Source organism: Choloepus didactylus, chromosome 6, assembly GCF_015220235.1.
Source record: "Choloepus didactylus isolate mChoDid1 chromosome 6, mChoDid1.pri, whole genome shotgun sequence".
In the NCBI taxonomy this organism is placed as follows: Eukaryota; Metazoa; Chordata; class Mammalia; order Pilosa; family Megalonychidae; genus Choloepus; species Choloepus didactylus.
In genome coordinates, this window is record NC_051312.1 from 130775361 (window position 1) to 130847449 (window position 72089).

Sequence of the window (72089 nt, forward strand, 5' to 3'; positions counted from 1 at the left end):
TGACAGTGATGTCCACATCTGTAGACTTTGCTCTTTCGGATTTCTTCTAACTTTGTCACATATGCATATTGTGGTGGGATTTGGACCTGTGGTCGTTCCTCCTATGAGCTGAGATTTACTTTAAGTCATCTTGATGTATATAATGTTAAGAACACAGGAAAGGAATTTACAAAGAAAGCACTCCCAATATTGAGAGTAACCAGACAAATCAGTTCCCAATGGTTCAGGAACTGTGGACCGGAGCTTCTGCCTTCCCTCTTTCCAGTTTTCAGGTACGTCAGCTGTTCACTCTCACGTGGTTGCAGAACCAAGGAGTGAGCAAGGGAAGGGCACTTTCTATATAAATATGTAAGGTCTCAACCAAAGGAAAGCCTGTGATCAGATGTCCATTCTCTAAAATCAAACTTAGGTGCTCCTTCCTGGCTTCTTTATTCTGCCTCTGTGATGAGCAGGAGCAGAACATTGAACCGAGGTCTTCCCACTGGCACACTCTAGCCACAAATGGCAGTTCAGCTTTTGATCAATGAAGCTTATAGGGAAACTCTGACTCTGAAATAAACTCAAGCACCACTTCAGCCAAGGAGACTCTCTGGATGGCTGTCACTTGTCTGAGCGAACATGATGGAGAAGATATTCATCCACACGTAGCTACCTTCCAACTCCCACTCGCAGGCTTTAGTGGAGAAGTAGAGAGGGGACCACAAGGCAGTCATGGTTTACAAATGGAATGCTGCAACCCTTTAGAGGACAATACAATTAGATTTCTGGGCATTGCAAACATTTAAAAAATGGACTAAAATGATATAAATAGAAAATATCAGTGCATTTGCAGGGAGTAAGGGTGAGTATTGTTTTATGAGACTTTTAATGTGTGTGCATGTGTATGTGTGCACATGCTCACAGATGCATGACCAGAGTTGGGATTTAATATGATTTTTTTTTTTTTTACAATGAATCTGGGTCAGAAAGGTTTGAGAAACACTGCCATACTTTAGCTTTTTGCCACATGCTTTTAGGATTCTGGCTTCAAAAAACTAAAACTAAAATTCTAGCCACTCCATGAGGATCTTTTCTCAAGAATGAATACACCTTACCCTTTCTGGCAGTCTTTCTCACTATTTCAGTGTGAGGACATCAAAACCTGAGAAGTAAACAAACTGCAAAAAAAAAAACAAAAACCACCCCCCAAAACCAAAAACCAAATGGGAGGTCTGTAAGGGGTTTTTTGGAGGCAGATGAGACCAGAGAGGGAGGGCATCAGATAATGCATGTGCATGTGTGTGAATATATATGCATGTGCATCAGAGAGAGATTTAGAGACCAGGATTCGCTAGAGGGCACCAGAAAAAAAGTGTTCCTTAGGGTAAATATTTGCTAAAACTGCTGTGTCTGCTGGGTCTTAGACATGATGTTGTGACTCCAAACTGGAGAAACAGTCTGAGTGTCGGCAACCAGGAGTCCCTCCTCCAGTTCAGCTCCCTGCCTCAGGGAAGACTTCTATTTCTAATTTCTAATAGAACATATAATGGAACTTTCTGAAAACCCAGGAGATAGCAGCTCCGTTGAACATAATCCTGTCCTGGAAATTACTGAGCAGAAACCATTATGTACAGAGCAATGCCATGTTCCTTTGATTTTGTGTGTAATTATTTCTCCTGTCCTCTTTTATAGGATATTCACTTTGTTTCCAAACATAGCAGCTCGTAAGTTACTGCTGACGTTGGTGTTTGTATCAGTTTTCTGGATCATTTACTTGGCTCCGAAAGATCATGCAAAGGTAAGAATTGTTTTCTTTTTTCAGAGAAGGTCATAGTGAATTCATTTGAATGCTTACCTTTATCAAAGGAAGAAAAAAAACTAAAAGCATTTTCTCTTAGCTATAGGATGTGGATGAGAGATTTCTCTGGTCAGCACAAATCTCTTTGACAATACATATGTTATTATTGTGTTGTGTTTTTAGTGGCAGGTGGGTCTGTGGCCATCTCTGTAGTAATTGATACTGCTAACCATCCAGCTGCAAAATTCTTTCCTGCCTTGGTATCTGTGACTCCAGTCTAATTAAATCTCTGTTTCAGTCCTCTGCCTTCTTCTTTCCCTAGTTAAGTTGGTGTTCCTTTGATTTGCCCTCTCTGTAGTCTTTCTTAACTGATCTTGCTTCCAGTCTCTCTTCCTCCCAACCATTTAGTACAAAAGTCCTCTTTCAAAAATCCTGCTTTCATCATGCTCTTGTCATGATGAAAAGCTTTCACTGGCATTCACCAATGATGCACAAAGATCAAAATCCTTAGTTTAGCCATTCAAGGCCCTTCACAATTGGAACCCAACTTCTTTTAAAAGTGTTTCTCTCACCTTTGTTCAACACAAACCCCCAACTTCAAACAAGAAGCACCACAAGTCTAGGACATTCCAACAAATAATGTGAACTTGTAAATAATAGAGCTGTCTGGCCACAGATCAGAAGGTCTCTCTTATTGGATCTCTTTGTACATATCAGCATAAAGGATTTCTTCCTTTGATCTTCTCTTCCATGCTTGTACAGTTTAATTCATATCTCCATGTTCCTTCCACACTTACCAATATCAGTAGTCTTCAAAGTGAGGTCTGGGGATTCTGCACCAAAATACTCATATTTGCATGTGTGTGTGTGTGTGTCTGTGCATGTGCAAAATGCAGATTTACAGCCCTACTCTAGAGCTACTGAAAAAGGAATCTCTGAAACTGAACCTAAGATTATAAACATAAACAAGCTCCCCAGATGAATCTCATGCATGCTAAAATTTGAGAATCTCTGTCCTATGTACTCCCAGAGTTGAAAGCTCTTGAACCCCACTCTTTTGTTTAATATATATATATTTTTATTGAGATTGTTCAGATACCATACAACTATCCAAAGATCCAAAATGTACAGTCAATTGCCCATGGCACCACCATACAGCTGTGCCTCCATCAACACAATTATTTTTTTTTCAATTTTTAGAATATTTTCACTGCCCCAGAAAGGAAATTAAGACAAAAAAAAAAAAAGGAAACTCAAATCCTCCCATACCCCTAACCACGCCCCCCCCCCTCCATTATTGGTTCATAGTTTTGGTATAGTACATTTGTTACTGTTGATGAAAGAATGTTAAAATACTACTGACTGTAGCATATAGTTTGCAATAGGTATATATTTTTTCCCTATATGCCTCTCTATTATTAACTTCTAGTTATAGTGTCACATTTTTTCCATTTCATAAGAGAGATTTCTAATATTTGTATAGTTAATCACAGACATTGTCCACCATAAGATTCACTGTTTTATACATTCCCATCTTTTAACCTCCAGCTTTCCTTCTGGTGACATGCGTGACTCTGAGCTTACCCTTTCCACCACCTTCACACAACTTTTAGCACTGTTAGTTATTCTGATTACATGCTACCATCACCCATGTCCATTTCCAACTATTTAAGTTCACCCTAGTTGAACATTCTGCTCATAATAAGCAACTGCTCCCCATTCTTTAGCCTCCTCATTCTATATCCTGGTAACTTATATTTCATGTCTATGAGTTTACATATTATAATTAGTTCATATCAGTGAGACCCTGCAATATTTGCCTTTATTTGTCTGTCTGATTTCACTCAATGTAGTGCCCTCAAGTTTCTTCATCAACCCATTTCTTTTAAGATGGTTTTGTTCAAACACTATAGATTCCGTCCTAAGTAAACAATCGTTGTTTCCCCATATAGTCACATATTTATGTATTGAGCACCATCGCCACTCCCTATAGAAGGACGTTTCTTCCATAAAGATGGAGGAAGAGTCAAAGAAGGCAGAGAGGCAAAAGATAAAGGCAAGAGAAAGAGAGAAAAACAAACAAACAAACAAAAAAACTTGATAGCTAGAAGGTGACAAAAGGAAAGATAGCATTAACCTAAAGTAGAATAAAGAGTCAGACAACATCATCAATGCCAGGAGTCCCATACCCTTCCCCTATTCCCCACCCCCTCATATGCATTTAGCTTTAGTATATTGCTTTTGTTACATTAAAGGAAGCATAATACAATGTTTCTGTTAATTCTAGCCTCTAGTTTGCATTGATTGTATTTTCCCCCCAATCCCACTCTATTTTTAACACCTTGCAGTGTTGACATTCATTTGTTCTACCTCATGTAAAAACATATTTGTACCTTTTATTACAATCGTTGAGCACCCTAGGTTTCCCTGAGTTACACAGTTCCAGTCTTTATCATTAGTCTTTTGTTCTAGTGTCACACATGATCCAAGCCTTCCTCTTTCAACCATATTCACAGTCATCTTTGTTCAGTGTACTTACATTGCTGTGCTACTATCTCTGAAAACTGTTTTCCAAACCTCTCACTCCTGTCTTTTCCTTTCTGTCTGCAGTGCTTCCTTTAGTGTTTCCTGTAGAGCAGGAATTTTGTTCACAAACTCTGTCATTGTTTGTCAGAGAATATTTTAAGTTTTCCCTCATATCTGAAGGATAGTTTTGCTGGATATAGGATTCTTGGTTACTGGTTTTTCTCTTTCAGCATCTTAAATATATCACCCCACTTCCTTCTTGCCTCCATGGTTTCTATTGAGAAATCCACACATAGTCTTATCAAGATTCCTTTGTATGTGATAGATCACTTCTCTCTTGCTGCTTTCAGGATTCTCTCTTTATCTTTGATGTTTTATAATCCGATTATTAAGTGTCTTGGCGTAGGCCTATTCAGATCTATTCTGTTTGGAGTACGCTGCGCTTCTTGGATCCGTAATTTTATGTCTTTCATAAGCGATGGGAAATTTTCATTGATTATTTCCTCTATTATTGCTTCTGCCCCTTTTGCCTTCTCTTCTCCTTCTGGGACACCAATGACACATAAATTCTTGCTTTTCGTTTTGTCTTTAAGTTCCCAGAGACGTTGCTCATATTTTTCCATTCTTTTCTCTATCTGTTGTTTTGTGTATAGGCTTTCAGGTGTCTTGTTCTCCAGTTCCTGAGTGTTTTCTTCTGCCTCTTGAGATCTGCTGTTGTATGTTTCCATTGTGTCTTTCATCTCTTGTGCTGTGACTTTCATTTCCATAGATTCTGCCAGTTGGTTTTTTGAACTTTCAATTTCTACCTTATGTATGTCCTGTGTTTTCATTATATGGTTCAGCTCTTTCACCATGTCTTCCCTAAATTTTTTGAATTGACTTATTATTAGTTGTTTTAATTCCTGAATCACAGTTGAAGTGCAAGTTTGTTCCCCTGATCAGGCCATAACCTCATTTTTCTTAGTTTAGGTTGTAGTTTTCTGTTGTCTAGGCATGGTTTCCTTGGTTACCCCAATCAGGCCTCCCCAGACCAGAATGGTCTCAGGTCCCAGAAGGAAGAAATATTCAGTATCCAGTTTCCCTGAGGGTGTGTCTTAGAAAATTGGTACACCCTGTGAGGCCTCCAGTCACTGTGTTTTTCTGCCCAGCAGGTGGCGCCTGTTAGCCTATAATTCTTGACTGGTGTGAGGAGGTATGGCCGTGTTCCCCCAGGCTCTGGGTCTGGTTCTGAATGGAAACGGCCCCACCCCTTTCCTCCTAGAGAAGACAGACCCCTCAGGTGGAGGTCGTTAGCATTTCAATGGTCTCTCTCTGCCTGTGCTATACCCTTGTCCGGGTCACAGAACTGGGAACTGAAAATGGCTGAGGCTTTCTCCACTGAGCCAAAAAAGGAACAGAGAGTCCCCTTCAGAGCTAGTCTGAGGCGACCTTCCAGCTCTCCAAGGTCAGTCGTCACCCAAAGCCTCTGTCTGTTTTTTGGGGATGCGTACTTTGTAGTGAGCAGTTCACACTCATTAATTAAAACCCCAGTTGGAGCTCAGCTGAGCTATATTCACTTGCTGGGAGAGAGCTTCTCTCTGGCACCATGAGGCTTTGTAGCTCGGGCTGTGGGGGAGGGGTCTCCTGATTTGGATCTGCAGTTTTTATTTACAGATTTTATGCTGTGATCTTGGGCATTCCTCCCAATTCAGGTTGGTGTATGGTGAATGGATGGTCACGTTTGTCCCCCCGCAGTTATTCTGGATTGTTTACTAGTTGTTTCTGGTGTTTTTCAGTTGTTCCAGGGGGACTACTTAGCTTCCTCTCCTCTCTATGCCGCCATCTTAGATCTTCTTGAGCCCCACTCTTGATGTTATGTTTTTTATGGGATATCTCTACCTAAGTGTCCCATCATGTTAGAATGCAAAACAAAAATAAAAACCAAAACAAAAACCAAACCAAAAAAAAAAAAAAAGTGGACTGAATTTTATCATCTCCCTTATTACCCTCTGTTGATCAAAACAAAACAAAACAAACAAAATCAAATAGAAACAAGCCCCTGCTCTTTATCCTTTCTCTCCTCTCTTGGAAATTGTTGCCACATCCCATCTGTAAAAACCACTGAAGTTTTCTCCACAGGCAATCAGCCACCAAGTCTTATAAGAGCTAACCCCTGCATATTGCTTGCATCTGTTTTTCTCCATCCTCGTTGTCTTTCTTTGGTCCAGTCCTTTGTCATTTCTCATCTAAAGGTTTGAAATAGTCCTCTAATTAATTTCTCTGCTGTAGTCTCAGCCTGCTCAGAAATATCTTTGTGTTCAAGAATCCAAAGTTATATTTCTAAGATGAAAATTTGAATATGTTATTCTATTTTCAGTGGCCCCCCAATGAAGCATGGTACAGCCCAAATTCCTTGGCACAATGTTTCTGTCATGCTCATTTAATTAAAAGGAACACAAACCTACTAAGCTAGCCCAAGAAAACGAGACTGGTTATGGTAACAGTACATGTAGAATCTCCTGCAAAGTCTAAGAATAGGAGGCATAACAGGTTGTCACTAAGTGGTGGTTGTAGACAAGTTAACTTTAAGGATCTCAGCAGCAGGAGTTTATAGATCTTTAGTACTTCAACTACCATTTAGAAAAGAGAAGGAAAAAAAACACAAATGAACCTTGATAGAATCAATCATTGTTTATTAGCAGAGTAGGTTATCACCGTCGTCTTGTAACATGATATGCAGCTAGCATTTGGAGGCTTGCTGCTCCTGGATGTTAAATGGATGGTAGTACTTAAATTCAGTGGGCATCCTCCTATTGTCTCACATCTTTTGTACTGATATGAGTTTCTTGCTCAACAAATCCACCTGTGCAAGTATCTGCTAGTAGGGGATTTTCCCGGGAGGGGCTACATGCCTACAGCAGTTCATTTCTGCTTGGTGCCTGGAAAATGACTTGAAATGGATCAATTTTTTTTCTTTTGACACTACAAGTCTTACAAGATCTTAAAAGATAGCTGTTAGCTTTGTTCCTGTTGTGGGTGATGGGGTGGAGGGGGAGTGTGGTGACTTATAAGACATTAGCTGAGGGCTTCAGTGGATCATGTCATTTCCTGAACATGGATTAAAATGTCTATCCAACTGCCTTTTCTGCTGGGATTACCATATTTACAAGACTTCTGCTGCTTTAGCATCAACCCAGCTTGACCGAGTCTAGAATCTTACATCCCTGCTCTAGCCCCCAGTGGAGTTCAGAACACTTAGGTAGAGTAATGAGCATTTCTTACCTATTAGGCCTTTGCATATCACTTCTGGGTCCATGCTTACTCGAGGCCAAATGTTGGAATAGCCATCCTAATGGGAGAGATTATCATGTTGTTCCAAAATTGAGGTTCAATGGCACATAGAAGTTCAAGATCCTGGATATTCATTGCTTCTCCAGAATTTTTCCATTCCAATTAACAAGATCCCAGTCTTTGCCAATCAGGGAATTAACTTTAACCCTGAAGACACAGTGTGGTTGAGAATTTGATCTAATCTTCAATTTGGCAATGTGCATAATTAGTTTATAGACCTGGTATTCAGCTGTCACAGAGGATCAGCTACAAGTAGAAAGATCCTTCCTTCTATAAGTTTATGCTACGCACTGTGTTTCCTCAGCTGCTTCCAACTTCTCTCTCTTCAAACCTCCAACACCTCTTCCCCCATCCTCACTCTCAGCTGATGCTCTTGCTCCCATTTCCCTGACAATATTGAATCAATCAGAAGAGAACTTTCACAAATTCCCACCATCATATCTACCCACATACTGGCACATATGCTGTCTTCGTTTTGTTATCATAAATTCACTGATCCCATCTGAAAGCAATCCCTTGCTTGTACATACAATTGCATCCCTTAAAACCTCTGTACTCAGTGGCTCCAGGTTCCATCCCATGCTCAACAGAATAATTTTTTTCTTTCCGTAGGAATACTCCCATCAGCAAAACATGCTGTTATTTCTCCTGTCTTATAAAATCTTATTTTGACTTCATTTCTACCCACCACCTACTGCCCCTTTTGCAGTATGTTGCCTTCAATTTATCTCCTTTCGTTCTTTCTCACACCCATTTGGATCTGGATTTTGCCATCTACATCCAGTGAAACTGCTCTTGTCTGTCCCGGCCCGCGGGACGTTCAACGGAGGCTCCGAGTCCTGTGAGGGAGGAATGGTATGGGACAAGAGACACGAAGAATGACAGCAAGACAGGTTTCTGATCAAGCTGCAAAACTTTATTGAAGAGGCAGGGTATATATGCTCTAAGGTAGAGGGAGTGGCTAGTAAAAATGGGTGGTGATCTAGGATTGGCTGCTGCTGTTGCTAGGGTGGAAGGCAGATGCAGGGGATTGGCGGTTGCTGTTGCTGGGGTGGATGGCCAATAGGCGGCTACCGTTTAGGCGCGAACTAGCTACTGCTTAGGTGGGAACTACTGTTACTTCCTAGAAGAAGGCTAATTATAGCTTAGGCTGTTCTTGCATCAGCCCTGGCGGCCATGTTGCATATCTCCGGCATCACTGAGGGTGGATTTTATACATGCTACCTTAATCGTCCCCAACACTTGTCGAAGTCACCAGTGACCTCCATGTTGCTGAATCCTATAGTCGATTCTCTGTTCTCATCTATCTGATTCAGTTAATCACTTGCTCTTCTTTGATACATATTCTTCATCTGACTTCTACAATACCATGCTCTTTTTGTTCTCTTCCTATCTCACTGGTAACACATTCTCAAATTCCTTTACTGGTTCTGCTTCTTCTCAACATGTTGATTGTTGGAGTTCCCCAGGGCCCAGTCCTTTATCCTCTTCTCTTCAATGTCTTCACTCAGTCCTTTGGTAATTTCATCCAGTCTCATGACTATTTTCAATCTATATGCCTCAAACACCCACATTTTACCTCCAGTCCAGATCTTTGTATCAAATTCAGTCTCACACAGGTAATTTCTAACACATCAGCACTGGATTTCTAAAAGATATTTCAAACATAATGAACCCAAAATTGAATTTTTGAAATTCTTCCCAGACCCACTCCATCATAGTCATCCCTTTCTCATTTGATGGAGACTCTATTTTTCCTTTTGCTCAGACCAAAAACTTTACAGTCATTTGCAACTCCACTTTTTTTCTCACACAGCACATCCAAATCCACCTTTTGATTTTATCTTCAAAGTAGATGCACAATCTGATCTCATCTCCACTGCTGTAACCCTGTGCTGCCATTGTCCTTTGCCTGGATAATTGCAATAGCCTCCTAACTAGTCTCCTGCATCTATTCTTGCCTCTGCCTTCCTTTTATTTTCAGCACAGCAGCCAAAAAAAACATCAGTCAGGTCATGTCATTACTCTTCTCAAAGCCTAGCAATGGCTCATCATTTACTCAGAGTAAAATCCAAAGTCCTTGCAATGGCCTACTAGACTCTACATTATCCATTGCTTGGTGGCATATACCCACAGAGATTTATTCTTTCAAAGTTCTGGAGGCCAGCAGTCTGAAAACAGTTTCACTGGGCCAAAACCAAGGTGTTGGCAGGGCCACACTCCCTCTGGAGGTCTAGGGGAGAATCTGTTCCTTGCTTCTTCCAGCTTCTGGTAGCTGCCAGCATTCCTTGGCTTGTGGCCACATCATTCCAATCTTCAAGGCCAACATCTTTAAACCTCTCTCTGCTCTGTCTTCATATCATCTCCTCTGCCTCCCTCTTATATCTTATAAGGATACATCTGATTGCATTTAGGACCTACCCACATAATCTAGGATACTTTCCCCATCTCAAGATCCTAAACTTAATGACATCTTTAAAGACTCTTTTTCCAAATAATGTAGCATTCATCAGTGCCAGGGATCAGGATATGGATATCTTTGGAGGAGCCTTTTTTTTTTTTCTTACCACACTACTTTACTCTTTGCTCACTTGCCCCAGTCATGCTGTCTCTTTACTCCTCTCTCAGGACTCTTGCACTGGATGTTCCCTGTGCCTGCCCTTCTTTCAAGTGTGCACATAGATAAACCCTTATCTCCTTTAAGTCTTTGCTCAAATGTATATAATTTTAATTGAATACTGGAAACTACCCCGCCTCCTCACTTGACATCCCTCTTCCCTGTTCAATTTCTTTTTTACATAAGTACTTTTCACTTTTTAAAATTCTATATCAATTATTGATTATTTATTATGATTATCTATTGTTTTTTATCCTCACCTACTATTAGGTAACATCGACGAGGGCAAGGATTTTTGGAAAATAGTTTGGCAGTTTCTTATAAAGCTAGATATAGTATTACCATGCATTTCAGCAATTGTGCTTCTACATATTTACCCAAGTGAGATGAAAACTTACGTCCACACAAAAAGCTGCATGCAAATATTTACAGCAGCTCTATTGATGTTTACCAAAAGCTGGAAACAATCTACATGTACTTCAATAGGTGAATAGGAAAAACAAGCTCTGGTATATGCATATAATGGAATATTATTCAGTGATAAAAAGAAATGAGGTATCAAGCCATAGAATAACATGGGAGAACTTTTAAATGTATATTGCTAACTGAAGGAAGCCAGTCTGAAAAGGCTATATGCTGTATAATTCAACTATACGACATTATGAAAAAGGCAAAACTATGGCAATGGTAGAAAGATCAGTGATTGACAGGAGTTTTGAGAAAGGGAGAAGAGGGATGAATAGATGAACTTCAGAGAACTTTTAGAAGGTGAAATTATTCTGTATTAAACTTTTATTGTAGATACATGTTATTATGCATTTGCAAAAACCCGTAGAATTGTACAACACAGAAAACATGAACCTTAATGTAAACTAAGGTCTATAGGTAATAATAATGTATGAATATTGGTTCATTAATTGTAATAAACATACCACACTAATGCAAGATGTTAATAAAGGGAAGTTGTGTGTGGATGTGGGTGTTGGGTGTTGGGTGTTTTTTTGGCACTCTGAGTATTACCTGCTAAGTTATTCTGTAACTCTAAAATTGTACTTAAAAATAAAGCCTATTAAAGGTTTTAAAAACACACAAAAGAAGGTAAGGAAGGAGGAAAAGAAGGATTAAAAACAGAGAAAACAATATGCTAAATCAAAGCATATCAATCATTACATTAAATTGGGTCTAAAATATCAATTAAAAGACAGCAAGTGTCAGAGTGGATTAAAAAACATAAACTAACTCTATGCTCTCTATAATTAACCAATTTTAAATACAAAGATATAGTTTCAAAAACATCAATAAAAATATATAAATGAAAGGAGAAAAGGACAAATTCAAAATTATAACTGGAAATGTCAACAATACTCTTAGCAATAGAACAAGCAGACAGAAAGTCAAAAAATATATAAAAGAATTAAGAAAACAATCAATCAATTATACCTGATCGAACACATCACCCAACATCAGCAGAATAAGCATTCTTTTCAAGTGTACAAGAAATTAGCAAGATAGAACATATCCTGGGTCATAAAACAAACCTAAACAAATTTGAAAGAATTAAAATTATTCAAAGTATGTTCTCTGACCATAATGAAATTACACTAGAAATCAGTAACAGAAAGATAACTAGCAAATCTCACCAAACACCTGGAAATTAAACAACACACTTTTTCATACTCCATTAGTCAAGAGGAAGATTCAAGGGCTATTAGAAACATTTTGAACTGAAGGAAAAGGACAATTCAACTTATTAATAGCTTATTAATATCTATTGTATGAAGTTAAAGCAGTATTTAGAATGGAATTTAAAGGATTAAATTTATGTAACAGAAAAGATGACAGGTATTAAATCAACAATTTAATCTTCCACTTAAAAAAACTAGAAAAAGAAAGAAGGAAGGGAACAAAGGTTAGAGTAGCAATGATTAAAATTAGAAACAGAAATACAACAGAGAAAATGAATAGAACCAAAAGCTAGTTCTTTAAAATGATCAATAAAATTAATAAAGTTTTGACCAGACAGATGAAGAAAAAAAAAGAGACGACACAAATAGCCCAAATCAGGAATGAAAGAAGGGATATCACTACAGAACCCACAGACATTAAGGGATAATAAGGGAACTCTGCAAACAACTCTATGTACATAAAGAAGGCTTAGATGAAATGGACAAATTCCTTGAAAGCCACAAACTACAAAACTCTCCAAAGAGTAAGTAGTAATCCAAATAGTTCTAAATCATTTAAATAAATAATGAACTCATAGTTAAAACCCTTCTGAAAAAGAAATCTCCAGGCCCAGATGGTTTCAAGGGAAAATTTTATCAAACATGTAAAGAAGAAATAATACCAATTTTACAGACTGTCTTCTGGAGAATAAAAGAGGAAAGAAAGCTTCCCGAATAATTTTATGAGGCCAGCATTACCTTGGTAATAAAACCAAACAAAGACTGTATAGATAAATAAAATATCAGATAAATAACCCTTATGAACATAGGTACAAAAGTCCTCAACAAAAGCAAATCAAATACAGCAATATATAAAAAGAATAAAATATCATGACTAAGTGGGCTTTATCCCAGGAATGCAAGTCTGGTTCAGTATTTAAAAGTCAATCAATGTAATCCACTATATCAACAGGTAAAAGAAGAAAAAAATACTTGATCACTGTGCCAGTTTGAATGTATTATGTCCCCCCAAACACCATTATCTTTGATGTAATCTTGTGTGGGCAGACTATCAGTGTTAATTAGATTGTAATTCTTTGAGTGTTTCCATGGAGATGCGCCCCACCCAACTGTGGGTGATGACTCTGGATAATTGACATGGAGGTGTTGGCCTGCCCATTGGATGGGTCTGAATTAAATTACTGGAGCACTATATAAGATCAGACAGAAGGAGCGAGCTTGCTACAGCCAAGAGGGACACTTTGAAGAAAGCACAGGAGCTGCAGATGACAGACTGTTTGATGACAGCCATTGAAAGCAGACTATTGCTCCAGAGAAGCTGAGAGAGGACAAATATCCCAAGTGAAACTAAGAGTGACATTTTTGAGGAACTGCAGCCTAGAGAGGAATGTCCTGGGAGAAAGCCATTTTGAAACCAGAACTTTGGAGCAGATGCCCTCCAGGTGCCTTCCCAGCTGACAGAGGTTTTCTGGACACCATCGGCCATCCTCCAGTGAAGGTACCCGATTGCTGATGTGTTACCTTGGACACTTTATGGCCTTAAGACTGTAACTGTGTAACAAAATAACCCCCCTTTTATAAAAGCCAGTCCATCTCTTGTGCTTTGCATTCTGGCAGCATTAGCAAACTAGAACAATCATATAAATTGATACAGAAAAAATATTTGACAAAATTCAACATTCATTCATGACAAAAACTTTCAGCAAGCTAGGAATAAAAGAATTTTCTTATTATATTAAAAGACAGCCACAGAAAATGTATAGCTAACAACATACTTAATGGTAAAACATTAGATGCTTTTTCCCTGATCAGGAATATGACAAAAATGTCCACTCTAACCATTCCTATTCAACATTGTAGTGGAAGTCCTAGTTCGTGTGGTAAGGCAAGAAAAAAGAAATGTAGGGCACCCAGATTGAAAATGAAGAGATAAAACTGTTTCTGCTTGCAGGTTCCATGGTTGTCTACATAGACAATCCCAATGAACCTTCACAAGTGCTCCTAGAACTAATAAGTCAGTTTATTAAGGCCATACATAGGCAATAAGGTCAACAAACAAACCAATTATGCTTCTAAATATTGTATATCTGGTAATGAAAAATCAAAATTTATTGGAATCTATAATCTGAAAATCACACAATGCTGAAGAAAATAATAATAGACCTACATAAGTGGAGAGCTATATCATGATCATGGATTGGAAGACTTAATATAGTTAATTTAATTGTCTCCAAATTAATACATAGATCTAAAACAATTTGAATCAAAATCTACATGGGAATTTTTGTTGATCTAGATAAGCTGATTCTAAAATTTATGTGGAAAAGTAAAGGAACTAAATTAGGCAAAACAATTTGAAATAGAAGAACAAAGTTGGAGGTCATACTACAAAATTTCAAGGAGCTACAAGACAGTGTGGCATTAGTGAAGAGATAGACAAATAGATGACTAGACAGATTAGAGAGTTCAGAAATGCAGCCACACCGATATGACCAATAGATTTTTGACAAATGCAGAAAGGCAATTCAATGAAAAAGTGGTAGTCTTTACAAGAAATGGTTGGAACAATTAGTATCCATATGCAAAAAAAAAGGAACATCAACCTAAACCTCACAACTTATATAAAAATTCACTCAAATGAACCAAAGATTTAAATATAAAATATAATACTATACAAGTTTTAGAAGAAAACAGAATATCTTTTGATCTGGGGTTAGTCAAAGTGTTCTTAAATATAACATTAAAGCACAATCCATAAAATAAAAGATTGCTAAATTGAACTTCATCAAAATTTGAAACTTTTGCTATGTGAAACTGTTAAGTGAATGAAAAGACATGCTACAGACTAGGAGAAAATATTTGTGAGTCCTGTACCCAACAAAGCACTTGTTTTCAGATTATATAAAGAACCCCCAAAATTCAACATTAAGATAGCAAACAACACAATAAAGCAATGAACAAATTTTGAAGAAATCCAACATCTAAGGGGATATATGGAAGTCAAATAAGCAAATGAAAAAGATGATCAATATCATTTACTATTAGGAAATATAAATTAAAACTATGATGAGATATCCCTATACACCTATTAGAATCGCAAAAAAACAAAACGTTGTTTACAATGACGACAACAAAAACACTGCCTGATAATACCAACATCTGGTGAGCACATGGAGCGACTGGAACTTGCATTGCTGGTGAGAATGCCACACGATATTTCAGTTTCCTATACACTGATATATGCATTTTCCTATATACCTACTATCCACTAGCAATTCCCACTCCTAGGTATTCACTGTAGAACAGGGTCTCTCAACCACAGTCTTGTTGACATTTGGGATTGATAAATCTTTGGAATGTGAGACTGTCCTGTTCATTTGGCCTCTAATCAGATGCCAGTGGCACCCCTCCCCCATTTGCGACAATCAAAAATGTCTCCACATATAGTCAAATTCTCCTGTGGGTCAAACTCCACCCTGGTTGAGAATCATTGCCATAGAGAAAAAACATAGATTCACACAAAACCTGTACCTGAATGTTTATAGCAGCTCTATTCATAATTGCCCCAAATTGGATTAAATCCAAATGTCCTTTAAAGAGTAAATGAATAAACAAACTGTGGTATATCTGTGCAATGGAATACTGCTCAGCAATAAAAAGAAGCAAACTATTGATGTACAACAGCATGGACCAATCTCTAAGGCGTTATGCTGAGGAAAACAAGTCAGTCTCAAAAGGTAACATTCTGTGTGATTATATTTATATGACATTCTGGAAAAGGCAAAGCTATAGCTCTGCAGAATAGATCTGTGGTTGTCAGGGGTCAGGAGAGGAAGGAGGGTTTAATTATAAAGGGGCAGTTTATGGAAGTGATGCTCTGTAGCCTGATTGTGGTGATGCTCACATGAGTAATCTATACGTGTTTTAAAATTCGTAAAACGGCATGCCAAATGAAGTCAAGTGTACTAGTATTTTAATTATGATAAAATTAAACATAGCATATATCTGTATTATGGATTGAATCATGTCCCCCACAAAGATGTTCCAGGCCTAACCCTGATCTGTGGCTGTGAACCCATTTGAAAATAGGAACTTTGAAGACGCTATTAGTTCAAGTGAGGCAAAAGTGAATCAGGATGGGTCTTAATTCAGTATTGCCGGGGTCCTTATAAGCTAGGAGATTTGGGCACAGTTAGGAGTAGGAGACAGGAGGAGACAGACAATCATGTGACAGAGATAGAGAATGAGTTAAGGATTGCTGGCAAGTCACCAGCAGAATGGTAGCCTTCAGAGAAAGCATGATGCTGCCGACACCTTGATTTTGACCTTCTATCCTCCCAAACTCTGACGATTAAAATTCTTTTGTTTATGCTGATCAAGTTTGTGGTATTTGGTATAGTAGCCTGGACAAACTAAGACAGTATCCCAGGCATTCCCACACCAGGCCTGCCTTGCCAAAACTTGTGAAAATGGGAAGATTGGAGATGTGACGAGGGTGTAGAAGCTCTACTTGATTACTCAACATCATCCTTTCCATTACTCTTGCTTCTGACACTTCCTTTGTTATCCCAATGTCTTGTGCAAAATCCCAAGGACTGCTTGAAATGAAAAGAGAATGCATTTGTAACTCAACTTCTGAAGAGATGGTAGTTAGAGGTAATTATCTGAGGCAGCCAGAGTTTAACATTTATCCATGTTCGATTCCCTGTACTCCTCAGATCTAGTCACATTCAATCTGGAATGATTTACTAGAACGATGGAGGCAATACATGTAAATATTTAATTTGCTATTAAACAGCAGTAGTTCTCATATTGGATTAAAATAAAAAAGCAGATCCAGTGATTTGCTGCTTATAAGGGACACAATCTAAAACTAAGTAGGTTTATTCTATTATTCTCTTTCAATAGACATTTATTGAACGTTCACATGTAAAGAACACTACTATAATGATAAGGAAATAGAGTCTTATTTAATCTGTACTCCCAAAGCTAGTAAATAGTGATACCAAAAATCAATACTTAGTGCTCTTTTTACTGTCACAAGCAAAAACCATGTTTCGTAGGAGTATCTGAAGTCTCAGTAAACTGTCTGAGTTGTAAGTCCTTGACAATCTCACTCTCAGGGCCGACAGAGAATGTCCACAACTCCTTAATTTCAGAGTTTGTGCACCCAGTCATTCAGTTGTACCCAGTGTTAGAAATAAATCCTAAAAGCAAGAATTCTGAAAAACTCAAGACTAAAATATTTTTTAACCCTGGGTAATCAGATGAAAAACTCAGTTCTTAAAGTTTTATGACAAGAAATAATGTTACAGATCTTCAAAATTTTCCAGGATGTCTTTAACATTCATTAGCCTAGACTCTTTAATTTGATTACTACAATCTTTATAACATGAGAACTTTATGATATTTATCATTATCAAGGGATCAGAAGCAGGATTGCTTAGTTACAATCAATGAAGAACTCTGTCAGAAATAAGGCAAGCAAGATGCCTGATTCTCCTTATCAGTTTGTTCTTCAGAGGTTTCTCCAAGCCCCTTAAAATTGGTTAGCTTTATTTTTTTGTTAAATTTTATTATGATTTTGTTTGTGTGTTATGTAACATAAAATTTGCTATTTTAAACATTTTAATTGTACAATGCAGTGGCATTAATTACATTCATAATATTATTGTGCAACCATCACTGTTATCCATCACCAAAGCTTTTTATCACCTCAAACAGAAACCCTGTATTCATTCTCCCTTCTTGCTAAACCCTGGTAACCTCTAATCTACTTTCTATCTCTATGAGTTTTCCTATTCTAGATATTTCATATAAAGTGGAATCATACAATACTTGTCTTTTTATTTCTTACCTGATTCATTCATGTTATAGCACATCAGAACTTCATTCCTTTTTGTGGCATCATAATATTCCATTATATGATTTGATTGTTTCCCACTTTAGGCTATTGTGAATAATGCTGCTATGAACTTTGGCATATAGGTTCCTGCTTTCATTTGGGGGGGCGGTATACACCGCAGAGTGAATTTGCTGGGTCATATGATAATTATATGTTTAACTTTTGAGGAATTGTCAAATTGTTTTCCATGGCAGCTGTACTATTTTACATTCCCACTAGCAATGCACAATTGTTTCAATTTCTCCACATCCTTGCCAACCTTTAATATTTTGTTTTTAAAATAACAGTCATCCTAGTGATTGTGAAGTGGTACCAGATTGTGGTTTGATTTGCATTTCCCTAATGACTAATGATGTTGAGCATTTTTACAAATATTTATTTACCATTTGTATATCTTCTTTGGAGAAATGTCTATTCAGGTCTTTGCTCAGTTTATTTTTAATTCAGTTTTATTGAGATATATTCACATACCATACAGTCATCCATGGCGTACAATCAACTATTCACAGTACCATCATATAGCTGTGCATTCATTACCCCAATCTATTTTTGAACATTTTCCTTACACCAGAAAGAATCAGAATCAGAATAAAAATAAAAATAAAAAAAGAACCCTCAAATCACCCCCCCCATCCCACCCTATTTTTCATTTAGGCTTTGTCTCCATTTTTCTACTCATCCATCCATACACTGGATAAAGGGAGTGCAATTCACAAGGTTTTCACAGTCACACTGTCACCCTTTGTAACCTACATTGTTATACAGTCATCTTCGAGTCAAGGCTACTGGATTGGAGTTTGGTAGTTTCAGGTATTTACTTCTAGCTATTCCAATATATTAAAACCTAAAAAGTGTTACCTATATAGTGCATAAGAATGTCCACCAGAGTGACCTCTCAACTCCATTTGAAATCTCTCAGCCACTGAAGCTTTATTTCATTTCATTTTGCATCCCCCTCTTGGTCAAGAAGATGTTCTCAATCCCATGATGCTGGGTCCAGATTCATCCCCAGGAGTCATATCCTGCGTTGCCAGGGAGATTTACACCCCTGGGAGTCACGTCCCATGTAGGGGGGAGGGCAGTGAGATCACCTGCCGAGGTGGCTTAGTTAGAGAGAGAGGGCCACATCTGCTTTGCTTGGTTTTTAATTGGGTTGTTAGTCTCTTTGTTGTTGAGTTACACGAGTCTTTATATATGCTGGATATTAAACCTTTATCAGATATGTGATTTGTAATTATTTTCTCCTGTTCTGTATGTCATCTTTTTGCCTTTTGTTCTAGTTTGCTAATGCTGCCAGAATGCAAAACACCAGAGATGGACTGGCTTTTATAAAAGGGGGGTTATTTGGTTTACACAGTTACAGTCTTAAGGCCATAAAGTGTCCAAGGTAACACATTAGCAATCGGGTACCTTCACTGGAGGATGGCCAATGGTGTCTGGAAAACCTCTGTTAGCTGGGAAGACAAATTGGCTGGCATCTGCTCCAGAGTTCTGGTTTAAAAATGGCTTTCTCCCAGAACGTTTCTCTCTAGGCTTCAGCTTCTCTCCAAAATGTCACTCTCAGTTGCTCTTGGGGCATTTGTCCTCTCTTAGCTCCTCCAGAGCAGAAGTCTGCTTTCAAAGGCCATCTCCAAAATGTCTCTGTAAACTGCAGTTCCTTTCTCAGCTTCTGTGCATTCTTCAAAGTGTCCCTCTTGGCTGTAGCAAGCTTTCTCCTTCTGTCTGAGCTTATATAGCGCTCCAGTAAACTAATCAAGGCCCATGCTGAATGGACGAGGCCACACCTCCATGGAAATTATCCAATCAGAGTTATCATCCACAGTTAGTTGGGGTGCATTTCCATGGAAACAACCTAATCCAAACGTTCCAACTTAATCCCGACTAATATGTCTGCCCCTACAAGATTGCATCACAGAACATGGCATTTTGGGGGACATAATACATTCAAACCAGCACGCCTTCCTAATAATGTCCTTTGCTGCAAAAAGTTTTTAATTTTGATGAAGTCCAATTTATCTATATTTTTCTTTTGTTGCTCAGGCTTTTGTTGTTGTATCTAAGAATTCATTGCCAAATTCATGATCTTGAAATTTTCCCCATTTTCTTCTAGTAACTTTATTGCTTGATCTCTTATATTTAGGTCATTGATCCACTTTGAGTTCATTTTTGTATATAGTATGAGGTAGGAGTCCAACTTCTGCATGTAGAAATCCAGTTCTCCTAGCACTGTTTGTTGTGGAAACTAATCTTTCCCCATTGAATGAAATTGGTACCTTTGCCAAGAATCAGTTGGCCATGGATGTATGGGCTTATTTCTGGACTCTCAATGGAATTCCATTGATCTATATATGCCTATCCTTATGTCAGTATCACACTATTTTGATTACTGTAGCTTTGTAGTAAGTTTGAAATTAGGAAGTGTGAGTCCTTCAACTTTGTTCTTGTTTTTCAAGATTGGTTTGGCTATTCATGGCTGCGTGTAATTCCATATTAATTTGAGGACCAGCTTTTCCATTTATACAAAGAAGTCTGTTGGGACTTTGATAGATTGAGTTGAATCCATAGATTGCTTTGGGGAGTTAACAACATTAAGTCTTCCATCTTAACAATGTTAAGTCTTCCAATCCTGAACACAGGATGTCTTTCCATTTAGTTAGGTCTTCTTTAATTTCCCTCAGTAATGTTTGGTAGCTTTCGAAGTACAAGTCTTTCATCTCCTTGGTTAAATTTATTCCTAGGTATTTTATTTTTTTAGATGCTATTGTAAATGGAATTATTTTCTTAATTTCCTTTTGGGCTTGTTAATTGCTGATGTGTAGAAATACAATTGAGTTTTTAGTAGTAATCTTGTAGTCCCACATCCTTGATGAATTTATTAGTGCTAGCGGCTTTCTTGTGGATTTGTTGGGGATATACATAGGATATGTCATTTGAGAATGGAGATCATTTTTCTCCTCCCTTTCTTTTTGGATGGCTTTTATCTCTTTTTCTTGCCTAATTGCTCTGGCTAGCACTTCCAGTACAATGTTGAATAGTAGTGGTTAAAGCAGACAACCTTGTCTTGTTCCTGATCTTAGAAGAAAGCTTGCAGTCTTTCACCACTGAGTATGATGTTAGCATTGGGTTTTTCATAAATGCCCTTTATCATGTTGAGAAAATTCCCTTCTATCCCTAGTTGGTTGTGTGTTTTTATCATGAAGGGTGTTGGGTTTTGTCAAATGCCTTTTTTGCATCAATTGAAATGATCACTTTATTTTTCCTTCATTCTGTTAATCTGGTGTGTTACATTGATTGATTCTCTTATGTTAAACCAGTCTTGCATTCCTCGGATAAATCCCACTTGGTCATGGAATATGATTCTATTGGATTCAGTTTGTTAGTATTTTGTTGAGGATTTTTGCACCTATATTCATAAAGGGTATTGGTCTGTAATTTTCTTTTCTTCTGATGTCCTTGTCTGGTTTTGGTATCAGTGTATGTTGGCCTCATAAAGTAAGTTAGGAAGTGTTCCTTCCTCTTCCTTTTTTTTGTTTTTTTTTTTTTTTGTTTTTTTTTTTTGGATGTGTTTGAGAAGTATTGGTATTAATTCTTCTTTAAATGTTTGGTAAAATCCATAGGTGAAGCCACCTGGTCCTGTGGAGAGTTTTTGATTACTGTTTCAATCTCTTTACTTGTTATAGGTCTGTTGAAATTTTTCTATTTTATCTTTTATCAGTTTAGGTAATTTTTGTGTTTCTAGGAATTTTTCCACATCACTATCCCCACAGCCATGGCATAGCTGAGGAATGGGTGACAGGCACTGGTTTGCACGTGTGCTCACTTACAAAAGATCAGCAGCCTCTCCTTCCATCAAGCACTCCTCTTGTTGTTATGAGTGGGTGATGAGGTTCCAGATTTACAAAATAGTTTATTCTGATCACTGTTTCCAGCTTAATGTTTGCTTTGGTGGAGGGATCAATCCTTAGAACTTCCTATTCTACCATTTTACATTAAGTCACTCCCTAATTTATTTATTTTTGACACTAATTGCCTTATTGACTCAAGAACTTTATTCTTAAAGGAAAGGTTAATTGTTCTGTACTTGTGGCCATTGTTTACAAAGACGTACTAAAGATAAAGTTTTCTCTGAAGAGATAAAATTCCCACTGTCAAAGATGGTTCTCACTAAAAATCCTTTCCCCCTCTTTTCCGTGTGGAAGCCTCCCTTGTTCTTTTGAGAAAGAATCAAATGTCGTCGGCTCTGTGAAGCCATTCTTAACTCTCCCAGGCAAAGTTGCCCACAGTCTCTTTTTTTGTGCCCATGGATTTCTAATTATACATTGGTCAAATTATTCTCTTTTTGTAATGTTAAGTTTGCATGCTTGTTCCTCTCATGAGATTGAACTTTCTAGGAATATAACCTTATCAGCTGCAAATAATAATTTCACATCTTCCTTTCACAATTAATTAGCAATTGTTAATAATTAATTAAACTTACATTATTATTATGATCAGTAAAGAGGGCAGAGAGTAGATCTTTCTATCTATTTGGCTAAATCCAGATAGACTAAGGAATCAAATATTAAGAAATCCAATCATAGAAAATATGTAAAAAATAGCACTAAGTATTTGGAAAAGGAAAGGTTGAAAACTGTCTAAAATTAGAAGTAATAGAAGAAAATTATAAAGGGAATTTTTCATTGCTCTAACCGTTAAGTATTAAATATTTCTAAAAATGTCAAACAATGAATTGGTAAAAGAATTTCAGCAAAATTGACAGACTAAAGATTAAGATATTTATTATGAAAAGAACTGATGCAAACTTATAACTGATTCCAAAGGCAAAAAACATTGAAACCCAAATAAAAAATTGGGAAAAGGATATAGACAATTCAGAAAAGAAGAAATGTCTTAGTTAATAAGTACTTAAGAGAAAATAAAATTGAAACACACCAGTGTTAAAATAAATGTAATTAAAATAATAAACCTCCCTTTTTACTTGTCAAATTTGCAGATAGTTTAGTTATGATGCTCTACAGTGTAACCAAAAATATTTAAATTGATGAGTACTTCACGGGAGATTTAGTCAATCGAGGTATCTGGAGGACAACCATTTTCTCTAGGTGAGCATCCAGCTATCCAATGCATTAACCAGATGGTGGGTTTTGTATGAATCTCTCTTTCAGGCAGCTACATAATTATTAAAATATGAAAATATAATGTTATATAATCATTTTAGCACAAATAAATATTCTGTTCTGTAAGGGTGTTTGACAAGAGAATTATGAGGGTATGGTATACCAGATCTTCAAGTCTTCCTGTACAAATACCAAAAAGCCATCAGCTATTGACAAACAAAGCAAAAAACAAATGAGCAAACATGTATTGGTTTCCATCCTGGCTTAAGCCATCTCATTTTAGGCTGCTGTCATAAAAGTCCACTGGCTAAATGTAGTCTTGCACACTTGGGAGACTCCTAGGATCAGAACAGATTTTAAATTGGTGGTAACATTCCCTCCAGTTCCTCATTTTCTAGATGAATACAATATTTATTGTCAGCCAAACAATGATTTTATTTCACTAAATCAATGCTCTTGTTAGGGAGCATTATTCCAATACATAACCTTTATATTGTTTCCTACAAGGACCAATGAGGTAGTGGTATGGCATACCAGGCAACCTTCCACAGTGCTAATGGTGATGTAAACTCTTGAGAAGAAATTTGACAGTCAAGATGAATAAAAATGGTTATATCCTTTGACTTTTTGATTGCTTAATTCAGTGATATATGATCTGGTAATTCCATCATCAGGAGTCTCTCATAAGGAAGTAATCCTATATGTGAAAAGTTGGAAAATATCCAAGTGTTATGTAAAATGGAAATAAATAGATATAATAGAATTATCCAGCATCACTGGCTAGATAACTCATGTAATATCCTCTTGATGGAATATTATGCAACCATTCAAAGTAATGTTCATGAAAATTAGCTAACAATATTAAAATGTAATACATGATATCAGCTGAAAAAAGTGTTAGAACTATATATTTAGTATGTTTACAATTAAGTAAAATATATATGGAAGAAGAAAGAAAAGAGTGAACATAATAAATAAACTATACTAGCGAAAGAGCAAAGCTTAGATAGGATCATATTTTTAAAATTTGTTCTGTTTTCTTCATTGTCTATAATATGGTTATATAATTGTTATTACAAAAAGTAAGTCAAGTGAGGGGGATGGCAAAGGGAAAAACTTTAAAAATTCAATCATAAAATAATATATATTTATTATTTCCAGTTTATTTTTAAGCCAATTACTTCCAAAAGAAATTATCTGCTGATAGCAGAGGAAGTCATATTCATGGATATCAATTCTTATGATTCCAAAACTGAAAAATAGAGTTGATTTTGATATATGATTCTATCAAAATGAAAGTTATAAACTGAACCATAATATCTATTGTAAAGCAAGTCCTATTATTTACTGATAATATATTCTTTTTTCCTCAATATTTCAGTTCTTGTTCAGCTTCAGAAGCCCTTTTGCCCTGACTCAATGGAACATTTTCAAAAAATCCTTATACCCCGAAGTGCCCCTGAGTCCAGTGGCTTCCCCAGCAGAGACCGATGTGAGAATAAAGGAGATCGTGAGGAAACTAGACCAGCTGTTCCCACCCAGACCCTTCACCCACCTGAACTCCACCACCAGTGCCGCGCACAGCAGGGCCACCGTCCTCAACCCTCGAGACACCTACTGCAGGGGGGATCAGCTAGACATCCTGCTGGAGGTGAGGGACCACTGGGGACGCAGGAAGGAACACAGCGGGGACTTCCTGAGGGCCAGGATGTCTTCCCCAGCCCTGCAGGCAGGCGCCTCGGGAAAGGTGAGGGACTTGGACAACGGCAGCTACCTCGTCAGCTTCACCCTGTTCTGGGAGGGCCGGGTCTCGCTGTCCCTCCTGCTCATCCACCCCAGTGAAGGGGCGTCGGCTCTCTGGAGGGCAAGGAACCAAGGCTACGACAGGGTGATCTTCATGGGCCAGTTTGCCAACCGCACCTCCCAGGCCCGCTCCGAATGTGGCCTGACCCTAAACACAAGCGCTGAGCTGTGCCAATACCTGGACACTCGAGACCAAGAAGCCTTCTACTGTGTGAAGCCTCAACACGTGCCCTGCGATGCTCTAACCCATGTGACCACAAGGAACAAAAACATTTCCTATCTTAGCAAGGAAGAGTGGAGGCTTTTCCACAGGTAAACAGGCCTTCTTATACAGTGATGGATGCAAAGAGGTTGACTTGGGATCAAACAAACTCTGCCATCTAGCTTTTCCTGATCAAGCTCCTTCATGCTAATTAATGTTGACTAAGCTATAATCACACTCATAACTCAGAATCAGTTCAGTTAGTGTATGTTCACAGGGCCCCGTACGAGTTACTTCTACAGCTACGGTTATATTCACCCTGAACTATTTCCTTAAAAGACTATGAACAATGAAGCATTTATTTATACCTACAGTTCTCCAAGTTCTGTAATACTCCCAGATTCAGTAAAATAATTGTCTACAAGCCCTTCCTATAATGTGTTCCATGAAATACTAATGCTGCAGAATATTAATAGAAGTTATGCAAAAAAAAGTGGTGAATGGTATCATTATTCAGTCTATTTCTCTCTTTATATCAAATGAATCATAAAATCCTATACATTGTACTCCTCAAATATCTCCTGAATGCAGGTATTCCTCTCCATCCCTGTTGCTTCTACCTTGTATAAACTATCATCACCCGTCAATCAGATTATTGCAACAATTTCTGGAGCTGATTTTCCTTGACCTCAGTCTTGTTTCCTCTGATCTTTATTCACACCACTCAGACTAATGTTTATAAAATTCAGATATGACTTTTACTTTCCCTTGATTTAAACTCTTAATGTGGCCCCACTGCTCTAGGGATGAAATCCAAACTCTTTGTTTACAAAGGCTTGCTTATCTCTGCAGCCTCTCTGTTCTTCTTATGCTGCCTTGCTCTCTGTCAGCCCAACTGAACTCCTTTTATTTCACAAATGGATGCTCTCTCTCAACTATGATGTTTTACAGGCCTCAGATTAGACATCAATTCCTCCAAAAAGCATTCCAACTCTGAGCGAAGTGCTCATCCCATAATTATCTTCTTCCCCCATCATGACACTTATTACACTATTAAGTTTCAAGATTCTTTCTATATATCTTCTGCTAAATTGTAAGGTCTGTGAGGCAATAACTGTAGCTATTTTTTTCTTTTTACCATTCATTCAACTTGTAAATATTTTTTAGAACCTTTTCTATTCCAGACACAGCTTTAGGTGCTTGGAATTAAAAATTCTAATGAGGTAAAAAGACATTTAAAAAAAAATAGATTTGTAACATAAAATCATCAGAGTAAGGGATTCAAGAGTGATGGCTGGTCCTGTTTTTAAAGATGGTCAGGTAATATCTCTCCAGAGCAGCACCTAAGAATAGGTTAGTTGAGCAGCAAGCTGAATGAAGTGAGGGAATGAGCCATGTGAATATTTGAAGAAATACCATTCACAAGAGAAGGAATAAGTCCTGAAGCAAGAGCATGCTGGGATGTTCAAGGAATCATGAGGGGCACTAATGAGGCTGGAATGTAGCAAGGGAGGGAGAAAAGAGGTCAGAAGGGTAGACAAGGCCTTACAGGTCATGGATGGGACTTCAGATATCCTACTGAGGGCCAACATTTTGTCTCATAAGCTTAGCACAATGCCTGACTCATACAAGGTTCTCAGTAACTGTTGGTTGAATGAAAGAATAAGTGAAGTACAATCTGGGAAAATAAAGTTAAACAGGTTTCTTTGCAGCAGGACTTCTCAGAAACTTTAATATGTAGAATGTCAACTTTCAAGCATGGGCAGAGCATGCACTATATCTCAACCTTATTTGACCACTTATTTTTTGGATCTTTTTAAGGGACTTGGGGGTTCCACACTTGGGGAACTATTGCTATAGGAAGGCCATGGCCTTTTTATGTGTGTTTCAGAAAAGTGAACTGGATAGCATAATATCCTGGAAATTCAGGTTCAAATCTAATTGAAACATGATGATGGCACAAGGAGTAGGGCAAAACTGAAATCTTTATAAGATTTCCCTTCCATCCCTATCTCAGGTTCACTGTCCTTTTGTTTTCATAACCAAGGTGTGGAAAAATCCCTTTATCCTGTTGCCCAGCCAAAAGAGGCTGGGGTTTTTCCAATAAATATTTTACCAATAAGTAAAGGAGAAATGATCATGGAGACATAGAGCATAGAGGCCTTTCTGTCTTGAAGGTCTCAAGTCCTAAGGGTGATGCACACATGTGCCTCATTGCATAATTTGTATTGGTCGCATTTGGCTCCCTCTTGAGATGGTTCTCCCTGCAGCCTGGAGTGGAGGAACCATCCTTGCTCACTGTCCTAGCTATGCCTCAGGAAATCCTAAGTCCCTGGTCTTGCAGACCTTCATGAGTTTTTGAATTCTTGTCATCTTTCTCAGGTAGGCTATGTTCATGACCATAATCTGCCTAACCCTGCTTCACTTCCCTACAGACACGTTCCCTTCCTGGGTTCCCTGCTCTGGTCAAGTTGCCAAGTTGTGTCGTGTGTCCCCCCGCCCCACTGCATGGAGATTGCGTTTCAGTCTCCTGGCTAGTGATTCATTATCTTGCAAGCAGTAGTTGGCCTCACAGGTGATTACACATCCGGGAACTCTCATGGAAAATTTTATTGCCAAAGCCAAGTTCTATAATCTGTTTTTTCCCCATGAGTCCCAAGGTCTAAGCCAATTTCTCTTTCATTTGTAATATAGTAAATATATGTTTTCCTACCAGCATTCTCTCTCCAATTCATTTCTTCAAGCATAAAAAAATTCTTTTTAATTTAAGACTTTTATGTACAATCATAAGGGAAAAATAAGCAAGAGGTTAACACTTGAGAAGACATCACACCAGTAAAACAGATGTTTGCTATTCTTTCAGTTTCTATTATGGTCTAATGTCATTGATCCTTTCTGAAATGTAACACAAAACACTCACAGACACAGACACAGACACACACAAAGACAAAGACCAGAGACATTAAAACGGATGCCTTTATACCATGAATACTTATTTTTAATCATAATTTTAATGTCCCATCAACCAAATGTACAGGGTAGCAGATATTGGTGTCTTTTATTCAACTCTCCTTACCTGCTGTAGAAGTGGGAGAATAGATGTTTGACCAGGTTCAGATTTCCCACGGAGGCAATTTTTAATCTCATGCCAAAGATAGGTCTGATAGGATCCTCAGCAATAATAATTGCTGTTGAGCAGTTGAGAACCTACTATGTGTCAGGCATGATGCTAGATACTTCCCTTATATTACCATTAATTCTCAGTAAAACACACTCTGTACCCATTTTACAGATGAGGAAACATAAGCACAAACCTAGTAAATAGCTTGCCCAAAGTCACATTTCTAGTAAGTTACAATCGGAATTGAAATCCAAATGCACCTCACTCTAAAGTCAATGGGCTACAGCACAGTCTCCCATGACTCCACCACTCTGCCCAGCCATCACTGTCCAGCCTCCTTGGCCTCTCAGATCTCTAGCCCTCTCAGCCCTGAATGGGGAGGATATTACTCTCATTTGACCTAAATATTCATTTCCTGGGATTCAGGCACTTCTTCTCAATCCTGGAAGATAGTTCATTTGTCCCTATAGGGAGTCTCTGTGGCTCTGCCTCTGGAATTCCTAGCTTCCCCCAGATGCATTTCATTTTGACTGAATGAATTCAATTTGACCAAATATAGTCACCAGCTAATTGGTAGGTCTGATACCTTGAGGTGAAGCTCTCTGTAGCACAGGGAATATTACATTGAACAAGAATTGACCAAATTCCTCCTTTCAGGTAGCTAACAGACATGGAAAGTAGATTTCAGGGACTTGTGAAGGTGGGGAGTGGGTGAAGATGAGGCTGGAGAGGTAGATAAGCATTCACTCATGGCAGGTTTGTATGCCAGTTATAAGGAACTTGGTCCTTACCCTGTAGGTTGATGATGGAAAATCTTGGAAAGACTTTATATAGGGAAATGAAACAGACAGCATAGAGTACATATTTAGGTAGAATAAACCAAAGGTGCAGAAGGATGATGTACTAATGTAGGACATGGCTCTGAACCAGCAGCTTTGTCTTCACCTGGAAACTCATTAGAAATCCAAATTTTGAGCCCTTTCTAGGGCTATTGATTCAGAAGCTCTGTGAGTAAGTTCCAGTAATCTGTGTTTTAATAATTCCTGAACTCATCCTGATGCATGCTCAAGTTTGAGAAGCACTAGTCCAGAAGAAGGTTGATGTGGGCCTGAGTTATGGCAGATGGTAAAGATGGAGAGGGGGGTTTGTGATAGAGAACCATTTAGAAGATAAAATCAAAGAGCATATATATTTATTTGATTGACTGCATATAGAAGGTGAGTGACTCTCTCTGGCTAATCTCTGCCGTTAGCCAAGGAATGGTTTTCCAGAATCCTGCCCCATTTATTTTCCTAGGATATCTTAAATATATAACAACAAAGATAAAATCACTGGCAGAGGGTTAAGATAGTAGCTCAAGTCATCTACGACAGTGACTCATTCTTACTAAACTCTCTGGACTGATGTCAAGCTAATTTATTTTCCCTTTTCTTGAAGGTCCAATGTGGGGGTTGAAATCATGAAGAACTTGACTTCAATTCAGGTCTTGCCATGTAACAGTAAGTCTAGCTGTGTAATAGTAAGTCTAGCATGCTGTTGCCTCAGATGCTTACTATCCATTCTAAAACACTTTTACTTTGAGAGATATTTACTCAACATTAACCATTTTGATTTCTCATCATCATGGTTTTCCTTGGACAAATGGTATCAACCACCTTGGGTTTTAAAGAAAAGAGTTTATTCTTGGAAATTGTTTCCATGTCAATTTTAACCAGTTTTTAACCTGAGTTAGATGTAAAAGTCTAGGAGCCCCCCTTAATTTCAGATGTCTTCTCTCAAAATGTGCAGAATATTTATATTTAAACTTGAGATTTATTCCCCAAAAAGTCAATAATTGGGTGCTGGTGCTATGTGAAAATGTCTCAGATGAGCTGCACAGCTTCAGAATTAGAACATATTCATTGGTAGTTTCTAGTTTCTCTTTCAGTCAAACCAAATCACTCAAAAGTCTACAAACTAGCAATTTCTGTGGGTTTTTTTTTTTAATACATGAACTTTAATGGTCAACACAAAAGCGTCTCAGTCATAAAAGTGGTGTTTCTGCTACTCTGGCTTTAAAGTGAATTTCAATAAAGCAAATGACTTCCATTATAACAATCAATGGGGTGTACATTTCTCATTGCCTCTTTTTCATGCATTCAGCAAATGTTTATTGAGGGTCTACTGTGTGCAAAGAACTTTGCTAAGCCCTGTGGAGAAAATATATATAAATGAACACGGACCCACATCTAAAGCTCACTGTATGAAAAAGGCCAATCCCTTCTCTGCCACAGCAACCATCACCCATGCTCAACTTTCACCTCAAAGAAAGTTCTTACACTCCTGAGGCAACTTGAGTCCTCATAACACTCCCTTTTTTTCCTTCTTGCCTGGACAGAAACAATTTCTAGTAAAGCCAGGCAGTTTCTTAGAAGATAGGGCAGAGTATTATTTTTCAGAACCACTTACAAACCTGGTGTTAATTAATTTAATATACATAAATTTAAGTTCTTAAACTTATATCTGAAGCCCCAGTGACGCAGGTAGATGACAGGATGTGGTTTATAAGTGACAAATATAAAAGTGGCCTCAGAATCTTACCTGGGTGCAAGTTCAATACGAGTCTGTGAGTACAGCTTGGGCTACTTTAGTATTAATGGAGGAGTGTTCAGTAGAAGGAAGTAACAGCCCTGCTTTTTTTCCTGCACTAGTCAGACCACACTGAGAATATTATGTTCAGTTCTGGGCACAACAATTAAACGTTCAAGAGGTTCATCGATTAACCAGGGAATGTGATTCTGGTGCACCCAAAATAAACAACATGTGACACATCTCCTAAACATGTTCAAGCTTCTGTAAGAAGAAACTGGTTCGAGAAGGGGGAGATTTTCCAATTCAGCAAGGCCAATCTCATCAATGCAATATTCAGTGGGGCCACTAACCCTGCAAGTTTGCAACCACATGTTTTCCTCCTGACTTTGTGTGGCAGTCTCATTACTGAGTGGCTTTGGAGAGAGGTCTAGGGAGACACTGAACTCACAAGAGAAAAACTCAGCCCCTCTCCAGGAAAAACTATTCATGAGAAATGTTAATTCATTCCTTTACCATGATCCTGTTAGAGGTATTTTTCAGTGCAGAGATGTGAGATAAATATAGATATTCTGTTGGCCTAATGCTGGGAACCAGATAAAGGAATATATTTTTTAAATTATTATTTCCCAAGGCCAGTGGCTATAACACAGCTGGTGCTCAATAAATATTTGGGGAGGGAGGAAGGCAGAGACACAGAAGAAGAGAAGAGGGGGAGGGAAGATAGTGAAAGGTGGAGGAAGGAAAGGAAAGAAGGAAGAAAACGAAAAAGGTGGTTCTGAATAATTCGTGGTAATAAAATTTACTCACCGTGGGGACTTTTATCACCAGAGAGTGAGAACATAAAAAAGAAATGTCAGGTTGGAATGAAGACTCCTTTCCCCAGTGGTTATACTTTGAAAAGAGAGTGGATTACAACATTTTGCAAACAGATGGAGTTATAGGAAACAGAAAATATAAATGACTGCTTGAAAAGAAAACTTATTTACCTCATGGGAGATTCAACCCTGCATCAGTGATTTACTACTTACAAAAAGTTGTGAAAAGTATGTATTTCATTTTTATTTTCAAATTATAGTTGACTTTTGAGGCATTTTGATAATAATTAGAATTCTTTTTTTCTGGTGTTTACTTTTCCTTTTATTGTTATTTTTTAAAGGGTCAAGCTTTTGGATTTTGACTTGTAATACAAAGTTATGTTACTTTCTCATTCACAAGAAATATTAACATTTTTTACCTCTTCATAAATTCTGATGAGAAGTTCAAAATTTTGTTTAGAGTATAATGCCTCTGGTAAGGTCCTCTGTCTCCCGGGGGCAGCAGGGCTCCAGTCAGAAGCCATCTTGGTTAGACCTTTGCAGACAGTGTGTGCATTTTAAAATTATGTAAGTTTTTCCTTTGTTAAAAGAGCTATTGATTTGTTTTCCATCAGCCCTAAAATTTTTTGATCACCACGGAACCGGGATCTTTAAAACACATGTGCTTCTGGATGCCGAAAGACATATTTTGATTCAGTGGAAAAAGCACGGTCATCCATTTATTACCCAAAATCTGTTCTCAGTGAAAGACGAAAACTATATCCCGCGGGAAATTGACCGAGTAGCTGGAGACAACGACACAGCCATTGTCATTACCCTTGGCCAGCACTTTAGACCCTTTCCAATCAAAATTTTCATCCGTAGGGCCATCAACGTTCAAAAAGCCATTGAACGTTTGTTCCTGCGAAGCCCAGAGACCAAAGTCATCCTCAAAACTGAAAACACCAGGGAGCTGTATCTAAATGCAGAGATGTTTAGTGACTTTCACGGCCATGTTCAGAATCTGATCATGAGGGATATTTTCTTGGATCTCAATGTGGGAATCATTGATGCCTGGGACATGACTATTGCATATAACAGTAATGCTGCCCACCCACCTGATTATGTGATTGGAAATCAGATTAATATGTTCTTAAACTACATTTGCTAGAGGCAAAGCACAGAAAAACAGCACTGGCCATTCTTGATAGGTGACCTCGCACACATGCACGGCATGATAGTCCAGTGGAGTCCGAGATATGAAGAAACCAAATTTAAAGGAATCTCTCCAGTGCTAAGTTTAACTGAATAGCAAAACATCACCATTTACAGTTTAGTTGTAAGAAATGTATGGCCCAGAAATGAGTGATCTGAATGATTCAAGTTTAAAAAAATGTGGTGTATAGGGGAAGACTTAGTAAAATCACAATAGCAGTCTTCTAGCACAGGAAAATTATTTGGAGTTTAGTAACCAGCTGTTTTCTAGATTCCAGTAAAAATCAGGGCCCACAGTCCAAAACCCACAAGCTCACTGAAATGTACAGACCCTAGAACTCTGATTCTTATGGACCCTAAAACTTCGAGGTAAGATCCCCTCCAGAGGACCTCAGATGATTTTACAAGCTTTGTCTCTAGATCTTCCTCTCAGCTTAAAAGTATCCACCCTTTCTATTAATATACTCTGGGTCTCAAGAGTGGGGATATTGTTACTCAAGGAGGATTTCTCTGTTGGGACTGTGTTTTTTAGTGAAAGGAGGTGAAAGCATAATGATATAACTGCAATACAAATGCCAGGTCATATAGCTCGGGACTGGACTCCTCTAAATTAGGAACTCACATCAGAAACTTCTTCCTTATATCAAGCTACCCATTGGTTCTAATTCTTCCTATAGGAAGTTTCACAATAAATCTAATTATTCTTCCAACCATTGCCCCCTTTAATGTTTAAAAATGAGTTTTGATTTTCCCACCAAGGCCACCTCATATTCCTTCAAACTAGTTCCAAGACGACACAGTTTCTAGTTTGCATAGCACTACTCTTTCCCCAATGCAATGAAGTTTGTATCACTCTACAGTGTGCCTTCCACCCCATCTCCCACCCCAACAAAATTGAATGCCTGATTGAGATGTGGTCAATCAGATCAGAATAATGAAAACCTAGTACATCTCTTGCTCTAGAGCTTCACTGTCCAATATAACAGCCATTGGTCACATGTGGCCGTTTAAGTTTAAATCAAATAAAATTAAAAATCAGTTCCTCAGCTGCACTAATTACATGTCCAGTGTTCAATAGCCACACGTGGCTAGTGGTATTTTATTGGACAGCACAATATTTACTTGCATTCTTCTATGAAGAGTATTTTTTTATGTTCTGTTGTAGCATTTGGATATCTGTTTTAAGATAAGACCAATGATATTTTTCAGCTTTTTACGATGAGTAAAAAAATCTTCAAATTGATAACAGCTATTGCTAATACACAAGACATAAGCGAGCAATTTGAAGTTGTAGATAGGCTCTGTACTGATACCATCTCAAGCCTCTTCAAAAACTCACGTGTGGTCTTTCCCTTTCATAGCAAATAAACTTCATTGTGGAAATCAAGAGTGTGTCATTTCTTTGCTCAGTCTGGTGAAATGAAATATTCTTAGGTGCTCAGTAGGCATCAGTGACTTGAATTCTCTTGTTTTCCTCCACACCGAATAACATTAGGCAGCATATTGTTAAAAACAAACTGTTCTCGCCCCGCTGGGGGAGGTATCCCGGCGGTGAATGGCGCGGAGTGGGACCCTGCCCGGGATCCGAGGGAAGCTCTAGGCTGCCGGGCGCGGTTCATCATCAGCGCAAGGGCTAAAGTGAAGCACCGTGGTGGCACGAGGCGAGGGATTTAAGAGGTTATGGCATCTGAAACCCACAATGTTAAAAGACGGAACTTCTGTAATAATATTGAGGATCATTCCATTGATCTTCCTAGAAGAAGTTTCTCTAATTTCTCTACTAAGAATATGAAGGAGGTTAAGAAATCTCCAAAACAGTTGGCTGCTTATATAAATAGAACAGTTGGAGAAGCTGTGAAAAGCCCAGAAAAACTGCAGAAACACAGTCTATCATCCTTTTCCAAATCCTTGTTGCCGAACAAAACAGTCCCCAGGAAGTGGGGGCTGTGACATGGAAAATAAAGAAAATGAAGTGGCTTGTACCAGCCACCTGCCGGAAAAATTACGCCTTGATAGTCAGACATATTTGGTTAATTCCAGTGATTCTGGTTCTTCGCAGACGGAAAACCCATCGTCAAAATATAGTGGTTTTTTTTTCTGAGGTTTCTCAGGACCATGAAAACAATGGCACAGGTTTTGTTCAGCAGGAATTTGAGACTGAATGTAGCTTTAACTTTCTGGAGGAAGAGAAGTATACATGAACCTGTAGCCTATTTGTTGAGGATAGAAGATCTTGGAGTTGTGGATTGCCTTCCTGTGCTCACCAATAGTTCACAGGAAGAAAAACAATACGTCTCACTTGGCTGCTGTGTAGACTTGTTGCCCCTAGTAAAATCACTACTTAAAAGCAAATTTGAAGAATATGGAATAGTTGGTTAAAACTGGCTTCAAGCAGTCATAAGAAGGTGGTGGTCAGAATTATCATACAAGACAGAAGTTATAAATGATGGAAATGTTCAGATTTTAAAACTACAGTTAAATGGATTGTGGGAACAGGAAAACCATCTTCCTTTGGTTCCAGGATATACTGGCAGTGTAGCTAAGGATGTAGATGCTTATTTATTACAATTGCATTGAGAGGTTTCATCTACTAAGGAGTGCTTGGTTATTCAGAATATCCCTGGACTACCTGATTTCCAAAAAAATGTCTCATCTGAGAACTGTGAAAGAGATCAAAACCATTTTTTTCCTTTAAAAAGCCACATAATGAAACCATTAATGAAATTTAATAATCTTCTTCACATTGAAGTGGAAAATAACCAAAAGGAGCAGCTTCAGCTTCAGTGAGGTGAAAGTGCATTAAGAAGATTGTTTGCCTTTGCTGAATTTGGGGTTTGTGTGGTTATTTGGTAACATTGTTTAAGAACTACTGGGTCTTAATGCAATACTGCATATTGCATAAGAATATAATTTATACTAGGTGAAAAAAATAAGATAGGATTTATTTCCAGGAACCACAAAGACCAATCATCATTAATTTTTTACAATTGTGTTTTATGAGAAAATACTTAAATGTGTGTAGCTATTTTCTTATGTTGAAAAGACTGAAAGATTAAAACATAGCAAATAATCAGTATTAAATATTTTTGTCCACACTGAGATACTATGTTTGCAAAATGCCTTAATTATTAATAAGCCAATGTGTTGTGATATGAATATCTGTTAAAAAATTTAAAACCAAACATGTTTCTGGCATGCTAAAATCATGGAATTAAAACAGGGGTTTACATTCACGTACAATGTTGATATTTGAAACCTATTGCACACCATTTTTAAAACTTAAAAGTATTTTTAGTATCTCTTATTTTTTTTTTTTTTGCCAGAATCATCATGTCATGTATGTATGTGTTATGCCTATACAAAATTTTAAAAGGTGAATACTTTTTTGTATGAATGCTTAACTGGAAATGTCCATGAAGTTGGCTAATTTATGTTAACTTTTTATTGTAGATAGATTTCTAGTATTTTCAGTTCTGTATCATTTAAGCTTCCTTCATTTGAGTAAATTCACTGAATATTTCTTTTTGCTTTTTTTAAAAAAATAAAGTAAAAAGTAAAACTAACTGTTCTCTATTAATAAAGCAGCACATGGACTGGCATTCAGGCACAAGCCTTGCTGCATGCATAGCTGCTAACCTCGTGTGAGTGATTCCAGTGCTTCTTTCCATTCTATGCAATAGTTCACAAAATAACTACATTAAAATTCTTTCCCCACAGCATGAGTTTTCAGTGACGATCAGAAGCAAAAATCATCAAGCGCTTCAGCCTCTTATACATGCCTCATTCATGCCAAGAACTTATTCATGCTCTGCAGATCAATGATTTCACCCAACTATAAAGCAAAATATATTCTAGCACATACCTTTTCTTCATATTCTATGCTGTTGACATTATGTTTGCACTACAGTGTCATTTGATAAAGCAGTTTTGCCAGTGGTTCCTTCGATTTAGCACTAACCATATTTGTCATTAACTTTGTGGCTGGTTTTACAACTTTCTCACCAGTGGTTTGACTTGTACCTTTTTTCACTATGAGGAGTGCAGTACTCAATGATACACTGGCAATTCCAGTCTTTTCTTTGACTTTATTGATGAAATTCATCAAGTTTATATTGGGAGGCAATATTTCGTTCTTGCTCTAAAGAAAGGTAGATTGCTTTAGCAGAGAGGTGACTGTTTTTTCTGAAAATCATCAAATGGCTTTAGTCTTCTGTGTTAGAGGAGACTTTCTTTTTTTAAACAGGTGATAGGCATCCAACCTAAATTAGCCCAAGGCAGGGCGGGAAGGAATGTATTGACTCATAACTGAAAAGTTCAGAGCAAGTGCAGAGAAGTTGAGGGATGTTGTATCCAGATGCTTGAAGGACATTGTCAGCCCTCTGCACTCCCTCATCATCTCTTGGCCCTGCTTTTTCTCTGTTGGCTTCATTTTCAGGCAGAATCTTTACATGTGGCAGCTGAAAAGCTACACGATCCTTATGACTTGCAATCCCAGAGGAATAGAACCCTCTCATCATGCCTATAAACAAACATCTTAGAGAAGACTGGTTGCTCTGGTTTGGGTCACATGTCCACACTGGAACCACCTGCAGTGGGGATAAACTATTCTGATTATCCAGCCGAGACCACATGTCCACCCCTGGGGCCAGATTCTATTGCCAGATACTATTTGACAAAGTTTCATTAAAAAAAAAATACCCAAGGGCAAATAGATTACTGATCTAGTAAAATCCAATGATCAGAGATCCATGGTTGTTTCTCTTTTTAATACTTTCTTTTTTGCTTAATTGTACAAAATCACCACATTCACAAATATTTGAAAAGAAGCTCTTCACTTTATGTTTGAAGAATTATTCTGAATTGTAGTATTTATATTACTAATCACTATCATTTATCACTACATTTACAATAATAATCCTCTCTTAAGCCTTTAATTCATCTTTTTACATGTCAAGGATATAAAATCACATAATAGGAACCAATAAACATGTACATTTAACGTATACAAACAAAAGCCCATGTAAAAACACATTCACAAAGACTAGACCACTCCCTGTTAACTGCATATTAGCCAAGATTGACCAAACAGACTTTATGATACATGTGCCAACTTTAAGAAAGTAAAATTTATGAAGAATGTAAAGGAATAGTGGGAAAATCATAATTAAACCACATTTCAAATTTATGAATTATAAGTAACCAAAATGTTTAAATGCTTTTCTTTGAGAACTACCCAAACATCTTCCTACCCTGTGATAGACTGCAGGAGGCCCCACTCAGAATCAACACTCTCTCTAATAAGGGCCTTTGGAGACAGCTTCCCCAATCTGACCGTGCACCACAACTACCTGTGTAGTTTTTTAAAAACATGATTCCCAGACCTCACTTCTGACCAACCAAATCAAAGTTTTCTTGGGTGATGCCCAAGAATCTGCAACCTTTGCAGTCTACCAGTGGTAATTCTAATACATCCATCCTGACATTTGACAATAGGACCAATTTAGGAAACACACCCTAAAGCATCCTCCCTCAATTGCAGTCCCTGTGGTCAAGCAGGATTTATGCATGTCTGCTTATCCTGTCCACATCCCTCCTTGGTTCTCATCTAAGCCCATCGCTGAGTGAATCTGATACCCTCTTCCTCTTGTACCCTCATCCCAACACTGGGGCCGTGGGAAGAGGAGGCAAGCAGCTCCCAAAGGCTGGGTACCTCCTGATCCTTGTGGAAGCTTCAACAGCACAGGAGACAACTAAAAGCCACCTCAGTGGGGCCTCATCACCTGGCAACTTGTCTCTACCTCACCTACTCTGGTTCAAAAGAAACGAGGTTGTTACACGTCTCTACTACTGCACTTCATGAAAGGGGGATTCTGCTGTCAACAAAGGTTACTCTAGTTCCTACATATTGGTTACCCCAGGAATAGGGGATGAGTGATGAGGGATAAAGTGAAATGCTCTGGAGTATGGGTGGGCATGTTTCCTGTATCCTTTCTTTATCTCCTCTTGTCTTAATGATCTGGATCTCAGAAATATTTTATACGATGTCCTTCCTGCAAGATGGGACCTGGGCAGAGAAATCATTGTGTGCCACTTCACACAAATATTTTTCAAGTGTTTGCTCAGCATGCATTGAGAAGGCAAGCTGAGGACTGCATGGTGGTAAGGCAGAGAAAGCTCAGTGTCACCCCTATTGTCCTGGGTCATTCAGCTCTGAGGCCACAGATACATATTCCACTAAACCAATTAAAAGCTCTGTGATTAGAGACCTCCCCTACCAAGGAAGCAGTTTGGTATCAGGTCATTGTCACCTGATTATGCCTCTTGGGTAGTAGAGAGGTGGTGTTTCAATGCTCCAATTCAAAGCAGTTTATTAAAGTATTCCTTCCAGTCACATAGGATACTTTTCCTAAGAATAATTCTGATAAAATAGTTTCTGCCTCTTTATATTTCTGATGATAGTTTAGGACAGGAATTGACAAACCATGGCCTGTGAGCTAAATCCAGGCTATTTTTATATGATCCAAGATCTAAGAATGGCTTTCACCTTTCTGAAGGTTTATAACAATAAAAAAAAGAAGAATATGTGGCCCACAAAGCCCAAACTATTTGCTATGTAGCCCTTTACCCAAAAGTTGGCCAAACCCTGGTTAGAGCCCTTAGAGACTGGTGCACCTGGCTATCACCTGGCAAGGCCTCATCTTAACAGAATTCTTCCTGGGGCCACTGTGACCAGCTGAAACTCATTCCAACCTGGTTCACACACCTGTCTTCCGTTTTGTCAGCTCCCAGTGATGTGCTGGTAAATGTTGAACAACTAGTTCACCAGACAAATAGCCCTGATTTGGAGCATCTGCTAATTTCTGTGGTGTAAATACTCCCACCATGGCCGATTTCAAGCTGTCACTGTGTCACTGAATGTGGAGCTGGGAAGAGATGCACAGAGTCTGCTCTCACCTGATGGTGCCTGATGGTTCCAGCAACTACTGCCTGATCCCAAAAGGCATCTGGCATAGTAGAAAGAACATCACTCGCTGGTTAAACATTCCTAAATCCAAATCCAATCTTGACCACAGACCTCTCAAGTAGGAGGGATTGGGAACTCTAAGAATAGGTGCAAGCAAATGTTCCACCCAGTGCCTGGCACATACCTTTCCCCCCTTTTCCTCCACTGGCTCTGTCGCAGGGTGGAGAAGATTTCCTATTCCCTCCTCATTCATTTTTTCCACAGCCTCTCCGCTTCAGCCTGGGCTAGGTATGGACCCAGTGAATTCTCTTTCTTGGTTTGTTTTGTAGAGTTGGGTTACCAGAAGAGTTTGGTGCTGAGGGAGAGTTTGAGATCTGAGGTAGTTGGCTGGGGTCCTAGGAAAAGGACAAACTTGGAAGAAGAATGAATTGGGTGGGTTGCCCTGAGGATAAGTCAGACAAAGGAGAAAAGTTTCCTAAATTCCACTCTAAGGATAGAATCCTAGGTTAATATATCCATCTATCTACAATGCCTGGCAGAATTGTGTGGCATATAGTAGCCACTCAATATATAATTGCTGGATGAATAAATGATGAATGTATTGCCCAATGAATGAATGACCTCTTTGCCATCATCATCATTTTAGAGGCAATGATAGGGATTAAGAGACTAGGCTCTGACTGGGGTGGATTTGAATCTCAGCTTGTCCCTTTACTAGTTCTGTGTCCTTGGACAAGTTACTTAACCTCTCTGTACCTTAGTTTTGTCATCTGTAAAATGGATATGCATAGTACCTACCACATAGGGTTGATTTAAAATAGTTAAATGTTTGGCACAATATAAGTATTCAATGCTATAAGCTATTATTATCTTTATCAAAAAAGTCAACATTGACAACATTGATGTCTCCTATGCATGAAATTCTTGGTTTAATATATTAGTCATATCATTATTTTAAGGGAAGAAAGCATGCAACCATGCAACAGAACGTCTCCAAGATGCCAAATTTTAATAAATTAAATTCAATGTGACTAAGTATTTCTATTCTTTTGTTCTCATTCATTAGCTTCAAGAAGCAAAAGAAACAACAGAAATAATATTTTAAGGATAAATTAGTAATAATACTAGGAAACAAGAAAGACTAGCTAAAACAGATAAGTCCTGAGGAGTCCCTGAAAGAAAACATGTGAATGCTGAGGCATAAGGGGAAGCAGCAGCAGATGGGGTGCCAAGGGCTCCTGGAGGGTGGGGAGCCCTTTGCTCTTTCCCATATTGCCCTGGGTAGACCGCTGCCCATTCTGTAACCTGTGTAGGCCCTGGTATGAATCAGAGGAGACTGTGAATATCAGCCACTGAACCCCTTCTGGCTGATGGAGGCTCTGCAGAAGCAACAGCTGCCAGCCTCAGGTGCCCACCTGCCCACGGGCTCAACCTGCCCCTGGTGGCTGCGGCAGTGGGGGTCTCAGGCCAGCTTCCCCCAGTGTGTCATGTGGCTCCTCTCAAGCAGTTTCCTGGCCTCACTCTTGTGTTGGGACCCTCTACGGTGAGTGGAATGTGAGAGGGGGATCCAGACCTCCTGCTGTCTGGTCCTGGTGTCTCTCTGAGGCCACCCCGTGCCTAGGTCCTGTTGGAAGCCCTTTTCTTTTCATTGGTGGCCAAGTGACTGTACCCAAAGGAGATGACCCACTAGTAGACAGCCCAGCCATGACTGCTGGTAGTGAGCCTGTGCTGCACATCTGGCTCCACATGGTCTTGCACTGTTTCTGGCAAAGGAGGAGGCCTGAAAAGTCAAGAGGCTGCACAGGATATCGAGGGTGAGTTCAGGTCTTGGGTGGCGAAAGTCTCCTCTCCCATATCCACCCACCTGGCCAATATATGCATCTTCTAAGAGGCTCCTCCTTTACTCAAAAACCTCAGATGTCCCCCATTCCTACTTGGGTAGGTGTTCAGGGCCCTGCAGACCCTTCCCTGATTTCCTTCCCTCTCTCCCTCTTAAACTGACATCCTCTGTTCTCTTGCTTTTCTCTTCCTTCAAACCCAGGCCGAACGCCCACTCCTGCCTGGACCCTGAGGTCCCTGGACATGTTTCTCTAGGCCTGCAGTGAGTGAGGGCTGTGTCTGCCCCAAGGCTAGGGGTTACTGGGATTTTCTCCAACCCCCACAGTGAGGAAGTCTCAGTTCTTTTCTTTCCTCTCAGCAGCATTTGAGAGTTTAATACTCTCTTCTCTTTAAACCCTTTAACTTGCTTTCTAGGCGGTGTGCTTCTCTGGGTGTTCCCCTTTGTGGGTCATTTCAGGGAAATAAAGTCAGAGCAGCACAAGGTAAATGAATGGGTTCCTATAAATAGACCCCCAGCTGACCTGGAGGGCACTGAGCTAGTGGATCTGTAGTAGGAATGGAGGCCTCCGCTAGGAAAAGCCCCACAAGGCGGAGTCTCATCCTTCTGCATCTCTTGATGTATCTGAAGGCTGATTTTTCTGGAAAGCAAGTGTTTTTCTCTGAAACTAAGAAAAGACCCGTTGCATCTGGTCAAAACCGTGCTATCAAATTCGATAGCCGCTGGTCATGGGTGGCTATCAAGCTCTTGAAATGTGGCTAGACCAATTGAGTGTGCTGCTCCTGTCAACTACACACCAGATTTCAAAGACTTAGTATTTAAGAAAGAAGAAAAGAATGTAAAATATCTCAATTTTTATATTGATTATAGGTAGAACTGATAATATATTGGGCATACTGGGTTAAGTAATATATTTTATTAAAGTCAATTTCTTTGGTTCCTTTTTATTTTTTAATATGGCTACTAGAAAATTTAAAATTACATGCTTGACTCACATATTTCTATTTTTACTGCACCTGGGTCCAGGCACAGTGAGCTTGTCATTTGGTCCTGAGGCCACACTCAGAGAGGATTGGGAGGAACCTAAGAAAGGGTTCCTTGCCCTGCAGAGAGCAGACACCCCATCCCTGTGGTGGATGAGCAGAAGGGGTACAGCTGCCGCCCCTCCACCAAGCCCCCCCAGCAAGGAGAGCTTGACGAGGTAGGGCTCATGGTCAAAGTCTGTCACCCTTCCTGCTGCCATATTTTTTCCTTTTCCCCAACTGTTTTTCTCACCTCCAGCAGGACATTTAGATGATTTCCTCTACATTATGGTTCTCAGAGTGCTCTGTGATCTGAGCTGGGAAGAGTGTTCATGTGACATTGTCTGGCTTAGTGAATTCATGAATTTTTAAAAAATTCTCAAATCAGTCTTTGTTGCTCTCCGGACCTCAGGGCACAATAAATGATCTTTCCAAGTAGAGTTATAATGGAATGACAACGAACATTGGATACTTCGTTCAAATCACAAAACACATCTCTATGTTTTTATCTATATTGGTGGGCTTGTAACTGTATGTATATCACTTGCTGCCATTTCTTGGCTGGATTATGCCCCATTGCTAGAGAAAGGTAGCTGGGGGCACACCTATGACACAGATCAAGGAAGTCAGAAAGTGAGGTGAAGAAAAACAAGTGGAAAATGAGCTGACGAGATACAGAAAAGAAAGGAAAATACAGAGAAAAAAAGATGGTAATGATATTTAATAGCTTTTGGGTGTTCACTACGTGTCAGTTACCATGCAAAAGGTTTTTAGTATTGATATTATTTCAGTTACTTCCCATAATAACCCCTGAGGCAGGTATTAAAAGTATGCCCATTTTACAGGTAAGAAAACTGGGACAGGGAGAGGTGAAATAAATCACACTGATCGTCTGTGGCAGGGTAGGATTTGAACACAGATCTGATTCCAGAGCTTGTGTCTTTAACTACTATATTATATTGCCCATGAATAGAATTAAGATAAGGAAAAGTAAATGGAAAAGAGAAAAGCATTTCAAAAGGAAAAATAAAACAGAAACGGGAAATAAAAATAAGAGTTTCCTAGAAATGTACACAGTGGAGAAAAAGAAGTGGGAAAGCTTGAACTGAAAGAAGTGAGAATCAAAAAGAGGAGAAAAAAGAAATGATCGTTTTAACATTTCCTGGAAGATCCTTGTTTTCATATTTACTAGCAAAATGTCTATTTAAGTTTAATTTACCTATATAGTTTGGGGAGCTCTGTTTCTGAGACAATTTACCTAGGTGCCACATGGGCGTAACATGTGAAGAGGGGCTTGGAGATTTTGTCAGGGAAGACAGTATGGATTCTACAATGCAATATTCTAGGGGAGTAGAGAAGGACATCTGTAAAAAGTCTGAAGGTTTTTCCCACATTAATGCAGTGGAAACGTGGCGTCCATAAAGACAAAGGTATCTGTGAGGTTGACTCTAAACAAGGACCCTGAAATGTTGTGCTGCCTTCTGGCCTAGGGTTCCTCCCAGTTCCTACAGCCCCAGGGCTGCTATTAAAGAGATCAGCAGGGATCCATATAAGACTTACTGGCCCATTGCCTGTGCTTGGGTTGGGATGAGATGTTCACTAGTCCCAGGTAAAAGAGAATAACAGAACCAATGCAGTACCTCCCATAAAGAGAAATATATACAATTTAATGATCAAAGAACTATTCTTTGTTTTGAGATTATTTCTAATTCTGAACATAGAAGTTTCACCTTTTATAAAATGATAGGAAAGTGTGTGTTCTTTTTTTAATGTCTAAAGACATTATTTGGCAAATAAAAATTTGAAAATTCTATCTTCTCAAAAACAGAATGTTGAGCAAAAAAATGGAAGTTGCAGGATGTATTAGTATGCAGTATGAAGCTATGCATATAAAGTTTTTTTTTATTGTAGAATATAACATATATACGTAAAAGTGACAACTTTTCAAGTGCAATTTAACAAGTAGTTAGAAAGCAAATTTCAAAGACTATTATAGGTTATAGTTCCACAGTTTCAGTTATTCCTTATTATGAAATATAACATATATTCAAAAAGGTAATATCTTTCAAAGTGTGATTTGGATATATAGAAAATTTCCGAAGTTATTATGAGTTATACTACCTTAGTTTCAGTTATTTCTTTATTGTGAAATACAACATTTATACAAAAAGGTATAGCTTTCAAATCACTATTTAACAAGTAGCTATAGAACAAATTTCAACGGATGCTATGGGTTACAGTTCCACCATTTCAATTCTTTCCTTCTAACTAGCCTAATACCCTAGCAACTAAGAAAAAGAAAATGATATAAAGATTCAGTATTCATAATCCTGTGTTAAATTCCATCTTGTCGCTACCCCGTCCTCTAGTTCAGTCACTTTCCTCATCTTCAGGGATGTCTGGGCAGTGACACCCTAACCTGCTCATGTTGAAAAGGGGTGTCAACTTTATGAGCAAAGGGGACACATGTAGTTGATGTTCTTGAAGAGGCTACTGTCTCTGGGTTTGGGGACTTAGCTGGCATAGGAGCTCTCTGAAGGATTTAAGTTTCTGAAGAATAAACTTAGTGAGTGAAACCTTTATAGAATCTCAGATAGGGATCTGGGTATTCTTTAAGGTTTTCGGGACTACTGTTGACTTGGGCTTATCATATTGTGGTCATTTGGCATTATCTGGGTGAGGCTTGCGTAGGAGTAAACTCAAGGACAACCTCCTGACTCTGAATTCTCTTAGCCACTAAAACCTTATTTTATTGCCTTTCTTTTCCCCCTTTGGTCAAAAAGTACTCCCAATCCCTCACTGCCAGGGTCATATAAAGTTTTAAAACCTACAAAGTAGTATCATATATATGTATGGTTACGTGCATAAATGGTAAAATTATAAAATCATGCATAGAGATGATTAATACGAAATTCAGGATAGTGGAGGCCTCTGGTAGTGGGGAAAGAGGGGAATTGGTTTGGAGATGAGAAGACAGAGAGCTTTATTTTTATTTGTAAAATTTTATTTCTGAAACTGGGCAGTGGGTACATGGATGTTCAGTACATTGTCCCCTAAACTTTAGCATATGCTTGAAAAACTTCAAGGACAGAGGGTAGGAAGTTGGCAAGGAAGGGGAAAAGGGAGAAAGAAAGGAAAATTATTTCAAGTTTTTGAAATCCGAGATATGGAAAGCATAGGTTTGGAGGTGATATCAAAAACACATAGTAATAAATTATCCATGGGGTGGGCAGAGAGTAGGCAAGGAGAGAGAGAAAAACTCAAAGTTAAGTCATATGTCAAAAATTCCTGAGGGATTCAGATGGAAAGATCCTCAAGATGAGCTTTAAGATTGATATTGGCAGGCAGTTTTGAATTCCTAGAGCATGTACCTGCTATATCCAAAATCAGAGCTCCCTTCATAAGGAGACAGATTTATTTTGGCCAGCCTGGTCCCATGTATTTTCAAATGCACCCACCTCCTTCTCTGATGAATTGAGTGAGCAATCATTTCCTAGCTTTATGGAGTCTTAGGAGGTTGGAGAAATGATCCAACCAACTACTCTAAATATCAATACAAAAACTTACGTGCAATTTTCCTTCAACTGTAAAAACATGAGATCCTAGGATGGTGAACATAAAATGAGGGAGTGCATGCAGAAGCATAAGCAATATGGCACCCCTTGGTTCTCGCATGTCCATTGTGAACAGATCTCTCATGTACAGAAACCTCTCCTGACTAGGCTTCTAAGTTCTTCCTAGCTGTCATCTCTCTTTTCCTCAGAATTTATCAATAGTGCTCTCTATGGAAGAAGATAATTGGACACTAAACAACTGCCTAAGGGTCCTCTGTAAAATCAAATGTCATGCCAATTGGAAATAACAATAACAACCATCATACTCTATGAGGTGGAGACCATTCTTATCACCATGTGACAGAAAAGGAACCTGAAGTTCAAAGAGGATAAGTAAATGGCTCAAGGTCACATGAAGGGCAAACCAATAGCAGGTGATTTAAGCTCAGCTCTGTATGATTCCTAAACCAGATTCTAACGACACCACCATGGTATCATGACAGCCCACCTCCCAGTTAGATTCTCCTCCCCTACCCCTGAGTGAATTACGGGGGAAGTTCTCTTACCCTTTATCATCCTCTTATCCTACCAGAGAGAGAAAAGCCACAGAGCTTCAACATTTCAGCATTGATAACACTCCAGTCACCTTCACCTGCTAATAAACAAGGTTACAGCCAGCAGTTAGGGTGGCTATACATCTTACAATGGGTGTCTCCTCTGAATTCATTTCTATCTCCTCCTTTTAGAATATGTTATAAAATAATTATTTTGGGGTGCAAAGCTGGTAAACTAAAATATTTAGTTTTATCTCAATTTTTAATCAAAATAATATATGTATATAGATAATGACATATAATTTCATTATAATGATATAACTTATAATGAAAAATACCAATCCCTAATGACATTACTCCTCTTTCCCCCTCAAATCCCGATCTCCAAAGGGTGTTAGGGGACTATCTGAGAACACCCTACCGCCTTTCCCCGAGACACACAAATAAATCCTATGCTTGGGACCGGATGCATCGGCCTGAAGATACAACTCATCCGCTAGCAGACAGTGGCCCCATGTAAACATCCACGGGACTGTCTGGCTCAAGTCTGTGTGTTTTATGGCACCCAGCCCACCACCACTGGTATATCTGTTCCTGGCAGGGAGTGAATGAGAGCCCTCCACGATGGCACTAGTGGGAAGTACATAGATCCCTACCTGTTTCACTGCAGATTGATACTTGCTGGCCCTGGGGGGCTGACTCCCGCTAGTGAAGCTGACCTTGCTCTGACTTTCCTCCACGTGAATAAATGCTGCTGTATCCAGTGCCTGTGGGAGTCGGGGTTTTGCTGGTGACACCCCACACCTGCAGACCCTGAGGAGAGTGGGTCCCTGGGGCTGTTGTTCCTGGTGCCATTCGTTGTTAAGCCTTTTGCTCCCCTCATGCAGTGAGGTCCCCACTCCTGGAGGTGGTAACGGATGTCTCTTTTCTGACCGACACAAAGGCAACCACTTCAAGTCTCTTAGCTGTATTTGGTGTTTCCATTTTTTATATTCATGGGCCCGCTGTTTAGGAAGATAAATGTTTATTTCTCTTATCTTTCTCCACCCACACACACAGATGTACATTCACACATCCTTCCACTTCTTCTTTCAGAAGACCACAAGTTTGGCTCATTGTACAGGGGTTTACATTACTAGGATTACATAAATATTTCTCAAAGATGAATTACATGCCATTCCTTACACAAATTTCATTTTTCTTGGTGTTAATTACCTTTTGTTATTTGCATAATTTTCTATGTACTTACAAAATCCTTTTTTGAATTCTCTGTTAGAACTCTTCTCAATATGGCTGAACACATAAGGTTTTTGATAATGTATGATTGATGTCTGCCATTTTGCTATTTGTTTTCTGTATGTCATTGTGTCTTTTTTATTCTTCTATTCCTTCATTACTGTCTTCTTTTTTGCCAATAGGTATTGCCTAGTGTACCATTTTAATTATCTTGTAATTTCTTTTAATATATTTTTCAGTTATTTTCTTATTGGTTGCACTGGGGATTACAGTTAACATCTTAACTTACAAAAATCTAGTTTGGTGTATTATCAAATTAATTTCAGTAGTATTCAAAAACTGTTCTCCACTATTGCTTCATTCCTGTTGTGCTTTTATTGTTATACAAATTGCCTCTTTATATATTAAAAGTCCATTAACACAGTTTTATAATCATTGCATTTGCAGTTGTCTTTCAGACAGGTAGGAGAAGAAAAGAGCTATAAATAAAAAATAAATTTATAATGTATCATATATATACCTGTGTACTTTTCTTTACTTGTGCTTTTTATTCCTTTGTGTGGATTCAACTTATTGTCTAGTGTCCTTTATTTTCAGCCTGAAAGACTCTCTTTATTATATCTTGTAGGGCATTCACTCTACTATCAGTGAATTTTCTCTGTTTGTCTGGGAATGTCTTATTTTTTCTTTCATTTTTAAAGGATAGTCTTGCTAGATATAGAAATCTTGATTGACAGTCTTTCTTTCAGCACTTTGAATGTGCCACCCTACTGCCTTTGGCCTTTATGATTTTTGATGAGAAATCAGCTGTCAACCTTATTGAGGATACTTTGTATATGAGGAGTCACTTTTCTCTTACTGCTTTCACAATTCTTTCTTTGTCTTTGTCTTTGATTATGATTTGTCTAGGTATAGATCTCTCCGAATTTATTCTATCTTGAGTTCATTGAGCTTCTTGGATACATTGTGTATTAGTTAGGGTTCTTTAGGGAAACAGAACCAACAGGAGATATCAGTAAATATGAGATTTTTAAAAGTATCTCATGCAATTGTGGGGACGCATGAGTCCAAACTCCATAAGGCAGGATGCATGAGTTCCAACTCCGTAGGGCAGGATGCACAAGTCCAAATTCCGTAGGGCAGGCAGCAAGCTGGCAACTCCGATGAAGGTCTTTGAAGAACTCCCCAGGAGAGGCTGGCTGACTGAAGCAGAAATGAAAGTTCTCTCTCTTCTCCCTTAAAAGTCCTCAACTGATTGGATTAAATCCAGCTGATTGAATTCTCCCATTGCGGAAGATATGCCCTTCATTGATGTGATGAGCCACAGATGCAGTCAATTAACTGATGATTTAATATACCAGCCTCTGGCTTATTAACCAGCCACAAATGTCCTTGCAGTAATGGTTAGACCAGTGCTTGCCTTACCAGACACCAGGACACCATCACCTGGCCAAGTTGACACATGAACCTAACCATCACACATTGGTTAATGTTTTTGATCAACTTTGGTTAGTTTTTGGCCATTATTTCTTTTAATATTATTTCTGCTCCTTTCTTTCTCACCTCTCCTTCTGAGGCTCCCATTAAGTGTACGTTGCTATACTTGATGGTGTCTCACACATTTGTGAGGCTCTGTTGATTTTTCTTCATTCTTTTTTCTATTTTTCAGCCTCGATAATCTCAATTGGCCTGTATTCAAGTTTTCTGGCTTTTTCTTTTGCCTGCTCTAATCTGCTATTAAGCCTCTCTAGTGAATTTTTCATTTTAGTTACATTTTAGCTCCCAAATTTCTATTTGTTTTTTTCCAAATATAATTTCTGTGTATTTATTGATATTCTCCATTATTCTACTTTTCTTTAGTTCTCTGGACAGTTTCCTTTAGTTCTTTGAACATATTTACAACAACCTATTTAAAATCTTTGTCTAGTAAGTCAAACATCTGAGCTTTCTCAGAGAGCTCATATAAACTGCTTTTTCCCTGTCTATGAGCCATACTTTTCCATTCCTTCGCATGTCTTTTTGTTGAAAACTGAACATTTTAACTAACACAATGTGTCAACTCTGGGAATCAGTTTTCCCCTTTCCCCTCACCAAGTTGTATTGTTGCGGTTTGTTTTTATTGTTGACGTTAATTTGTTTAGTGACTTCCCTGAACTAACTCTGTAAAATCAGTATTCTTTGTTCTGTGTGTTCGCTGAAATATCTTCTTCATTAGCTTAGTGGTCAATGTACAACTGGACAGAGATTTCATTAAATGCCTCTGACACCAATAAGTCCGACGGCTGTGAAAGAAGGGAGCCCACTCCATCCTCTGAGTTCCTGCAAAAGAAAGTTTTATTCTCATTTCTACAGGTTTTTATAGCATACAAGGTAGTTTCCTACATGACTGTTTTCAGGTATTTCAGAGAGGGTACATTTTTTCTAAAGCCATACGGTGTATTTACATATCTTTAATCTCAAGGGACAATTTCTTTGGGGGTAGACAGGAAGCAGCAGGGGAAGGAGACAGGAGCACCGAAAGAGCCCAGCAAGAAGCCCTTATCTAAATTGCTATCTGCCTTCAGACATGCAAAACTTTGGCCTTCTCCCAACTTGGTGCCTGCCTTCAGGCTTCTGAGGCTAGGAGCGACCTCCCTGTATAGTTATCAGCCAGGGAACTTCCTGTGTCTCCACATCTCCCCCCTTTTTATTATGATTACAATTTGGTGTAGTGACATAAAGCTCATTCATAGGGATATTATGGGGGTTTCGGGAACGGGTGCCACGTCTTCTGAGGCTGGTTCATTTGCACTGGAGTCAGCTTTGGGAGGTATCCTCTTTGTACAGTTGTTACAGCAGCATTGGTCCTCTGGGAAGCAGGACGGTGGGCTCCAGGGTTCCACTGGGCTGTTTTTTGACAGATAACCTTTTAAAAATAACTGAAATTATAATTGTTAGTATTATATTGTTGTTTGATGTTATGCACATTAGGAACCAAAAGAAGTTTAGAAGTTTTTAATTTTTATAACATTGTCTAAACATTTTTCTGCAACTTATACTATACTGCATGAATTTAATCATTTTTTAGTAGCTTATTTATTTTTTTAAGGTGAAAGAATAAATTCTTTTTAACTGCTGGGAATAAAAAGATATTCTTTAGAGTTTGACCTTGAGAAAGTAAAATGTTAAATGTGATTAGGTTTGAAACAGTATACATATATATATATAATTTAGTTAAAGTTAAAGAAAAGACTTAGCTTTTCTAAAAGTGAGAAGACAGTATTTTTAAACAACTAAGGACATGATAAACTTAACATATGTTGAGTGCAAGAAGTTATTTTGATAAAAGAGACTTTTTGCATTTTACACTGATTACTTGGAAAAACACTTTTATAACATTTGTTTAAGAAATAACACCTTAATCATTTAAGGAAACCTTTTTTTTAATAAAAACAGCAGGAGACCTTAACATGATGAGCTTGCAGTACAGTGAGGAATGTTTTATTTTTATGAATTATTAGGCACATACCCACAACATTGAATATTAATTACTGCTTTGGGTGGTGGTTAAAATATTTAATGTTATTTTGGTCTATAAAACCACCTTTTTTTCTTTAAGTTGTGAGGTTTTATTGTTAAGCAGTGTTATTACTAGTTTTTACTATTTTTTTTAACTTTGACCACAGAAATAATTGTTTTCACAAACTTTTTACAGCTTTTTGTATTTATCTTTTAACCTTCACTACAGAAATAAATTTCCCACTTTCTACAAACCTTCTACAACTTTCTGTATTCATCTAAGCTTTATCCCACATTTTTATCCTTCGCAGGCTTTATTTTACATTCCTAAACAATTAGTCATTTAGGACAAAGCTACTTGCCTTTTTCCCTTAATTAGAAAAACATTCTTTATACCTTCTATACAACATGCTATTACCACTAAAATTAAACTTGCTATAATGATGCTAAATATTCAAAATGAAACATTCTTTATAGAGAGAGGGAGTCAAAGTTCTCATTATCAGATTCCTTAGTAGAGATATTATTTTATGACACTGGTTTTTCACACAAATGCAAACTGTGTAAACTGCACAAAATTTAAAAGAATTATAAATCTGGGGTTATAGTTAGTGGGGCTGAAACCCTCTGAGTTTGCATGCACAACTCTTGGATTAACTTAATTAGCCTTACTACACAATAGACTAATTGAAATAAAAGAAAGGAAAGTGAACACAATAAACAAAAAATTACACACTTACCCAACACAGGGAAAGATTGAATTGTAAAGCTACCTTAACTCAGACGCATTTGGTGTTTGTTTGTGGCAGGCACTTTCATCTGGACTTCCCAGTCTCGGTACTCTAGGAGAAATTTCTGGGCAACTGGTTAAGCATAATGGGGCAAACAAAATCGCTCGCTAATGTTGCCTTTCGAAGACCTTGTTGCAAAACTGGTGCGGCTCCTCTAGGAAGGGAAGGCAGCGCTGGTGGCAATAAAGGAGGAAAGGGAGGGAGCGAGGCTGTAGTCATTTCCCCACTGCCTTTATCGGCTGGTGGTATGGGGACCGAGGGCTTGGGGGGGTGGGAGGCATTTATCGGAGAGAGCTGCGGTTTTTCTTTTAGGTACCTTAGTTTCTGAAGCCTCAGTTTTGGCAATACAAAGAGGGGCCAGGGCAGTGCGAATAACAGCCCATGTAGAAAATGTTCTAGAGGAAACTTTTTGTCCTTGATTAAAGTGGCGCTTTAAATTTCGTTCCAGTGCACTCCCACACATTTAAGTTTAATGTGCCTTTCTCAGGAAACCAAGGGTTATTTTGAACAACACTGTACAATAAAGAGTACAAATTATTTTCTGAAACAGAAGCTCCACTAGCCTGCAGCAGCCGTTGTAAAACTAAAACATACCGGCACTGGGGAACACTGAGAGACTGACCCATATCATTGAGCCGCTGAAACTTCTGACCCACTGTGAGACAACTCACTTGTACTTACTGTGCAGCTTCCAAACGTCGTGGTCAGGATTGGTGAGCCTCACATGGGGCACCAATTGTGAAAGAAGGGAGCCGACTCCATCTCTGTGTTCATGCAAAATAAAGTTTTATTCTCTTCATTTCTACAGGTTTTTATAGCATCAAAGGTAGTTTCCTATGTGACTGTTTTCAGTATTTCAGGGAGGGTACATTTTTTCTAAAGCCATAAGGTGTATTTACATATCCTTAATCTCAAGGGACAATTTCTTTGGGGCTAGACAGGAAACAGCAGGGGAAGGAGACAGGAACATGGAAAGAGCCCAGCAAGAAGCCCTTATTTAAATTGCTGTCTGCCTTCAGACATGCAAAACTTTGGCCTTTTCCCAGCTTGGTGCCCACCTTCAGGCTTCTGAGGCTAGGAGCGGCCTCCCTGTATAGTTGTCAGCCGGGGAACTTTCTGTGTCTCCGCAGACAGCCTTTCCAGAGGGTCTCTGGAAACACTGCCTTAGTCTTCACTTCCTGCTTGTACAGACCCTCAAGGTGATCCAGAGGTGAGTGAGTAGGGCCTCCTTATATCCTTCCTGGGCAAGTACACAGGAATATGTCAGAGCTTTTCAAAGCCCCTATGGACATTCCTCATATTTTCCTTTTAAGTTTTTTGGTAAGCCTTTTGTTTGCCTCCTCCTCCCCCCTGCTTTCACTGCCTTTGGCAGTTGGAATATTAAACAATTGCCCACTGATGGTTTATTACTGATCAAGTTAAGAGTCAAGTAAAATAAAGACAAGCCCTGCAAATGAGGGTTTCCAAGGGATTTGCCACATAGGTCAAATAGTGACAGTTGTTCTGGGACGGGACTTTTAAATAGTGACAGCTGTTTTGGGATGGGGCTCTTAGGGAACTCCAACCACCTGTAGGGACTGCTGTTTTTCAAGGCTACTGTGATTATGAGGTTGTTGGTTTTCAGGGCTACTGCAGAACTGAGGAGAGGCTGATGGAATAGGGCAATATGAAATGTCACAAAGCTCTTTGTTCTTACTTTTCTGTAAGAAAAATTGTCAGCATTTTTCTTGAATAAACACTCTTCAGGTTGACGCAAGCCTTTGGTTAATTTCCAGAGTTCCCAAAAAGTTATTCTGATGATTTTTGCCAGAGAACCAAGACTTTTTGTTAACACCAGATGTGTGACTAAAATTAGCTTTCATATACACTATTCACCTTTAAAACCATGGCTGTCAATAGGAGGAACTGAAAATTAGCATGACATCTGATTTACTTAGTTTCACAATTATATAATTTCCTGAATGTTATTTGTACCCTTGTGTATTAGTAACCTTGTCAGCTTGGAAGACTGTCAAATTTTTCTTGGATACATGCTCCAGGAAAAATAGTACATGTCCCTGTGTGACTCAATGGTCATTGCTATGAAATGTAGTCGGGAGTTTTTAATAACCATTGCACATCTTTTCCACTTTTTGGTGGTTGGGAATTTTTCTCAGCATTTTTGAAACATTGATATAGTTTCACTTTTTCAGAATATTCATAAGAATCTACAAAAGAGTCTCAAATCTGACTTTATCTCTAAGAGCAGAAAGGTTTCTCTTTTCCTTGCTATGTGGGATCTTTCAAAATCCACTATTTAGTGGTTTCCTTCTACCACTATATTTTTACAGAAGGGTATTTTTTATGTCTTATCTAAGAATTTTTCTTCCTCTTGTATAAGCCAGGTTTGATTCCCAAATCTACAAGTTACAAAGTATGTGAGTATGGGTAAATTACATAAACTCTCTGATCAAAGGTCCCTCATTTACTAAATGATAGAAAAATTTTATCCACCTCATAGGTTTGTTGTGAAGATTAAATTAGATGATGAATGTACATTTCTTAGCTTGGCATACAGGAATTAAAAAATATTAGGTGGTGTTGTTAGTCATTACATTCATTATCATTTTTGCTATCTATGTGCTAATTGCTCTTCTGCAACATCATGCAAAAGTTCCACCTTAAGCAACAGGAAAATAACCATAGCACCCTGTCCTCAGGCTGCTGTCATTGTCTCTATCCATTCCGTTGTTATTTGAGTGTTCTACATGGGTACCATCTGTGCCTGTTTGTGGTGCTCCTGGGAAGTGTACTTCTAAAACCTGCCTGTTCACCAATTCACTCCCCTCTGGAAGTGATAACCTGCCAACCTCTGAGTACTAGCAATTTACAAGGTACTGCTTTACCTGATTCTTGCACTCCTTCCTAGAACACACACACGCACACACAAACATTGTAAAACTTGTTTCTTTATACAATTGGATTTTTCTTATTTTCTGTGTTCTGATAATAGTCCACTTTTGATCTTCGCCCCAGAATTTTAGTGTTGTTTTCTTTTTAAAACAGTTCCTTCAGAAATATAAGTGAATGTCCTAAACCTATCTCCACTGACATCAGCAATAGCCCAATCTCTCATCTACCAACATCAGCTAATATCCAAACCCATCTTCACTGATCCAACTAATGCCTCAAATCCCTTTCCACATGGATTGGGGTGGAGATGGGTTTGGGGCATTAGCTAATATCAGTGCTGAAACAACAGGTTTAAAAAGAAAACAGCAATGCATTTCTGCAACAAAGATTAAAATTAAAATAATACATATAAAAATAAATGTAAGAAAATTTAAGATATAAAATTATAAATATAATAAGTAACATTCCTTGAGTACTTAAGATATGAAAAAAGCTCTTTTCTTGGGTTATATCATGTCATCCTGCCAAACAATCCAAGAAGTAGTTTCTACTATTATCCCCATTTTACAGATGAGAAAACAGAGGCTTACGTGGATTGAATTGCTAAGTCATGGTCACATACATCTGTTGAGCAGTGAATCCTGGACACAAGTCTGGGATTTGAAGGGCCTAATTAATTATATCCCTCCTCCCCTCTTGAATTCTAAACCAACTAAGAGGAGCAAAATTATCAGGGGGATGGAGATCAAAAGATAGGCTCTCTTTCTGATGAAAGTTGGATTGGATGACATGGCTTAGATATGTGGTGACAACTGACTTCCCACTTCTTGGAGTTCCTCGAGTTAGACCTGGAATAGCACACTCAGGGAAGCATTCGATTCTGCAGAGCAGACACACCTAACCAGCTTTCTACCTCACACTACTCCAGGACAGAGTACTAATTATTTTTGTTGTTGATTAAAACTGGATTGTAGGACATGTTTTAAGTGTGTTATCCAAGTGACTTCCTTTCCTGAATCTCAGAAGTAGGCAGACTCAGCCACCTGTCCTTACCACTAAGAGTAAACTATTTTTGTGGACAGGAATGAGAAGTCTCTATTTCTGCCACCAAACTCTTTCTGACTATTTCTCTGGTTCCTTTGTTAACATAACTCTTATCCCTTCCTTCCTTGGGAACTGCCGCAGTTTGGGATTACCCCTCTGCAGACCAATTATGCAAAACTCAGGCTTGGAGATTTTCCCTTTTGTCATCCCAGCCTCTGTTTCATAAATCTTAGCCTTTATATGGCATAATAACTTAGATAAGTGTTTAAACCTAAGTTTGGGCATTTTTGATTTGTGCATGGTTAATAATCACAGCATTCTGTGGGCTGATATCATTTCTAACCAGTGTAACAACATAAATAATACAAACATGGCATGTTATTCAGATTTATTGTTGCTATCAGCAAAGAGAATGAGGTATTCTAGGTGTCACTTAGAGTGAAAATCTCTTTATTTATTGTATATATGAAAATTTTCAGTCTGTTGAAGTATGGAAGCATATTTATTATTGCAATTAGAAAATTAATTATTGTGAAGCTATTCATTTTATGTACAGAAAGAATTAAGAACTTTTAAATAAATAAATAAGAATCTAGGTTGACAATTAAGAAATTAAGAGAAACTGTGTTATCCTTTTTTTCAGCAAAGAAATATTTATAATAATTTAAATAATACAAAGTATAATCATAAAAATATGATTATGCAAGTGTGCTAATATTTATAAAATTATTAGATGTACCTTAAAATCTGCTTTTAAAATTATATTTAAATTTTAGTTATGTAATTCCATTTAAGCCATGACTCAAGAAAAATTTCTTTTGGGAATTCTTCACATCTCATAAAAACAAATTAAGAATTTCAACTTTGTTACCTCCAAATTTCACAAGTAAAACTCAAAAATCACATGCAAACAATGAGATAGAATAAAGAATATGAGTAGAAGACAAGAAGAAAACATAAGAGACAAATTAGGTGCCCCCCAATTTCTTGGTCCTTTACCAATTTCAATGACTTATTTACAAGTGAATATTACAGTGAGTGTGGGAGCCATCCAATAACCAGCAAAACTAAGCAAAGTATTACTACTGCATTCAAATCACAAGCTTGAAATTTCACCTCTGAACATTTATTGATAAAATTGCAATAATTATAATAATTTTTGATATATTTTGTACCAATATAAATTTTGTTTAAATATAAAAAATATTTTGTATCCCAGAAGTTCCTACTATGGTGGCACTTTTCACCTTTGGTTTGACTTTAGCTGAATACTGAGGAACACTCTGCCATTGCGCATTTGGCCAAAGTCTGTATTTGATGAACCACTGATACAAACTATCTTGTATAATTTTGGCATTCATGTTGTACACTCAGTAATGGGGTATTGACCCTATTAAGGATTTTCCCTAGTTTGCAGGGTAATTAGTCATGGTGATGGGAATTGTTGCAGCATCTTTATTTCTGTTAGTTGAGCCAGGATTTCTGCCAAGGATATAAAATACCACTTAAAACACCTAGTAGGAGCCACGTGTTATAAAGAAGCAAGGATGCCAAACCTAGGGAGATAAAACAATTGAGGATTGTTACCAAGACCAGAGGTGGGTAAGGAGGCTGAAATCCTAAGGCTAAGAATTAGAAGGAGATCCACTTTAGAAGCCCACACTCCAAAGGGCACACTTTCCTTTAAATGACCCTACGCCTAAAAAAATCAAATTTCCATGTCTTGTTTCTAGGCTTGGAAATCCATATTTCTATCAGGAAATCCATGTCCTCTGTCTCTGGTTAATTTTTAGTAGTATTCCACAAAGTTATCAATCACTTGTAACTCCTCTTCTTTTATTTTCAATCAGATGCTCCTGTATTCTACCTTCCCTCAACCCAGCTTCCTTTCTTTGAATTAAATGTCTATATAGGCTAGATTACATGGCAATAATGAGCAATCCAAAAACTTAATGGTTTAATCTGAAAAAAGTTTTTCTTGCTCACTTTATTTTTATGTCCTATTAGGTAACTGATTCCATAGTGGCACCCAGGACCTTGGCTGATAGAAAATTCCCACCTTGTAGATGCATCACTTGGACCACATGACTTCTTCAATCACTTCAGCAGAGAAAGAGGGATTGGAGAATAACATTTGGACTCTTTACAGCCTCCATGCATTAGTGACGGATGATACAGACCTTTAATTGACCTGAAATAGTCATGTCATAGGGCTACTAATTGCAGTGAAGGGGAGGAGAATCAGATTTTGTTGGCCATTAAATAATATCCTACTACAGTCTCTCTTCTGGTCACCACATATTCAGTTCACTCTTCTCTAGGTGAAGTGTGGTTGTCTCTACTTCAGGTCCAGACATGGCTCTTCTTCATTTGAAGACTTTTGAATGAAAAAGACAATTTATCTGTCCCCTTGTTCCCCTCCATGTGCTCAATATACAATATTCAGGAAGGGACATGATCACTGTCCCATAGGAATTCTTAAATCGCTCTGAAAGGCATCATGAGGGCACTCTACCCAGAAAGCTGCCCTGTTCATTGTTGCATGGCCCCTGCTTTGGGAGATTTTTTCCTTTTCCATTTTCTTCCTCAGCCACAACTGAAGTGGGCTTTGGGGAACAGGACTTCTGTGAGGACTGTGCAGTTTCCTCAGCCCATTTTCCGACTTTTGGAGGTTAAGAGACAATGGTTTCTCACAATCTTTCAAAAATTTAGAAAACTTCTTATCTATTTGTTTACAGTCAGCTTCATGTGCCAAAAAAACCTAGCTCACAGTTCTTTTTCCATTTTTTATTTTCCTCTTCCTTGTCCTGCTCCTTTTCTTCCTCCTCCTCTTCTTTTTCTATTTGGAAACAATCTCGAATTTATAGAGAAGTTGCAAGCATGGTACAATGACTTATTCTCTGAGCCATTTGAGAGTAAGTTGCTGATGTGAAGTCCCATTGTCCCCTAAAACTGTAGAGAGCATTTTCTACTAACAAGGACACTCTACTCTCTACCAAAAACATAACCATCAAATCAGGAAATTAAAATTGATGCATTGCTATCATGTAATCCTCAGGCACATTCAGATTTTGTCAGATCTTTCAATAATGCCCTTTATAGCTAAAGACACCATTTCAGAATCATGAGTTGCTTTTCATTGTCATGTCTCCTTAGTGTCTCCCACTCTGGCACAGTTCCTTAGTCTTTCCTTGACTTTCATTATTTTGACACTTTGGAAGATTACAAACTATTTTTTTTACTCTGTCCCACACTTAAGTTTGTTTCATGTTCCCACATTATTGATTCTAGTTGTATATTTTGTCAGGAATATCGCAGAAGCGATGCTATGCTCCTGTGGCATACTAACAAGTGACACAGATTTTGATTTGTTCACTTTGATACTGGAATGAGATGATGTATGCCTTGCTTCTCCACTAAAAAGTTATTCTTCTTCCAATTGTAATTAATAAGTATTGTGGGAAGGTATTTTGAAACTATGAATATATCCCATTCATCATTGAATGTTCAAGTTATTCATTTATTAATTTATATGAGGATAGCATGTGTTTCCCATTTATTTAATGGAGTATAATCCATTACCACCATTATTTATTTTGGTAATCAAAATAAGCCAGTTGGTACCCCTTCAATCAGGCTTCTGCGTCCTTTTGACATACGTTCATCATTCTTTAAGCTATTCCTTGCTTTCTGGGACAACAAAATATTCTAAGCTCATCCTATACTTTTCCTGCCCCAGCCCTGGAATCTGACATTTCTCCAAGAAATCTTGGTTCCTTTTGGTAGGAAAGGGTATTTAGAAGACATGATCTAGGCACCTGGTATGCTCATTGCTATTAGAAGACAGAGTTGGGAAATATGTGTGTATACAAATATATACATAGATGTATATATACATACATGTACACATATACATATGTATGTATACACACATACATATATATGTACTCATTTACATCTATATTCATATGTGTGCATATACATATAAACTCTATCTTTGTACCATACATACATATATATGTATATACACATAAACACATATACAATCATTTACACCTATATTCACATATATGTGGGTATATGTATTTGTGTGCTTATGTGTTTGTGTCTAATCTCCACACATTCATACTGATGCGCCTCAGGATTCGAGTGTTCTCCCTTTCCCTATTTGTGACTCCCTTCTGTGACAACGATAAACTTGGCTCCCATTAACCCCAGTGTATAACCAGTCCCCCATGCTGCTGCCCCTTCTGCATGAACCTTCTCTCTACCTCAGGCTCCGACACCCTGACTGAGTCTGCTCTTTGAGAGCAGATGCCTTCCTCCCCTCAAGATCTGGTGCCCCATGCAGGCTGCCCTTCCTCAAGGACCCCTTCCCTACCCTGCTCGGTCTCTAACATCTCCACTGGGCATCTCCCCTGTGGGAAAGCCCTTTTCACTCTGCTCGGGCGCTGACACCCTGTGCCCGCTCCCACTCCCACTGTGGATGACCATCTCCACACTGGTCTGTGCTCCCCACATACCTTACACCAGTCCCCTTTCCCCAGTGTGGACTCTCTCCTCACCCTGCTCAGCCCCTGGCACTACTTGCCAAGCTGTCCCTTCCACAGGGATGCCCTCCTCACCACCTGGGGCTCAGAGGGCCTCCCATGCAGACCCTCCTTACTCAGCTTAGACGCCAATACCTGCTCTGGTCCACTGAGGCTCCCCCCACCCCATACCAGGTGCAGGGGTCTACCTTCCTCTGCCTACCTAACGGTTTTAGGATCAAATTCTTCAAGAAGGGAAGGGAAGAGAAGAGAAAGTGCCACAGTTCTTTTGAGACAAATTTCTTAAATCCGATACATTTCTTTGCTCTTTTACTCCCATGCATCTCTTTCTCGAGGCTATCACACTTCTGTGGACGAGTTCTACCCTTAATATCCGGCATGAGTGATTTTATACAATTGAAAAAGATTTACTGAGCAATATACCCTTAATCTGATCCTTACCCTTAGGTAATATAATCTGTTCAAAGATTTTATTGGCATCTCCCTTAAAATTGCCTTCTGACTCTTACATTTTACTATTTGGAGTCTAGAAGCAGTTGACTTTTTCAACCCTGCAAGGCCCCAATTCCTAAAGTTCTCAATTTCCTTTCATTTCTGCCTTCAAACTATGCAAATTTTCCCTGGGTTTATTTCCTTCTAGTAATATCTAACCAAACATAACAAACATCACTAAACATATACTCTAGCATTATGATTTCTTCTAGAGCTACAAGTTCATTAGAATCATGACCTACTTCCCAAGTTACTTGGTGACAGTTTTACCAAACATTTAGTAAGCACGGATTACCACCTTTCTAGATTCTGATGTGACTTTCCCTGCCAATGGCCACCTAACTGTTAAAGCAGTGCTAAGGCACCCAATGTCTGGCAGCAAGTTCTTTATTAATCAGAACAGGCTAGGCTACGTTCTCATGACAAACAATCCAAAATGTCAGCATCTTACTACAACAAAAGCCTCCTTATTGATCTCTTTATATGCCCTGCTCTTGTAGGGCTGGGTAGAGGGAAGGCTCTGCTCTGCATAGTCACTAAGGTACCAGGTTGTCAGAGGGGCTGCCATCTGGAGCTGCACCCTCTGGAAATAACCACCTCCCGAGTTGCCTCAGCAGGGAAGAAAGACTGGAGGAAAGGGTATAGGCTTTTCCCTGCTTCCAACCAAACATGACATTCATCACTTATGGCCACATTTCAATGTCCACGAGTCCCGTGATCCCTTTGCAATTGCAAAGGGGCTGAAAGGGCAGCCTTCCAAATGTCACAAAGTGGGGCAGGGCTAGATACTGACAAACACTCTCAATATCTCCTATATTCACATTTCATTAGCAGAAGCAGTTGTGAATCCCATTCCAAAAGAAGTTGCTATTTATGAGGTCTCCTTTACACTCATTTAACAGATATTTGTTAGGTGCCTATTATGTTCCAGGTACTCTTTTAGACACAGGAGACATAGTTGTGAAGAAAAGAGTTGAAACTTTCCTTGCTTCATTCTAGCGGAATAAACAGATAAACTTTAGATATATAGTGTGCCAGATGGTGATAAGTGCTATGGAGAAAAATAAAGGAGGGTAGGGCTTCATTCCTGGTGGGAGAATAGGATTTGTATACTTAAATACTTCACTGGAGAAAGCTCAACTAAGATGGCTGTGGGAGGCTGAATCATGGCCCCTAAAGATGTACGTATCCTAATCCCTGAAATCTGTGACCATATTACTTTACATGGTGATTAAGATAAGGAACTCGAGATGGGAAGATTATCCTGTATTATCTGGGTAGGCCCCAGGTACTCACAGGTCCTTGTATGAGGATAGCAGAAGGGTCAGAGACTGAGAAGATACTGGGACCATGGAAGCAGAGGTCAGAGAAAGAGAATTAAAGCTGCTACACTGCTGGCTTTGAAGATGGAGGAAGGGGCCATAAGCCAAGGAATACAGGTGGCCTCTAGAAGCTGGAAAAGGCACGGAAATGGGTTTTCCTTTAGGGTGTCCAGAAGGAACATAGCCCTTCCTTCACCTTGATTTGTAGGACTTCTGACCTCCAAAAGTGTGAGGACGGACATTTGTGTTGTTTTAAGCCACTAAGTTTGTGGTGTTTTGTTACAGCAGCCATAGGAATCTAATTCAGTGGCATTATGGGCATGTGAGAGAAGAATTTATGGGCAGATAGAAAAACCAGTGAGAAGTCCGTGAGACAGGAGTGTGTTTGTCATGTGCAAGGAACAGAAAGGTTGCTGGCAGGGTTAAAGCCAAGTGAAAGAGGGGGAGGCTTATAGGAGGTGAGTCAGAGAGGGAATTAAGAGAAGTCAGATTATGAAAGTACCCACATATCATTGTAAGTGCTTCAGATTTTATACTGAGTTAGATGGAAGTCATTAGGGGATTTTGCATTGCAGAGCTGCATGATCTGTCTTACATTTTAGAGGAACCAACTTACAAAAATTAATAACAGAAAGTAAGAGGATAAGGGTGGAATCAGAAAGAACATCAAAGAGATATTACCAAAACATCAGGGGGAAAATGATGATGGCATGGTCTGGGGTGAGAAGAGGAAGTGGTGAACAGTGGTTAGGTTTGGAATCTATTTTAAAAATAGATCCTAGGAAAGGAGAAAGAAGATGGCAGCATAGACAGGAATGGAAGTTAGTTAGTCTCCCTGGAACAACTGGTAAACAACCAGGAACAACTAGTAAATAATCTGGAATAACTGCTGGGGGACAAACGTGACTGTCCACACATCATACACCAACCTGGACTGGGAGGAATGCCTGAGATTGCAGCATCAAATCTGTAAGTAAAGACTGCAGGACCCGCACTGAGAGCCCCTCCCCCATGGCAGCCCAAACTGCAAAACCTTGCTGTGATAGAGAGCAGCACTCTCTGAACAAGCGAATATACCTCAGTCCAGCTCCAACTGTGGTTTTGATTAACAAACATGGACTGCTCAGTAAAGCTACAAATCTCCAACAAGCAGACAGAGGCTTTTAGTGATGACTGACCTTAAAGAGCTACCAGACTTCTCTGTGCTGGGAGGGGGAGCCCAGAGGACTGGGTGCTATCTCTGGCTGGTGGGTGAAGCTGGGGGGACCGTGGACTGGCCCTGAAGGGGGGCTTTCTATTCTTTTTTCTCTCTCTCAACGTGGGTGGCTCAGTGGAGAAAGCTGCAACCATTTTCAGTTCACAGCTGTCTGACCCAGACAAGGGTGGACACACCAGAGTCAGAGAGACAAAGAGCCTATTTAAATGCAAATGAAAACTCCCTAGGGGGTGTATCTTCCCTAAGAGGAAGGAGGTGGTGCCCAGCCCTACTACTGGCCTCCCATTCAGAACCAGACCCCAGAGTCTGGGGGAAAATAGCCAAAACAGAAACTAAGGACTAAGCGCGCCACACCTCCTTACACCAGTTAGGAGCTACAGGCTGATAGGCGCCACCTGCTGGGCAGGTTAGGAATAGCACAGCAGCTTGAATCCTCAAACAGTGTGTCAATCTTCTAAGACACACCCTCAGGGAGACCTGATACTGAATAGTGCCCCTTTCTGAGATCTGAGCCTGTTCTGGTCTGGGAATACCTGACTGGGATAACTAAGGAAACCAGATGCCTAGACAACAGAAAACTACAATCTACACTAAGAAAAACGAAGTTATGGCCCAGTCAAAGGAACAAACTTCAACTTCAACTGAGATACAGGAATTTAAACAACTAATGCTAAATCAATTCAAAAAGTTTAGGGAAGATTTGGCAAAAGAGATGAAGTGTATAATGAAAACACTGGGTGAATATAAGGTAGAAATCAAAAGTTCTAAAAAGCAACTGGCAGAATCTATGGAAATGAAAGGCACAACACAAGAGTTGAAAGACACAATGGAGATATACAACAGCAGATCTCAAGAGGCAGAAGAAAACACTCAGGAACTGGAAAAAAAGACACCGGAAATCCTACACACAGAAGAATAGATAAGGAAACGATTGGAACAATATGAGAAACAACATCTCAGGGATGACAACATGAAATGCTTGAATGTACATGTCATGGGTGTCCCAGAAGGAGAAGAGAAGGGAAAAGGGGCAGAATTAATAATAGAGGAAATAATCAATGAAAATTTCCAATCTCTTATGAAAGACATAAAATTACAGATCCAAGAAGCACAGTGTACCCCAAACAGAATAGATCTGAATAGGCCTACACCAAGACACTTGATAATCAAATTATCAAATGTCAAAGATAAAGAGAGAATCCTGAAAGCAGCAAGAGAAAAGCAATCCATCACATACAAAGGAAGCTTGATAAGACTATGTGCAGATTTCTCAGTAGAAACCATGGAGGCAAGAATGAAGTGGTGTGATATGTTTAAGAAACTGAAAGAGAAAAACCACCAACCAGGAATCCTGTATCTGGCAAAACTACCCTTCAAATATAAGGGAGAGTTTAAAATATTTTCTGACAAACAGACAATGACAGAGTTTGTGAACAAGATACCTACACTACAGGAAATACTAAAGGGAGCACTACAGACAGATAGGAAAAGACAGAAGTGAGAGGTTTGGAACACAAACTTGGGTGATGGTAGTGCAGCAATGTAAATGCACTGAACAAAGATGACTGTGAGTATGGTTGAATGAGGAAGGTTAGGAGCATGTGGGACACCAGAAGGAAAGAGGAAAGATAAAGACTGGAACTGTATAACTCAGTGAAACTTAGGGTGCTCAACAATTGTGATAAAGTGTACAAATATGTTTTTACATGAGGGAGAACAAATGAATGTCAACCTTGCAAGTTGTTAAAAATAGGGTGGTATTGGGGGAAAAATAAAATGAATACAAACTAGAGACTATAGTTAACAGAAACATTGTATTATGCTTCCTCTAATGTAACAAAGGCAATATACCAAAGCTAAATACATATAAGAGGGGGACATAGGGAGGAGTATGGGACTCTTGGCATTGGTGATGTTGTCTGACTTTATATTCTACTCTAGTTTAATGCTATCTTTCCTTTTGTTGCTTCCTAGCTTCCATGTTTTGTTTTGTTTTGTTTTTTCCCCTCTCTTTCTTTTTTCTTTTTCTTTTTTCTCCTTACCTTCTTTGACTCTTCTTCCTTCTTTGTGGAAGAAGTGGAGATGTCCTTATATAGATAGTGGTGAGAGTGGTGAATACATAAATACGTGACTATACGGAGAATCATCAGTTGTTTATTTAGGATGGAATATATGGGGTGTGAACAAAACCATCTTAAAAAAATGGGAATGTATGCTGCGTGAAGAAAACCATCTTAAAAGAAGGGTTGGTGAAGAAAACTTGAGGGCATTGTATTTAGTGAAATAAGACAGACAAGTAAGGACAAATATTGCAGGGTCTCACTGATATGAACTAATTATAATATGTAAACTCATAGACATGAAACATAAGTTACCAGGATATAGATTGAAGCTAAAGAATGGGGAGTGGTTGCTTATTATGAGCAGAATGTTCAACTAGGTTGAACTAAAGTGTTTGAAAATGGACAGAGGTGATGGTAGCACTTTGTGAGAATAACTAACAGTGCTGAATGGTGTGTGCATGTGGTGGAAAGGGGAAGCTCAGAGTCACATGTGTCACCAGAAGGAAAGTTAGAGGTTAAAAGATGGGAATGTATAGACAGTGAATCTTGTGGTGGACAATGTCCATGATTAACTTTACAAATATTAGAAATCTCTCTCATGAACTAGAACAAATGTGTGACACTATAACTAGAAGTTAATAATAAAGGGGTATATAGGGAGAAAAATATCCCTATTGCAAACAATATACTACAGTTAGTAGTATTTTAACATTATTTCATCAACAGTAACAAATGTGCCATACCAATACTGTGAGTCAATAATGGAGGGGGGGCGGGGGTTAGGGGTATGGGAGGATTCAAGTTTTTTTTTTTGGTCTTTATGTCTTTTCTAGAGTAATGAAAATGTTCTAAAAATTCAAAAAAAAATTGTGGTGATGGAGATGGTACCTTGGGTAATTAATTGTACACTTTGGATCTTTGGATAATTGTATGGAATGTGAACAATCTCAATTAAAAAAATAGATCCTAGGAGACTTGCTGATGGATTGGGCATGGGATGTGAAATACAGGAATCAAGAAGGACTCCAAAAAACTCCTAATGGTTTATAGGAAGCCAGAATTTTACTGTAAGTAAGAACTATGTAGGCCAAGGATACTATTTTTAAAATTAAATTCAGTTTTATTGAAAAATATATTCACATACCATACAATCATCCATGGTGTACAATCAACTGTTCACAGTACCATCATATAGTTATGAATTCATCACCCCAGTCTATTTTTGAACATTTTTCTTACAACAGAAAGAATCAGAATAAGAATAAAAAATAAAAGTAAAAAAGAACACCCAAATCTTCCCCCCCATCCCACCCTATTTTTAATTTAGTTTTTTTCCCCATTTTTCCACTCATCCATCCATACACTAGATAAAGGGAGTGTGATCCACAAGGTTTTCACAATCACACTGTCACCCCTTGTAATCTACATTGTTATACAATCATCTTCAAGAGTCCAGACTACTGGGTTGGAGTTTGATAGTTTCAGGTATTTACTTCTAGCTATTCTAATACGTTAAAACCTAAAAGGTGTTATCTATATAGCATATAAAAATGCCCACCAGAGTGACCTCTCAACTCCATTTGAAATCTCTCAGCCACTGAAACTTTATTTCGTTTCATTTTGCATCCCCCTTTTGGTCAAGAAGATGTTCTCAGTCCCATGATGCTGGGTCCAGATTCATCCCTGGGAGTCGTATTCTGCGTTGCCAGGGATATTTATACCCCTGGGAGTCAGGTCCCACGTAGGGGAGAGGGCAGTGAGTTCACCAGCCATGGTGGCTTAGAGAGAGAGAGGGTTACATCTGAGCAACAAAGAGGCACTCAGGGGGAGACACTTAGGCACAATTATATGCAAGTTTAGCCTCTCCTTTGCAGTAATGAGCTTCATAAGGGCAAGTCCCATGATAGAGGGTTTGGCACATCAAACAGCCAGTCCTCAATGTTTGTGACAACATCAGCATCAGTCCAGGTGAGGAAGTCCAACACTTCTGCATTTTCCCCCAGCTCCTCAGGGATGGCCTGCAAATATATTTTTATTCTCTGCCGAAATTACTTCAGGATGTGTCACTATTTTACTAACCTATACAAACCTACCATATCTCACTTCCTGTTCAAAGTTCCATGTAATTGCGGTGTTTGAACAAACTGACTGTAGAGTTACACTGTTTAGAAAATATAGATCCTGCACCAAGTAGACATCTGTTCCCTTGGTCTCACATGGAAGCTGAAGTTTTAAAACATAGTCAGTTTCAACCTTTACCCTTAGGCCAAGGATACTGGAGTGTTTTATTGGTTTCCTAGGGCTGCAAAACAAACAAACAAACAAACAAACAAAAAAAAAAAAAAACAATGACTCCATAGCTTGGGAGTGGAACAACTAGAATGGATAGACTGTGACAAGAGCTGATTTTCCAAGGAAGATCAAGAGTTGTAGACATATTAGATTTAAGATACCTTTTAGACACCCAGCTGGAGATGTCTAGTAAGCATTTGAATATACTCATCTGGTACACAGGGAAGATACACAGACTGGAGAAACACATTTGAGTGTCCAGTATATAGGTGACATTTAATGCTATGATATTGGAAATGATTACCAAGGGAGAGAACACAGAGAAGAGGTCCCAGGTTTAGAGATCAAGGAGATAAGGGATAATCAGCACAGGAAATTGAGAAGTCCCAGTATTGAACGAGTTGGAAAACAGGAGCCTGTTGCATTAAAGCCAACTGAAAAATTGTTTCATGGAGGAGAGAGTGCCGAATGCTGATGATAGGTAAGATGATATTCACAATATATAACAATCAGCATGGTAAAATTAATTAATGTAAAAATGTATATAGGTTGTTATGTAGTTCTCTATTCTCTAACTAAACTGAACTAAATGTACTATAAATCTGTCATGTGAAAAAGCTGTAGTGTAACTTGTTCATCAAATCATTGTAATGACTTTAAATCATTTAATTTTTAGAAATGGCTGATGTGATCTTTTATTTGAGGAGGCTGTTGCTTGCAAAATGGTGGCCCTGTCTGAGATATGCTTTGATGAGGAGAACTGCAGCAAACATACAGAAACTTCCTCAATAAATTGATAGTCACGGGTGACTAAAAGTGTCATATTAACGTCAACGATATTGATCATGGTGCCAAATTTTCTCAGCTTCTATTGAATAGCAATTGCATTAAAAAATGTTCTAGCTTCCCCAAATGTTTTAGCCCTTGTAATACTGAGATTTTGTGTATCAGATATCTTTATTATCAAGTAAATCAAGAAAATCATTTTGCAGTGTCCTATTTAATCGCGTGGAACATGATCCTTGGGCCAAACAGGAGGCAGCATATTGTAGCAGTTAAAAACCTGGGCTATGCTGCCTGATTTTGAATCTTAGATTCTGCCATTTAAATTTAAAATAACCTCTCCATGCCTCAATTTCCTAATCTGTAAAATGGGGATGGTAAAGATGATTATAGTACTCAAATGAATTAATATTTGCTAGATACAGGGCAAATACTATAAGTGATTGCTTTCATTTTTATATAAAATTATTGTTGCTAATTCTTGAAATTGTTGAGTATTTGGTGGATTTTAATGAGCCCATCTAGATAATGAGCCCATCTAGATAAATGGACATTAAATTTAACAGGGATCAACACTCTGGACATGCCCCCAAGAGCCTCAACAGTTCCTTCCCAGCCATCTGCTCGTCTTGCCTCTCCTGGGCCTTTCAGAGCTCAAGTCCCATGGAGGCTGCAGGCTGTGTGGCCACATGAAGGTGACACCAGGCTGAGCCAGCAGCACCAGGCCACAGCTTTGGAGGCCAGATGAGCTCTCAGCTCTTGCTCACTTGAATACCAGTGCCACCACCAGGGATGCTTTCTGCAAATGTCTGGGCCTACAGAACTAGCATCTAAGGGTGGTTCATGGGAGCCATGGGGGGCTGGCTAGTACTCCAGGAGCCTGCTGGGCACCAGACCAGCATTGTCCACTCAGGGATCTTCAGGGCTGTGTGTGGAGTGTGGACAAGCATGGGCCACCCACCTGAAGAGGTCTGGGGCACAAGGCAATGCCAAGGAGTGAGGACACTTGTGGGTATGGCTAACACATACTGCTATGACAAGAACAACTGACTTTAGTGCTGGAGCAGGGACTAGAGGCCCCCTGCAGTGCCTAAGATTAACCCTTTAATTTCTGGATTCTGGGGAGGTAAAGAACGGGTTCCAGGAAAGGACCACGGTAGCAATGGTTGGAGGAGTCACTCAGAGGGTGCAGGAACATGGCTATTTATCAATGGTGTAGAAACATATTAATATTTTAACAGGAAGTATGTACATATGGTTGGATATCTGTTCGGCAATTTGTTCAAATAAGCCCAGAACTGATGGATTTAGCAATGTGGAAGCTATTGATGTTTCAGTGAGCTTATAAAGGTATGAGCTTGATTGGAGAGGATGTAGGAGAAAATGCAAGATGAATTTATGACTTTCTCATAGACTTTTGCTGTAAAAAGATACAGAGAAATTGGGTTGGAGATGGGACGATCATGAGATGGTTTATTTAAAATGAGAAAATTAACAGCACATATGGATGTTGATAAGATAACTCTTATAGAGAGATGATCCCTAAGGATGCCTATTTTTATTACCCAGGGGCTGTGTGTGGGAGGCACTAAGACTGTAAGTATTATTTTCAGTATTATTTCCAGGTTTCCTTCCCAGTATTTCTTCTATGAACTACCAGTACCAATGAATTACTATTATTTTTTCTTCTTTTGTCCTGATTCATTTCTGGGCACTTTTCTTTCTTTGCCTCTGTTTTTAGTGTAAAGTCTGTTTGATAAATCAGTAAGTACCCTTGTAGCCTGCATATCCTGGATGTGTGTGCTCTTTTCTCTGCCAAAAGACCAAACATTTCAGTATCTTAAACCATGGTCCAGAAACCAAATGCCACTTTGTAAAACTGCCTTTGCAGACAGCTTGCTTGCTGGCTTTATCTATCTATCTATCTATCTATCTATCTCATTCTAGAAAGAAAATAAACCACTTTGGCCACTACTGAAATAATTTCTCTCTTCAAACCCCAACCCTTAGTTGAAGTGAAAAATAATACCTACCTCCACCCCATGACTTATAGTTTTCCAACAAGACACACTTCTCTAGAGTGCTTCCCCATGCCCTCCCCCTACTCTGCCCAGGGATATTGAAGAGGTCGGGGATAGAAAGAGTGGTGACTCGGTCCAGTCCCTCACACCCTGGATTTCTACTTGTCAGAGACAGTTGCCCTCTTGGCTTCTCATGGTTATTCTATGGCATCTCCTCCATGCTCCCCAGTGGATGGTTTGCGCTCCTCCTTCCTGGGTCCAGTATGTGGCTTCCCTGTACCCTGGGATACTTGTGAGTTCTCTTTATTGTTTCCTGAAAGGTAAGATGCTGCTTCTTTTCTAAAGGTCTCAGAGGGAGGGACTGGAGCACAGGGGTGAAGAGCTCAAACTGCTGTATGAGAGATGCCTGGGTGCAAGTCCCAGCTTGTCCCTGACTAATTGTGAGGCATGTTTCCAGTAAAATGAGGATAAAATAACACACGCTCTAATAGAGCTTTTGTGAGGATCACATGGGAAAAAGCATAAAGTTCTCAGCTTAATAAAGGCCCTTGCTTCCACTCCAAAGTAGAGTTCTACTTCATTGTATTACACTAGTTTTGACTTCCTAAAATGTGATTCATTCCCATGTTTTTTTAATCCTTAAGCATATGTACAATTCTTTCAAGGGCCAATACTATTTTCCTTAAGGAAAATCTTCTTTATCAGTACAATAGATTGGGAAAGCATAGCATTCTAAAATGTTTATTTTGTAGTGATCTTCTCAGAAGCCTATTCTGTTTTATACAGTGAAATAAACCTGTTTGCAGAAATATTCTTTAAAAACTTAGAACTTAATAATAAGTAAACCACTTCTCTTATATTTACCTTATTTGTAAAGTGAGAGGTCCGGTTGAGAAAATCTTTAAGATTCCTTTTAAATATATGCAACCAACTACATCAGTTTTAAATTTCTGTGAGGAAGAGAGATTTAAGAGTTGAATAAAATGAAAGATTGGGGGCCTCAGTGGTTTTCCACCATCTGCTTTCTCTTGTCCTGATGTGGATTAACCAATATGTCAATGCAGAGTTAGAAGATGCTTGGTAGTCTTAACAAACCTCTTATCTGTCCATAATAGACCTTGTTAACTCACCACAGCCCTCTTTCCAGGTGAGCTGGTTTCAGAATCCCTCTCAGCACAGGGTTGCAGCAAGTCATTACCAATGCACTTGCATGCAAATAGAAATCAGTTTTCCACATCTGGAACAAAAATATTTGTTCCATTGGACTTGACAATTCCACTTCTAGGTATATCCCC

At 38.7% G+C, this 72089-nt stretch overlaps 1 protein-coding gene, 1 long non-coding RNA gene and 1 pseudogene across 2 annotated transcripts; 2 read left to right on the top strand and 1 right to left on the bottom strand.

Annotated features, from left to right (window-relative positions):
- Positions 1-1451: 1451 nt before the first annotated feature.
- On the top strand, positions 1452-32619 carry NXPE2 (neurexophilin and PC-esterase domain family member 2). Its single transcript, XM_037840091.1, is given in 6 exon segments — positions 1452-1777; positions 24339-25072; positions 29521-29582; positions 31483-31665; positions 31668-31697; positions 32084-32619. Coding segments are annotated over 6 exon segments (1797 nt in total). The 5' UTR covers positions 1452-1525.
- Positions 32620-34343: 1724 nt separating this feature from the next.
- LOC119538712 lies at positions 34344-35240 on the top strand (annotated as a pseudogene).
- A 1765-nt stretch (positions 35241-37005) lies between these two features.
- On the bottom strand, positions 37006-48094 carry LOC119537749. The gene is made up of 4 exons (XR_005217458.1): positions 47251-48094; positions 46607-46695; positions 39812-40022; positions 37006-37249 (listed from the first exon to the last, which is right to left on the bottom strand). It is a non-coding gene; the product is annotated as an uncharacterized LOC119537749 (long non-coding RNA).
- Between the last annotated feature and the right edge of the window lie 23995 nt (positions 48095-72089).